The 72,089-nt window shown below is 32.4% G+C and overlaps 6 protein-coding genes and 1 non-coding gene across 7 annotated transcripts; 3 read left to right on the top strand and 4 right to left on the bottom strand.

Annotated features, from left to right (window-relative positions):
* Positions 1-15,629: 15,629 nt before the first annotated feature.
* On the top strand, positions 15,630-18,501 carry LOC132753870 (uncharacterized). The gene is made up of 5 exons (XM_060744411.1): positions 15,630-15,734; positions 16,297-16,473; positions 16,691-16,783; positions 17,819-17,904; positions 18,373-18,501. The coding sequence occupies exons 1-5, from the start codon at positions 15,695-15,697 to the stop codon at positions 18,499-18,501; spliced, it is 525 nt and encodes a 174-aa protein (XP_060600394.1). The 5' UTR covers positions 15,630-15,694.
* Positions 18,502-18,907: 406 nt separating this feature from the next.
* LOC132753876 (uncharacterized) lies at positions 18,908-20,857 on the top strand. The gene is made up of 2 exons (XM_060744417.1): positions 18,908-19,116; positions 19,818-20,857. The coding sequence occupies exons 1-2, from the start codon at positions 19,038-19,040 to the stop codon at positions 20,339-20,341; spliced, it is 603 nt and encodes a 200-aa protein (XP_060600400.1). The 5' UTR covers positions 18,908-19,037; the 3' UTR covers positions 20,342-20,857.
* Positions 20,858-27,204: 6,347 nt separating this feature from the next.
* Positions 27,205-28,192, bottom strand: LOC132753875 (heavy metal-binding protein HIP-like). The gene has a single exon (XM_060744416.1). It carries the CDS (start codon positions 28,039-28,041, stop codon positions 27,208-27,210), a length of 834 nt encoding a protein of 277 aa, XP_060600399.1. The 5' UTR covers positions 28,042-28,192; the 3' UTR covers positions 27,205-27,207.
* A 192-nt stretch (positions 28,193-28,384) lies between these two features.
* On the top strand, positions 28,385-29,949 carry LOC132753874 (heavy metal-binding protein HIP-like). Its single transcript, XM_060744415.1, has one exon. The coding sequence runs from the start codon at positions 28,683-28,685 to the stop codon at positions 29,547-29,549; it is 867 nt and encodes a 288-aa protein (XP_060600398.1). The 5' UTR covers positions 28,385-28,682; the 3' UTR covers positions 29,550-29,949.
* Positions 29,950-31,251: 1,302 nt separating this feature from the next.
* Positions 31,252-32,347, bottom strand: LOC132753873 (uncharacterized). Its single transcript, XM_060744414.1, has one exon. The coding sequence runs from the start codon at positions 32,254-32,256 to the stop codon at positions 31,414-31,416; it is 843 nt and encodes a 280-aa protein (XP_060600397.1). The 5' UTR covers positions 32,257-32,347; the 3' UTR covers positions 31,252-31,413.
* Positions 32,348-39,809: 7,462 nt separating this feature from the next.
* Positions 39,810-59,564, bottom strand: LOC132753871 (protocadherin beta-13-like). Its single transcript, XM_060744413.1, has 6 exons — positions 59,408-59,564; positions 56,292-59,226; positions 48,113-48,289; positions 42,173-42,588; positions 41,594-41,667; positions 39,810-40,880 (listed from the first exon to the last, which is right to left on the bottom strand). The coding sequence occupies exons 2-4, from the start codon at positions 58,986-58,988 to the stop codon at positions 42,580-42,582; spliced, it is 2,883 nt and encodes a 960-aa protein (XP_060600396.1). The 5' UTR covers positions 58,989-59,226; positions 59,408-59,564; the 3' UTR covers positions 39,810-40,880; positions 41,594-41,667; positions 42,173-42,579.
* An 8,697-nt stretch (positions 59,565-68,261) lies between these two features.
* Positions 68,262-68,354, bottom strand: Trnak-uuu (transfer RNA lysine (anticodon UUU)). Its single transcript has 2 exons — positions 68,318-68,354; positions 68,262-68,297 (listed from the first exon to the last, which is right to left on the bottom strand). It is a non-coding gene; the product is annotated as a tRNA-Lys (tRNA).
* Positions 68,355-72,089: the final 3,735 nt, after the last annotated feature.

The raw sequence follows: 72,089 nt of genomic DNA, 5'->3' as shown, positions 1-72,089 counted from the left end.
ACAACTACAAGTCCTTTTAGATTGAATGGTATCGATCAAATTGCCATTTTTTATTATAGTATTCTAAAATTAAATGAATGATGCATACAGAAAATCTTGTTTAAAAATCCATTTTATCATGTCATAACTAAAGAATAATTATTATTAATTAATTTCAAAAATAGTCTTTTTCTTATATTTTCTTTATCAGAACTAAATTCGTAGAAATTATTCCTTATGTGTATTTGTATTTCGAAATTGAAACAGAAAAAATATACTGTGGCTCATTTTCACTTGTCAAGATTGTTTGTTTTGAATATTTGGAAACAAATAAATTTTGTTTCGATTGAAGTTGGTATACTTTTATCTAAATGTGTCGTGGGTGCTAATATCTATCCCCTTAATAACGCTTCATAGCTCCATTGAATTTTATACATAATATTTGTTTTTTTAGATCCTTACAATCATAGATGTATGCCTCTGAAAATGATAACCTCATATCGAATCTGTGTTTCTTTAGTTTATTATGCCATCTTAACGAGTTTATTTACTTCGTATTCATTTATCTTTTACAACAAACTTTAGACCTATATGAACACATCAATTCTTAATTAAATATTAGAGGCTTTGAAAACCATATTAAAACATTGTGCATTTCCTGAAATGAATTACTTTTTCAACAAAAGTCATAATATTGTTCATACGGACTTCTTTGAAATCTTAACTTTTTGTAGTTTCTTTAAATTGCTTGATCAACAACGAAAATATATTTACTATTTACTGGGTGTTTATTTGTTATCAAGAACATTGACTTGATCTATATGACCAATGTATTAAGAGCTTTTTCAAAACAGATTAAAACAACGTGCACTTTCTTAATGAAATATTTGTCAACAGAAACGTTCAAAAAGTATTAATTTAAAATAACATATTAAATCTCTGGAGAGACATTGGCTTATTTAAGCATCCATTTCAACCAAATATTGTACCAAAGTATGTTTTTATGGTACGTCGTCATGTCAAGAGACAAATACTTTATATCCCAGACACATATATCTGTATGTTAGAGCATCACTTTGCAACGGCAATTAGTTTCCCATCATTATTATGAATACATAAATATAGGATTAAAAGTTTCTAAAAATGAATGTTATAATTGCATCAGTTAGTAATGTATGTTTAATCATTCATATATTCGTATAACAGATCATTCGTAGGAAATAAAAAAGTAATCTACCAATAGCCTTATAAGGAATATCCATTACTTTAATTGCAGTACAGTTGTGTCCAAACCATAGTCGCTTTTTTATAATAGTGTCAGTAAGTGTCATTTTATTCAACGTTTTTAACAAAGCTCGTTTGCTTAACAAAAAAAGGACTGACAATAAACCATTCTGCGATATAGCACTATTTGGCTTAAAACGGAACATTGTTACGCTTTATAAAGCTGATGTACTTATAAATAAGCCATATCAACATTTATTCGCCCGATATCAACATTTATCAGACCAATATCAACATTCATCAGCTACATTTACCAGCCCAATATCAACATTCTAGCATAATATCAACATTTACCAGCCCAAACGTTTGGTTTAGTTCCTTAAGTTTCTTATAACATCTCATAATAAATGATGAAAATAAGACTTAAAGCATTGACACATGTGAAATTAAAAGCTTAAAAACTAATCAAATTGATGCAGTATCTCTTTTTTTTTTAAATGTTTAAAATAATATGAGCAAAAGAACTTTTCTTAAATGACAAGTACGTCCTTCCGGTGGTCAAATTAATCTAAAGCAATGTATAACAGGAGATAGAAATTATTCACGAATAACATAAAAAATATTGTTTTATAAGGATAATAAAAAAGATTTAAATACCTTTCAGAAGTAAAATTCCATATTATCAATATTGAAATCTCACCCTATACTTGTATACCACTTGCCGTCTGCTTTGTGGCGTGGCGTCTGCTATAAGTTACTGCCGCAGAAGTGAAATTGATTTAATAACCAATTAACACTCGCCTTGGTAATCATGGCAAGAAGAATGTTCTGTAAAAATTCTTAACATACATTTGCCGTACATCAGGTGGCACAAATAACATCAACCAATGGTGTTTATAATAATGATACACACCATTTATACATTGTAACCTGCACAAATTTGACCCTTTTGCACAACGCATTCAGACACATTATTTTGTCATTAAAACATACCCGAATGTCAGCTTCAATGAAATTCTTGTTATCACTAGTCACACACTTACAAGAATTATTTTAGCTTTTGAAATAAACATTTTGTGAAAGAACAAACTATTTGGCTAAAACATAATGATCTTGTCCTATACGTACAGACGTCATCATTTACATCAACATTGGCTTTAACCACCAGTTATTTATGGGTTTACAAGCATTGCTTTAAACAAATTTCAATTTTATAATCTGAGGTGAGAGACAAATGACAAATGACCATGAGATGAGATCATTTGCCACGGAGAAATGTGGCTTCACGACCCCTGCATTACTTATATGATGCTCTCCTTATACAGCTATGCGAGTGGACTTCTTTTTACTTTTAAATACACGTATTTAAAGTTTCAATATGCAACCTTTTTGTCAACAAAGAAATGAAGAAAATATATTTCTAAGAATTAACATTCACTAAGAATAATATTTTGAATAACCATTCATAAGCAATAGACGACATCGAGAATACCTGTCATCAGTAGACAAAATAATCATATAAATTCATTATATTATATACCCATACTATTTTAAAAGAAACATTTTAACTTGAAAAATGAAGAAATCTGTAAGACATTGTAATTAGCAAGTGAAAGCAACATGATCCTCTATAAATATATTCTTGAAGTTTAAATTGTTATACCGTCATATAGTATAATTATACAATACGAATGTTACACTGGAATGTTAAGTGACTTTTAAGATATATTGATATTCGCATGATTTTTTAAATCCAGAAAAATCTTCTTTTTTTTCAACAGACAAAAGGAAACTTTTTAGGCTGTTGCTATGTACTAAATATGCAAGATTGTGTTTCAATTGAACAAATCAAGTTTTATAGTCAGATAAATTAATCATTGATATACTATTGTTTCAAATGTCGATATCATTTTGTGATGAAAAAAGGAAAGTAACTTTATTCCAATGGAGATGTTTAGTATAGATAATCAAATTACAATTGATTTATGACATGACATCAAACGTTCCAATATGTAGGTCATGGTTGGGTCCGGATAAAAGTGTATATATCGGACAATTTAAAATATTATAATTATATGAAATTAATTATCATTTTAGACAAATAAACCGCGAAGTCTGAACATTCTATGACACGTAATGTGTCCAAGGCAAGCGCTCTGTGTCTTATATTACCGTAAAGAATGGCATTCAAAGTATTGCACTGGCTAATCCACAGGAAAATCAGACCCAATAGGTTGGAAAATTGTGATTTTTATAAAACTTATCATATTTTATCTGAAAAATATCTTCTTAGACTGGTCAATTTCCGGGATCCCTATATTTTTTAATACGATCCCGGCTTTTCTGGCTGAATTGATTGACAACTTGTGTTTACTTTTTCGTACTGCATATTACCACTATTGATGCCCAATATACAGCGACTTCCATTGCCATTACATGTACTTTCAGTATTAAATAAGGTTTTATGTGTGTGACATTCTGAGGTCAATTAATTAACGCTTAATTTTGTCTGTGAAAAAAATACGTTATTTTTAAAGATTTTTTATAACTACATTTGTACTACAAATCAAACTTATTTAGAAATCTCTACAAAAACATTCAAATAATGATGATGATGATAATAATGATAATAATACACCGAGAGTAGGTGGTCAATTCCCGGGATTAATATAATTATGTTTAATATGATCCCGGATCCCGGCTTTTCTATAGGCGATCCCGGGATTCCCTCCCCACCTAATTAATGGTGTAATTGAAACAAAGGGACACAACTGATGGCAACAGCTAATTAAAGTCCGGCATATTCCGCGAAAACTACGAACGTGCGCCCCCTGGTATCAAAATGTGATGTGCAAATTTGCAATTCACATTTTGCTTACTTTCAACTTGCTTAGTGGCTGATTGCATCTTTCATTTTGTGTGGTCACATCGTATGTTTTGTTCTAGGAGCACTATAACTGTGCAATGGATACAGTCCCGGCATGTTGAAATATTTCATTACGCTACATTGCACTGTCATTCAGCCATATAGACATCAGGGACTAAACACCAAACAAGTTGTAACTTCCAGCAAGCATGGTATCATTGTCAACAAGCGTGATGAAAGTGCAAGCATGCATAGTGACTGTACCAATAAGCACAATAGCAGTGTCAATGAGTAAATTGTAACAGTAAGCAGGCAGTGTGTAATTGTCAACAAGCGTGATGAAAGTGCAAGCATGCATAGTGACTGTACCAATAAGCACAATAGCAGTGTCAATGAGTAAATTGTAACAGTAAGCAGGCAGTGTGTAATTGTCAACAAGCTTGATGAAAGTGCAAGCATGCATAGTGACTGTACCAATAAGCACAATAGCAGTGTCAATGAGTAAATTGTAACAGTAAGCAGGCAGTGTGTAATTGTCAACAAGCGTGATGAAAGTGCAAGCATGCATAGTGACTGTACCAATAAGCACAATAGCAGTGTCAATGAGTAAATTGTAACAGTAAGCAGGCAGTGTGTAATTGTCAACAAGCGTGATGAAAGTGCAAGCATGCATAGTGACTGTACTAATAAGCACAATAGCAGTGTCAATGAGTAAATTGTAACAGTAAGCAGGCAGTGTGTAATTGTCAACAAGCGTGATGAAAGTGCAAGCAGGCATTGTGTAATTTTTACTTCAATATCATTCCATATGATTACCAGTGAATGTCACGTAATGTGTTGTTTGTATTTCTAAAAATAGAACAGAACGATCAATCACAATAACGCACGCGAAAAGCATGTTTGTTTTGAATGATTTAAAACAAACCATTTTAGATAACGTTTTGTTTTAACATGGGAATCTTATCTGTATGCCTAACTATCCTATTAAATATTTAAGGATGTAATAACTTAAAGTAATATAGAGCGCAGGGACAGTTAACATAACAAAATGTAATAATGTAAATAAGTAAGTAAAGATACTTTTTTTAACAATTTAAGAATTTAAGGTAAAAAAATGTATTGCCCAAACAAAACGCACATCAAAAAGTGAAATCAGACAATTATATCTTTTACGCAATGTTTTAGGACTAAAAAGGTCGAATCACCTAAATGCAATACAATAGCAATTCAAAATAAATAAAACATTTTTATACAAAGATTTATTAATGCCAATAGTATCGTTGAATTGCTTAAAACAGTATCAACATTTGTTTATTTCATGTCCATGTTGGTTTATACAGAATATAATTTAGTTCTATTGTGTAAGAAGTTATACAGACTTTCGAACCCGTTCCTGGAAATAACCAGTACCGAGCAATGAGTGTCAAGATTCTTGATCAAGGTAACACGACTTGCTCCTGACCGGGTTTGAGCGATCATTAGATTATAAGTCCGACACGTAGACAACTTAACCATGCTAAGTTGCATGACGGACAGTTTATCATTCATTGATTTTTTTCTTTAGAAATAAAGAATGTGTAAAGACACTGGATTCCCATGAAATAGATTCCAATAAAGAATATAATTCTAGCAGAACACTTTTCTTTTATGTTGAAATATAGCCTTTGAAATACTATGCCTCAATTTTCAAAGAATAGCTCATATCATTCTGGATACAGAATGTAATGGAAGATTAACGTGTAAATAATTTAAATCTGTAATTGATCTAAAATATTATTTTTCATACGTCGATCATCATTTCATTGTAATTTATCGATTTTGTCATTTTTCAATCATTCACGCTCAAGCAATAAGCCTTGCATCTAACTGAAGCGAAATATTATTTAATTTGTTAACATCTCTAACTAATAGATATTTGCATTAACACCACTGACACATACTTAAAGTTTCATAAATAATATATAAATACCACGGTAATTTAAAATTATGATATTTAACAAATAATGGAATATTGTTGCTTTGTCCTTTTGAGATGTATTTTTTACAAGTCAATTATCAAAACAGATATTACTTTGTTTATCTAAAATTATATTATTTTATTAACTAACTTTTCAATATAAGGCACGTTTCCACTTCAAATGTAAGGCTAATATGAAGTTCAACACGACATTATGAACATAAAACAAGGCCATCATGCATAAAGTACGGCCTATATGTGAGAACTCGGCTATTATAAATTTTGAGAATTTTGATTTTTTTTATTGAAAAAAGTCGCCATTTTGAATCGCTGCAATGTAGGTTTCCGAAACATTTTTAAAACATAAATCTCATTTGCATTACCTCACAACAACGGAATTTCACATTAGTTATTTTTTGTTCACTAACCTATTAACTTTTTTTAGTTTATGTGTAATTAATTAATTAATAAAATTGTCAATAATTAAGTGATTTCATAATGCCCTTTGTTATTTGGCTTTAGACTGTCATATTAGCCTTCGACCTTTGGCCTCAGGCTAATATGACAGTCCTCACACCAAAAACAAGGCAATTTTGAAAACACTTAATTATTAACATTATAATATCATCCGGAATAACTTTGTAATGAATCATGTACATACTATATATACATGTATATACATCTTGTATCGACCTCCGTCAGATTTCAATTCTCTGAGTTTTCGACAATATTCGACAAAACTTCATTTCAATCAATTGTTCTTTCATATGCATGTTGCATTCTACCTCATGTCTCTCCTTTCTAATGTTTTTTTTTAAATTTTGTCATGGCATTTATCTCAAAGAGTTAAAATAGGTTAACACAAAAGCTTCATTAAGGCAGACATTTCCCTTGTCATATTTGGACAAAAAAGTAATAACAACAAAAACAAACAACGGGGGTCGAATACAATGCAATAACGATTAGCAATGATTTGTTTAAAATAAATGTTAACTTATTTTTAAAATTCTTTTGTTGTATTTAATGCCAATACAACTGTTTCATTTTTGAAACAATATCCTTGCGATAATTTTTTTTTGTTTTTTGTTTGTTTTATTATTTAAAGGTTTAAAGAGATTAAATTGCCAATGCTGCCTGTTTTGTGAAGAAATCGTTGCTGTTGAAATGACAATTCAACTTGCAAGAGTACATAACATTTAAACCGCTCAATACTAATATATCAAGCATCTTTTCAAAGTCCAACGGCACGCCGGTGCATTTCTATTCTTTTTAGACATGCTTTTATGAATAAATTATTCACGGAGAATATTTTTCTTTTGTCAAAATCGTTTGTGCTTCCAATATGAACATATCAATTATCGATCTGCTCTCGTTGACCTAGCTTACAAATTCCGCAAAGACATTGCAGTAAAGTTAATGGTGTTGTTATGAACAATAAATAAATAAATAAATAAATAAATAAATAAATAAATAAATAAATAAATAAATAAATAAATAAATAAATAAATAAATAATAAACATATTATTTAAGTTCCACTTATGTTCGTTAAATAGTCCTTTTAAAGGTCAAAGACAACGTCGGAATATTTCTTGTCAAATCTGATTTGGTGACGTAAATATTTACGGAGAACATTTCCTTTGGTCCAAACTTCGTTCATGCCACCAACACAATTATTGATCTGTGTTCATTGACCTAAGCTATAGTGTCAAAAATTAGTCTTGGTGACTTATGAAACAATATTTAGACTAGAACTTATTGATTTATCCACAAAGAGTGCAATAAAAAACATAAATATACACAAATTACTTGTATTTTCTATCTATATATAACATGTATGGTCACAAGTCAAGTCTAAATGAAAACTTAAAATTGAGATGATTTTGACACAAAGTTAAAGATCGTTATCTCAAATAATCATGTAAAATGACTCCACCCATGGGTTTTCTACGGTTCTAAACCATTCATTTGCTTTCTTTTGCTTTATGGAAAGATAAACATGCATGTTTGCGATCGAATAAATTCAATCTGCAGTAAATGCTCTGTATGTATCAATTAAGCTCCAGATCAAATGCCTTTCTTCATTATCTGTCTTCATTCAAATGAATGTTCTGATGTTTAATTCATTCACATTATATGTATAACCCTTTCTAATTTCATTTGTCTTCCTTTGTTCAATGAAGCTTATACAGATTTCCATAAAAAAGAGCTAAAATATTGACAAAATTATCTATTAAGAGTTACTTATTACATTTTATCTATCAATACAAATATTACCTATAATAGAACATTTTGAAACTGTTTGTTTTTGTTTTGCTGTCATTGTTGTTGTTTACATCGGAAACTTAATTGAATGAATTTTATACGATTTAGACTCGTCGTCATATAAAATGAAAACAAACGAAGAAAGATCAATACATATATGGTGGTGACGAAGAACAACAATAGATTGCAAAAACAGCCTGCTATAGTGCTACTTACACGCAATATCTTATATGTGATTACGAATATCACGCAGATTCATTAAAAATGGGGTTTAATAAGATTGAAAATATTCTGTGATTCCTGCCAACGTAGCTTTTCATAATGATAAAAAAAACATTTGTGGAAAATAAGACAATTAATTGTCAGGTTTTTTTTTACATTAAAAACAAGGACAATACGACACTAATATGAGAGTTCCTGGCAATCAAGAAATCAATATCAACAGAGAGTCCCATGCTGTTTAATGTATTTTCAAACGTATTTTACTCATATAAAAGTTGTATATTTTTCTATAGCTCATACAGCGGTCATCTATCATTTTAATACCCCGGTCGCTGTTAGATCATGCTGGTTCTACATTGACGCCAGTAATAGTAGTTGTTATTGTCAATACATTGCTTCTAATATATATCATATAATTCTTATCAATAAGATATGTTTTAGTAAATGTCTGCCAGAATATAGCTACATATTGTACTCACTTCTTCCTGTGTTACATGCGAAATTAAATGAAAAATTTAGACAGGCACAATTAGCTGAACAATAAACTAAAGTAAGACTTGAAAAATAATAACATCAATGAATGGCAATACATCTTATTTATTCTAGAGCCATTCTTTATATGCCAGTTTGTCCACATAATGGGGAAAACAACCGATTCAATAATATAATGTAAACTAATTGTCAAATAACACCAGACTGTTGACTGACTGATCGTAAAATGTTTAACAGTTATTCTATTTGCCCTTTTCATATCAATATATGACCAAAGGTTTAATGTGTGAGTGCATAAGAAACTGATGTTGATACTTAATTATTTCAAATCAATTACGTCGTTTTGAAAACAGGTTATTTTTATCTTATATCAATTGGTATTACTTTTGAGTCCAATCCCTGAACTTGGTGATAGTTGGTTTAAGAACTTTCTGTCTCACGATCATTTCACGATCACTTTTCCTAACATGACAACTATAGAAGATATACAATTTTGCATTACTACATGTTATAAAGTATTATTTTTATTAAAAAAAATAAACAAAAAAAATGTAAGAAATTTTACAAATTCAGTAGGTAAGAGAAGTTTTGCAAATATATACAATCTTACCAGTGTCAGAATTGCTCCTCAAACTTAATCTATTTTTCCTGCAACCCATCACATTATCTTTTTGTATTTTTTGATCGCAGATCAGGAAATATTGTGCTGACATTCAACCTCAGGTACATTTTTTTTATAGAAGATGTCAATACATTACTATTGGTCAGTGTGGTGGCATATATTCAAGCACCACATTTAGTATTGTTTCCGGTGCCAGTAATCCAGAATCGTTGTATTTTTTTTCTTTTTTTTATCCCCCGCCGACAGTCAGCGAGGGATAAAGAAATGGTTTCCGTCCGTCCGTCCGTCCATCCATCCATCCGTCCTTCCGTACGACATTTTTGCCCTGAGCATATCTCAAAAGGTATTTGAGGTATCAACTTGAAACTTCATAAGTGGATATATCATATTGAGGAAAAGTGCAGTGCACAAGAATGATAACTCTACTCTGTATAATTTTTCAGTTATTGCCCTTAAAATTTGTTATTTTTCAAACTTAATTATTTTCAGAGCATAACTCAAAAAGCCTTTGAGATATCAACGTGAAACTTCATGACTGGATAGATCTCACTCAGGAGGTGTGCAGTGCATAAGAATGATAACTCTACCATTCATAATTTTTGAGATGTTGCCCTTTGTTATTTTTTTCATATATAATTTTTCACCTGAGTGGAGAATAACTCAAAAAGTATATAACTTTTGAGTCATTGCCCTTTGTTATTTTTATACTTTTTGTCCGGAGCTTATCTCAAAAAGTGTTAGAGATATCAACTTGCAACTTCAGGTGGATAGTCCCATTGAGGAGGAGTGCAGCACACAAGAATGATAACCTACACTGCATTATTTTTCAGTGATTGCCCTTTGTTTTTTTCCATATTTAATATTTGTTCAGAGCATAACTCAAAAAGCCTTTGAGATATCAACATGAAACTTCATGGTTGGATAGATCTCACTCAGGAGGTGTGCAGTGCACAAGAATGATAACTCTACTATTCATAATTTTTCAGTTATTGCCCTTTGTTATTTTTCATACTTAATTTTTCACCTGAGTGGAGCATAACTCAAAAAGTCTTTGAGATGTCAACATGAAACTTCACAGGTAAATAGATCTAATTGAGGAGGAATGCTGTGTGCAAGAATAATAACTCTACCCTTTATTACTTTTGAGTTATTGCCCTTTGTTATTTTTCATACTTAATTTTTCACCTGAGTGGAGCATAACACAAAAAGTCTTTATGATGTCAACATGAAACTTCACAGGTGGATAGATCTAATTGAGGAGGAATGCTGTGTGCAAGAATGATAACTCTATCCTTTATAACTTTTGAGTTATTGCCCTTTGTTATTTTTCATACTTTTTGTCCGGAGCTTATCTCAAAAAGTGTTTGAGGTATCAACTTGAAACTTCATAGGTGGATAGATCTCATTGAGGACGTGTGCAGCACGCACACAATAATGATAACCTACCCTGCATTATTTTGCAGTTATTTCCTTTGTTATTTTCAGCCATCAGTATTCACATTGGTTTCAAATCTTTAATCACTTCAGCCATCATTTTTCGTTACCGAAAGACCTCTTTAAATTGAATTATTCTGCTCTACTACATATACATTCTCCCTATCAACAAACCCATTCGGCGGGGGATGGCCATGTTAACATGGCTCTTGTTAAATATGTAGTCAAGTCACATAGCGGCTTGGGTTATATATGCAAACAACCGGTTATATAGGGTCATAAAACCCTGACATTTTTATAACTAATAATATAAACGTGCTTTTTGAAACATGTACGAAGTGTAGTCCAAAAGTTCCTGGACCAACAGACACTTGGGGTCGGACCCGTCTCCGTCAAATATCAATAAAAAAAACATTTTAACACAGATGGGGCATCCATCTTTATGGTGAAACTTGTTTTTAAACCATTTCCAGACAAGTAAAATGTAAGACTTATACTATAATTTTATAAAATTCTTTTTGAATACATGTATTTGAAACAGGAAAACCCTCTTGACCCACGGACCAAGCCGCATAAACACAATCCCTATGGTATGCATGTAGCCTTAGGTGATAAAATAGTGTAAAATACAGAATCCCTAAAGAAACGCAACAACGGCAAAATTAAAAAAAATGCATCCTTGATTAAACCTCTTTAGGGACGGTAGTTAATATGGTAAGATTTGAATTTTGAAACTTCTGCAGATAATTATGCCCATACAGCTGTGATCATAATGATATGCTTTCAATGTGATACGTTCCTGTCATTCCATGAAAAGCTGCATATGGCCCAAATAAAAAGATAAACCCATATTATAGCCTCACGTAGTTGCGAACGCTCGAAAATTGATACATGTATAATATTGATTGGCAATCTTTGTTGAAGAACGAATGTGACTGTTACATGCTTAGTATTTGTTTTGACTGCAATTTGATCAGACTTAAGAATTCCACGTGCCTGTACTTCCTACTATTGCTTTGTTTCTTTCTTTTCTTCTTCATTTTGCTTTTCAGTTTCACTTAGCATAAGTAGTTTTATTTGTTGTTTCTTTCATCATTTATTTCAAGAATCTTTTTTTCTGGACATGTTTTTTTTTAAAGAAATAGTTCTAGTTATAACATAAATTCTTTTCATGCATCGGAATGCCAACATAACTATTACCAGAACACTGTTCTTTGTAAAGATTGGTACACTTTTCTTCAGGTTGAGATCGGGTGATAGATATGTTCATTTACTGGCGTACAGTTTATTCTTCTGCAATAACGTTTTGCAAAGCTTGATCAAATATTATTATAGGTGTTACTGAATCTACCATTTCTTGGATTTCTTTGTTACATGTACTTTGTTCGTGTGTCCCTCTTTCAGGTTCCAACTTTCAGGTTCCAATTTTAAGGTTCCAACTTCTCATATTTTATATACGGCTGTGTGTGCAAGCACTATCAACCTTTTCTTACAAATTTCTTCTTGTTACCATTTGAGTTCTCAGGTATAAATATACTGTATTGCTTCTGCAACAGTTACACAGCCGTCCGGTTAGCTCAATAGGTGGAGCGTTGGACTGTGAAACGGGCGACCCGGATTCGATTCTACGGTCATTCGCACTGCACCTCTGCTGTGGCAAGTGCAGAAGTTTCAGTTCCTTGCGAAAGTGAAGGCAACTAGAACTGGTAAACTGCTTGACAGCCTGCCAAGGAACGATGCGGTGGTTGAACTGGTGAATTCAGTGTGGCTTACTGCCGTGATCCGGAATGAAAACTACCACCACCACCACAACTACCTGCAACAGTTACATGAATCTGGGGTATAAAACTACATTGACAAAAGCCACTAAATGGTGCTCATGCTCTGAGGATTTTAGGGATTAGCTTCCAACAAATACCCACTTTTATAACTTGCTATTTGCAATATTTCAAATCAACAAGTAATTATTTTACAATCGCTTGAAGAATTTTACCAACATCATCATCATCATCAACAGCCGAACCATCAACATTTATCAGCCGTGGGATTTTATTCCGATATTCAGTTGATTAGAGGTGTGTCAAAGACAACAATTTCATCGGTTGCCTCACGATTTCATGAGGTAATTAAAACCAATTGAAACGTTAATAATTTTATTTGGGTATCCGACGATGGGCCAACATTGTCTTTGTAATTTCGTTATGCTTGTAAAAATCCTCATTTTCAACTGTGATATTTCAGCAACCTGCCAAAGGTATTGGCTAGTAGCAACATTTCTCAAATAATGCGCATTATCTTTGCATTTGAACGCAATCATACATTTGTCAAGTTGTATTTTGCAAGCTGATTATAGTTGTTTTTGATTTCTGAAAATGTCCTATAGATAACGTTTCCTGTTTAAAAAAAACAACATATTGTACAGAGCCCAAAGTCAAAAAGGCGTAGTTGAAATGCGTTTTTTTGGGACAAGGGAGACAAGTTTGTTCAAAATATACTTCAAAAATATACAAAATTATCTTCCTTTATGTCGGAACAGTGAGAAACTTATGGTTGATCACGTTGTTAATATTTATATTTTCAATTATTTTGATGCTTTTCGTACTGCTAGTAGAAACAGACAATTACTTGGACAACACTGCTCTTAAGGATTCTTGTTAGTCAGTAATATAATTGGCCGACACCTTTTAAAACAGACAGCCGGAATATATGCTATACTTATTCAATCCAACAATTATATGTAAATAAAAGCCTCCGGCCTTTTATTATTATAGCTTAAAACGCCTTCTTATTATTTGCATTGATAAAAAAGTTGTTTGTGGACATTAATGAAAATAACAGCTTTTTTTCTTTATAAAGAATGTGAACTTATAATGCCATTTTACGTCTTTGATAAGACTCAAAGACTTAAAGATCAATATGTTCAGGAATGAATATTTTGCCCAAAGGCTAATTTAACTTTAATATTTATTTTGTTTTATAAGAAATGCACATGCCACTATAATAAACTGCTCACTCACTCACTCACTCACTCACTCACTCACTCACTCACTCACTCACTCATCACTCACTTACTAACAAAAATACATCAGTGTGAAACTGTATGATATAAATAGGTGTCAGCAAAGCAAGTGAATTAGAATCATACTGGCTGGTGAGAAAATTATATATCGAAAATATAAAGGATGTTATTCTCTAGGAATTCACGCTTCTTATCAATCAATTTAATTCTCAATTGATGTTTACAAATATAAAAACAAACATCTGCAAGAATATCAATTTTGGCGCGAAATGTTCACACACTTTGATAAGAACGCGTAATATTTTTTTAGCAGCACCGCTTCAATCGCAACATTTGTATTACACCTGGCCAGTTCGTTGAAATAACCACTATTTTATAGGTGTGAGATACGACAAAAGTTGTCTTGAAGATCGGCAAGGCATTCACGGAACACATCCGGTGGGAGGTGGGAGCTGCGAAGTATTATAGAACGAGACACTTACCCAGCTATGTAAATAAGGCCAAGCACATGTTTAAAAAGTGTTTTACATAGCACATGATAAATGTTTAAAGATAAACTACTTGCTGATTTTGTTTTTCATTTGGCATTAATTTTGTAGATTCTACTTCAAAATGTTAATTTAATTTCACAAAGCTTATTGCATAATGACACCTGTGTATCCTTAAGTGTTAATTTCTAACAACCACTACAAAGTATCAAATTGACCACCATATTTGAAAAAAAAAAAATGGAATTACAAACTGCAGCATATGTTATATTTTTATGTTCTTTATTAATAATATCCATCGTTTTACAAAATCTAAAAACATTCACGCATAGATATTAATATATATAATTATTTTAACTCCATTTTAAAACACGACTGACATGGTCATGTAACATTGAATTATTTACATTTCGTCTTAATATATTTCAAACAAATATATAAACCGCCACTTTGTGACTTTTTTGTACAATTGCTACAACATAATAAGAAGTGCTAATATTTTTAGGTATTGTATACTGTATTCGGTAAGTACCATTTAATGTTATCAATAATCCAAGTATTTTACGTATTTACTCGTTTCAATAAATAAAACGTTACGTAGTTTAATGATGTTGTCATACTACAAAGCTTCTCTTGTACCATGCATTTCAAAATTTTACTTAAAAAATTGTTTGTTTTTTTCGTATCTTTGATTATTCGATGTGCACTATTCTCTAGTACTCTTCTTTTTTGTTGATGTTTCGAACTTTGAATAAAAATGAAAACAAACAAACAAACAAACAAACAAAAAACAAACAAACAAACAAAAAACGAACAAAACAAAAAAACTTAATCGAGCATGTGGCACCTTTTTGCCCCCGTATTTTCCACCGACAAAATTGAATCGCATTTCCTGAGCAGGCGCGTGTCACGTGTCTATTCCTGTCAATCGGATAAGAGGAGACACCTTGGTCACTCCTTTCGGATATTGTCCAATCGTATTTTGAAGGAGGTCTCAATGAAAATGCTTGCCACTAGGGATATAAAGCAGTTGGTGTTGACGTTCTTTAATTTTATTTTTTTCCTTTTTTCACTGCACAGCAAAACAAAAGCTTACTTAAATATTATTTCAGGTAGAATATCGAGGAAATGTCTAAACAAAGTGACACTGAAGCAGACAGCACGAAGGGTATGTGTTTATGATATGTTTCAGTAAGACCTGGCATGTGCTACCTTTGTCACATTTAAATTAATACATAGCAAATTTATGTTAACTTGCCAGTTTTCGAGAACAAAATTGCGAAAACACGGTGACAACGCGATATTACGAAGTTTATAACGCGACAGTACCATGTTGAAACGGGGCAGTATGATGTTTAATGTGTTTCTATGGAACGCCGTGATTCTCTTATCAATGCTTGCTTGATCACATAAGTCAGTCACGGCGTTCCTTACAATAGTGTGCTAAGATCACGTCTACTGCATTGTAACATCAAATGATTTCTTATCAAATATATTCAAAGGGAATTTACAGAATTAACAGAATTCCGTATTTATACGAGTGTGTAACAGTGTTACGTTATCTCTGATGTGTTTACTAGTATATAAATGTATCTCTGGTGCACTGTTTTACTAAATATGTTACAACTTCACTCAAATTTAACCAGTCATTTTATTAAAATAATAATGAACAGCTTTTAGTAAAAGTTTTCAGTCAAGGATTTCTTTTATTACTCATTTATATAATATAGAATCCCTGCGTGAAGAATCTATTATTGACGTAGAAGAAAACGTGACGTCAGATGATCAGAGAGACGATACTGACAACGAGGACATCAACAAATCTGGCTGGTCTTTTATACGGTATTTCATCATTGTCAGCTCGTTCGTCCTTCTGGCAACAGGCGGCATCACCTTGTATTTAACAGGTAAGTGATAAATGACATTACGTTGTCTATTTAGGTAGTCCTCGTGGGTGCCGCGGTTCCAATCTTTTTTGCCCGGCAAATTGTAATGAGATGAAAAGAATTACTTCTGTTAATCAATTTTACTATAACCTATTACTTTTACCTATTTGAAACATTTCTGTGTGAATCTTATCACCATCGTTCATTTCTAAACAAAATTATTCACACAATATTCCAGTGTTCATGACACGAGAACAGCTATTGCCTTCCTTAGAGGAGAATTCCACTTTTCCAGAACAAGAAAATGTACCCAGCCAAGCTTCTGTCAAAGGTAAAAAACTTAGATATATCAGAATATTTCAAATATGCTTTAATATAAAATGTTTGAGCTCTTTCAATTCTTTAAACTTTTTAATGAAAGGTCTTTTTGTGTTGTATTATATGGCAACGAGTGTGAGATTACATGATGACGCTCATTGTTTTACCACATGACTTTAATCATTGTTTTACCACATGACTAAACGCATTGTTTTATCACATGACTAAAAAGATTGTTTTATAACATGACTAAACACATTGTTTTAACACATGACTAAATACATTGTTTTATCACATGACTAAACGCATTTGTTTATCGCATGACTAAATGCATTGTTTTATAACATGACTTAGTGCATTGGTTCATCACATGACTAAATGCATTGTTCTATCACATGACTAAACGCAATGTTTTATCACATTACTAAACGCACTGTTTTATTAGTTGACTAAGTGCATTGTTGTATCACATGACTAAATACATTGTTTTATCACATGACTAAACGCATTGTTTTATCACATGACTAAGTGCATTGGTTCATCACATGATTAAATGTATTGTTTTATCACTTGACTAAACGCAATATTTTATCACATTACTTAACGCACTGTTTTATCACATTACTAATCGCACTGTTTATGACATGACTAAACGCATTTGGTTTATCACCTGACTAAATGCATTGTTTTATCACATGACTAAACGCATTGTTTTATAATATGACTAAATACATTGTTTCATCACACAACTAAGCACATTGTTTTATAATATGACTAAGTGCATTGTTTTATAAAATGACTAGGCGCATTGGTTTGTCACATAACCAAGTTCATTGTTTTATTACATGACTAAACGCATTAGTTTTATCACATGACTAAACACATTGGTTTTATCACATGACTAAGCATATTGTTTTATCACATGAGTAAACACATTGAAAGTATTGAAAATGAACTTGTTTTGACATTTTACGCACAAAATTAAATGTGTGTAGTTTCAAAATAGTTATACTACTTCATGTATATATTTATTTTCTTTCATTCTTAGAGACTGATTGCCCTGCCAACTGGACATATTATAACCGGAAGTGCTACATGTACAGTTCCACGCCAGTGCATAGTTCAGACGCAGAGGTACGTTTACCACGAGTATAAAGCCAGGCAAATTTTGTACGTAAAGCGCGGCCTTTATAAGCTCTATACTGTTTGGTAGTTTTTTTTTTATTTCTATATTGAAATAAACATTGAATGGAATGTTCCAGATTCAAAACAGGAAAAATCAATACCACACATTCAACAGGTTTAGGGTTAATAGAAGCCATGTCATGTGATATATTTATAATATATGTTATACGTTGCGGCTCGGATCACGATACCCGGTCTGATCTTGGCTTTCCGTTGCCAGATGAAGTTTCCGACACAGGTTTTAACACCAGTCCGATATGTAAGGATTTGCATATCTTGTCTTTGTCAAAGCAAAGGGCTTCTACCCACGTGACATTGATCTCGTATCCCTGGTAACGCGGTTCTTGAGTAAGAAAAAGGGAGACGACTCATAATTATGTGTTATCTTTATTTTAATTTATTTTTCTTTATTTACAGGAATATTGCGCGAGTATAGAAGCAGTGCCCCTTGTTAATGATACCAAGGAGGCGAAAAAGGTTCAAGAATTCATGAATACTCAAATAAACAGATATATAGGTAGGTTATTAAATGTTTTAAGGAAGTGAAAATGAATGACCCTTTTTGTATTTTTGTTGGTTTTTTTTAAATAAAAACTTGTCTAAATGAAAAACAATAATTCGTAGTTTAGAATAAAATAACTTATGAAAATGAATTACAATAATTGGTAGTTAAGAATAGATAGCTTGTCGGAATGGAAAACAATTGTTGGTACTTTGGAATAAAAAACTTTGGTAGTTTAAAATACAGACATTGTGGAAATGAATTACTTAATGTTAACTTTTCTGCGATACGGGTCGTGCTTTCGAATCTACTAAGGGTGGTCCAAGCTATAATCTTTCACAATAATTGACCTTGAATTAATGTTGTTTAAGCCTATTCATTCGCTGAATAATGGAAAAAAAGAAAGTATTTTTAGTGAATATGGAATATATGAGAGAAATTGTGAACATTTTCAACAGCGAAAAGTTGAGCAAAAGTTTTTCATGTACCACCAAATGCAAGATAGAATTATTTTAAAAGTCTGAAATTTATAATTTGGTAGATTTTACTTTTGACAGGATGTTGTATTGCTGAACATAAAATGCTTGCTCACGACTTGGGCTTTATTAAGGACGCTTTAGAGGATGGGCAAAATGAGCATACTGACCAAACGCCACATTGTAAGTTCTACAATATTTAACTTTTTTTTTCTGATGTATTTTTATATTCTTAAATTCATACAAGCTTCTAAACATCTGATCCTCTTTTAAGATATCATTTGAGCCGTGCCATGACAAAACCAACATAATGGGTTTGCGACCAGCATGGATCCAGACCAGCCTGTGCATCCGCACAGTCTGATCAGGATCCATGCTGTTCGCTATCAGGTTCTCTACATGTAATAGAGTTGGTAAGCGAACAGCATGGATCCTGATCAGACTGCGCGGATGCGCAGGCTGGTCTGGATCCATGCTGGTCGCAAACCCATTATGTTGGTTTTGTCGTGACGCGGCTCATTTTATTTCATTCCGCCTATTGTTTTCTCATTTAGGACACACGAATTCAAATTCTTTGTGGCCATACGCCGCTTTTCCTGGAAGGTACGAATTTGTCACATTGAAGTTACAATGGTAACTGCCGCATGAACACAATTGCAGATGTTTCTAAGTTCAATACTTTACCATACTTTTTTTATTTTAAGCCAGTACTAAGGACGTAGACGGTAACTTGCATCTTTCATTTCTGTCCATGAATAGGCTCAATCAAACCGAACCTTCATTATTTTCAAATTTGCCGTTTTGGACTGTCTTTAGGGATTCTGATTTGCTGTTTCACGATGGTATGATGATTCAAACTAATTAACAACTTTGTTTTAATGTAGCCTTGACTACTGTAAACAGTCTTGCAGACGACAAGTCCAGTACAGATGGTGTTACACAGCTAGCGTTAAAATCCGGTAGGGGGTTCTTCATTAATCCAGAGATAGAAGAACATGAAATGCATTCGCTGCCACACACAACTAAAAATACTGACACAAAGATGGCGTCGATCAGTAACTCTTTGCCTACTCCGACTTCCGGTTACGGATTTTGGTTAGGCGCCGGACACCAGCATGGCACTGTAACGGAAGCCGTAGACGAAAATTCCACCCCTACTTACCATCAACCAACAGTTCATAGCAATACAGAATTAGAAGATGGTAGACTAGAGCCAGACAGCGACAAAACACAGACAACCAAATCACCAGTTAATCAAGGCGCGAGTGCAGCAATGAAGGGAGTGAAGAATGGGGCTTTAAATTTATATTGTAGGCGTCTCGGGTACTTTTCTCAAGAATGGCAATATGATGATTGTAACAGAAGTTTAATACAAATATGTGAGAGAAATCCTTTACCGGAAATTTGATTGAACGCCGACATTATGCCCATCGTAGAGTAAAATTAATAGTGAGTGCACATGTGAAAGTAAAAAAAAAAACTTTATTTTTTTGCCATACTTTTGTATTCTATTTGGCGGATTAATCAATAACCTACATGACTCGCGAAATATTACATTAATATCCAGTAACGTTCGATTTATAAAAAAGTGGGACAGTCTTTTTTTACATTTTAGGCAATTTTGATTTTTTTATTACCATTATTTATAAACCATTATTTTATCAAATTTTTTTATCAATGACTATTATAATGATAGCCAATCATTTGAATTTAATAACTTATTAAGCTAATCTTGATAACGGAAAAAAAGAGAATAATGTCAGCAGTACTGTATATAACATTACCAATATTACTTTGCTTATCCACTTCTTTTGTTCTTGTTTTGCCGTAACAATAATAGATTGTTTCATCAGATCAAATAAAGATAAAAGAATACATACGTTTGCATTGTTCTATTAAATGACAGGATTACAACAACAACAAACCCCCCATCCCCCCCCCAAAAAAAAAACAACAACAAAAAACAAGAAAAGCAACAACAATAAAAATGTCTTGGTACATGTATATGTTGTCACTTATACATTGTTGGGTTATGCGTTTCGAAATTTCAACACTTTTATTAAAATAATGTCAATGAATACCCGAGTTCTGAAATGTCTTTGTAACTTTGAATCCTGTATCTGCCCGGCATGGAATTTTATTGTCATACTAAAGGTATCTTCCTGACTATTTATATATCATTTTTCTCTCTTTGACAATAACCTGACACTCATTCGTCAATATTTACTTTAACATTATTAAATTCAAAAACGTGTCAATATTTATCAGAATAGTATTATATTATGCGAATTTGTGGTAGAACATTTCTTTGACCAATATAACATTATAATACAATTAGATATTTACCTGACCGGCATGGCATTCTGTCACTGTGAGACATTCATCAACGTCAGCAATGTCGGTACAATTGTAACACTGCAAGGCGTCTAAAGTAAATGTTTTATAAAGAAGTACAATGAATAAAATATTTTAGATTGTTTTATCATATGCTACTGTGTTATCGTCATAGTAAAGTTCAGCTTCATTTCTATTATTACCTAGCGTTCTGCTTAAAGTTAAAAAAAACTGTAAAAAGTGACGCTAGATAAAAAGTAGTCCAGCAAACAGGTTCTCATTTTACCACGTAATCTGAGCAATATACGGTTCTTTGTTTTGGGACCGAAAGTGATACAACCATGTATTTAATGCTTACCAGATGTCTTTGGAAAGGAATGCAGCAGGCATATCAAAAACCTAAAATATACAATTTGTAATGTAATTTCGGTCATTTTACATTCTGTTGAAGGAAAAGTACGTACAAATATATTTGTGTAATGACAAGCGAATTATTTTTCTTTATAGCGTATTAAATAAGTAGCAGCTAAAGGTGACTTTAATTGCAGACCCATGCACTCAGTAAAGCGTTAACTTGAACAGAATTAAATATTATGTCAGATACATATTGCGATCATTGTACACATCACGAGGAAAACAAGGAGTTGCTGCCAAAATAAAAGATCATAAATTTCGGACGAGCTTGACTGACTGATAAGGTTTTGAAATTCGGACTGGTACCTGACATACAGCATAGACGACATGTAAGAGTATTATTTCCATTTCTTTGTCTTTCAATTGGGCTTTGCTCTGCAGATATTGTACTTTATAAGTTATTTTCAACCTTAATAAAAACACTTATATAGATAGCGTTTTCTTTTAAAAAAACTTTTGTTGCCAAATTGTCAGTGCGTTTTTGTCATATTTACCATTGTAGAAAGCTATGTTTAAAATATTTTATGTCCATTTTAACGAGTGATTTGCTATTTTCACTTTCGTAAATTCATAAAACAGCTATAAAAACACAAAAACCTAGAACAACAATAACAAAAAACAACTACAAACAACAAAAAATGAAAATACTACCTAACGTAATCGCAATCATTCTGTTGTTAATTGCGCTCTTGTCCCGTCTACTGGCACGAAACTTGTTTTCAATTATTAGATAACCATAAGAACATGTACGTACCAAATATGACGCTATTTGAATGACAGAGTCCAATATTTTGATAAATTAACAACATTTGAACAAGAGATTGCCCTCAAAGTACTAAAGTGTCTTATGACCCTACTATTTTAAGACATACTGCATGCTTAGTGTTCAACCCTTTTACAGTTAGACACTACACTTTCCTCTTTTGATTACTTCTGACCGACCAAGGGAGACTCTATGATGGACATTTCTTAAAGCCCTAATGAAATTAAACATCAACTAAAAAATAAAGGCTGTATGAGCAAAAATGTTTATATTTATTTTTTTAACCAGTGACCTTGACCCTAGAGAACGCTTACTCCACAAAAAATTAGAGAACCATCAAAGGTATCCACCTACTAAATATGAAAGATATCATTAAAGAAATTAAGCAATTATGAGAAATTTAAGATAAATCCAACTTGCCGAAATAGGTTAACCAGACAAGGCCCTATTTTCAAAGTGAAAAAAGGGAAATAACTGGGAAATATGGATGACACAGTTATATAACTTGGCAATATCATGTACTTTGTATTGATAAGTAAGTGTGGAAATTATAAAGCCATTAGTTCAGATAGAACTTAAGATATTTCCAACTTGCCGTTTTAGGTTAACCATTATTCATTTTCTAAGTGCTGAAAAGGGCAATAACTTGGTAAAAATGAAAGCCAGAGTTATGTTACTTGCCCAGATCATGTACTTTGTATTGATAAGTTAGTGTGTAAACTAAGAAGCCATTGGTACAGGTAGACTTTAAGAAAAATCCAACTTGCCGTTCTAGGTTTACCTCGTACGGACAGACGAACGGACGGACAGACAGACGGACGGACGGACGGTTCAATTACTATATGTCCGGGGGCATAAAAATGCTACACAGATTGAACACACAACAAAAACGGTTTGCAATAGTTGTAAGAGAATGGCATTGTTTAAAAATAAAATTAAAAATAAATCAATGAAACGGGATAAAATCTTCTACATTGTTCAAGCGAAACCCCTTTACAAAATGCGCTGAGAGGGATTTTTAATTAACACCATTTTAACAATTGGATAATTACATTTATATCGATTTACAAGTAGATCGTAATAACATTTACGAAATAAACCGACTACAGGGTCAAATGCAAGAGTACCAGGTCAATGTTTGTTGGACAATAATTAGATTGTTTTGCTTTCATTGCTGTTGTTCATAGAAAACTAAATGAAGTTACGTGGTTTTCAAAAGCGTCACATACACTGCAAATGATAAATAAATGGTGGTAATAGATTGTTTGTTTGATTGGGTTTTACGTCACACCGACACAGTATTGGTCATATGGTGACATCCAAGCTTTACCGGTGGAGGAAGACCTCAGGTACCCTTCCGTGAATTATTTCACGCACGAACGGGCACCTGTGAAGAACCACTGACGTTCCGTAAGCTAGCTGGATAGCTTCCTCACATAAAAGAATCAAAAGTCCCTGTCAGGATTCGAACCCACAGCGTTGAGGGGCAAGTAGTTTGAAGTCAACGACATTAACCACTCGGCCACGGACGCCCCGGTCACAATAGATTGCTATAACAGCATTTTATAATGCTATTTTCGAGGACAACACACACATTACGAACAACACGCAGAAAACATTAAAAAAGGGGATTAATGATATTAAAACTATTTCTGTGATTACTGGCAACGTAGATTTTCATATAATGTTTAAAAAGGCATTGATGGAAAATAAGATAATCAATCGTCATTTTTTGCATTTAAAACAAGGACAATAAGGCACTAATTTGAGAGTCCCTGGCAATCAAGAAATCAATATCAACAGAGAGTCCCATGCTGTTTAATGTATTTCCAAATGTATTTTTATTAATATAAAAGTATTTTATTTTTCTATAGCTCATACATAACGTGGTCATCTATCATTTTAATGTCCTAGTCACTGTTAAATCATGCTGATTCTACATTGACGCCAGTAATTGATGTTGTTATTGTCAATACATTGCTTCTAATATATACCAAAAATTTGTTATCAATAAAGTTGGTTAACGCCAGACCAAAGATTTGAAAGCAAATGTCTACGTTTGCAGAAAATAGCTACAAATTACTATAATATTACAGCTACTTTTCAATAGGCTGGTTAAACAACGTTTAAGCACTTGATCTTTCAAAATTACTCATTTATAGTTTAACATGAGTAAAAGCAAGGTAACCAACATTTCAGGTAGAATAAACAATGAACTAAATTCAGACTTGCAGTACAAGAAAAATGTGAGAACAATAAATCATTACATTACGTAATGAATAGCTATGAAATTACGGTAATTTCAGAGAAATACGATACACATATATATTCGTTATAAGGAAAAACAACCGATTCAATAATGACGTTGAATAAAACTTGTTTCTAATGGATATAACAAATAACACTAAAATATATCGATTGATTAACTTTAATGAAATATATGGTTCGTTTTTAAATAACTGTACAAAAATGGCAAAAAGTAATCATAGTTTCCCTGCATGCCTTTTCATATTAGTTAAGGACCGAAAGTTGTGTAAGTATTGAACTGAAAATGAAATTGAAACTTGCTAAATTATTTCAAACATATTAATAACTCTTTTGAGAACAAGGTTTTTGAATATCATTTTTTTCGACTCATGAAACAAAGCAATACACATTAATAGTGTGTTTCAACACTACTCTGCTCTGGTCAAAATGACTTTTCCATAATGACACTTCTATAGTTTGTTCGATTCATAAAAGATCACCAAATGTTTGAAAGTATTATTACTACCAACGAACAAAACAAGAAAGTAAAAAGGTAGCCGATTTATTTTCTGGATGTAACTATTTTTAGATAGATCTAAGGTGATTTCGATTGAAATAAACTTTACTGTGATGTTGAGAAAGGAAGACATACACAAGTGAAGTTCTTCTTCATTAAGCATCTTTTAATAGCCGTGTTTTTTTCGAGACTACCCCAAATTTGTTTAATTTAATGTATTGCTGACTGTGAAGTAAAATTCTCCTCGATAATTGCCTACATTTATGTATTCTGTACAATTTATTAATCTTGTAAAATATACAGTTTTGGACATAATTATAACACAACAAAATAAAAAAGCATGTTGCAACAGCACTGAGGAACAAAACAAATTAAAAAAATGTTCACAGATAGTTGGATACGGATATCAACGAGGAAAACTAAGCAAGGGGTATTCATAAACATTTAATATAATACATATAATAGGATGCGAAATTGATGCTTTGAGAATTGGATATGATACATCAAAGTAAAATAGCCAGAAATATACAATATGAACGACTCATATGGGAGAGATTTCCAATTACAGAAGCAATTTAAATATATTTATACTTGCCGTTTCACCTCTTTCAATGGTGCTTTCAATTCGATTTGTTTTGACTATCAAATTAAAGGATTTCTTAATTAATTTTACCACTACGTGATTGCCCAGAAAATGCATGATAATCATTGCGGTCACGTAATTATTTTTGTTGGTCTTCTCCAACTTTATGTCTGTTGTCTATAGTGACATGTGTTTGTACCAAATTCTCGAATATTAATCAATAGTACCGTTCCCTGTTGCAAATCTTGAAAACCTTGTTGTTTTTTGGGGGTGTTTTTTTTTTTGGGGGGGGGGAGGGGGTTGGTGTCATGTCGTATTTTCGCTCCGTGGGGCGCCAGACGAAAACACAAAAACACGACAAAGTGAACACTTTATCGCTTCATGATAATGTTGTAAATTTCGTCTTTTCTTCTGGCGCCTCGCAAAGCGAAAGAAGAAAACACAAAGATACGGCAGATTGGCGATTTTAACGTATTATCGTGTTTTTGCTTTGTGTCCCGCTGAGCATATATACGACAAAGTGTTGACTTTTCACATATGCTGACATCAAAATTGAATCTTTGACCCAAGCTTCAAATGAATACCGATTGCCGGTACTAGGGGACGTGAGGGATGTTGATATTTTCCATTATCCCTCAAGATCAGACTCAATCAAACCGAGTCTGCAATTTTCATGTAATTTCTTTTAATAATGCTTCCGTTTTTATAGATATTTCTACACAAAAAGTACTTTAAGTTACTACAAACTATTTCAAAACGGTAAAGGTATTGATATTATTTTTGAATTTCATACTGACGAAATGTGACCGACATTGAACTTGATCCAATAAGGCCTTAACAGATCATGCAAATTCAAGGCATTTATGTCTCATGTCCTATGTAAATCATTTCTGCCTTCCATGGTTTATCAATAACGTTTTACCAGCGGCTTCCAATTCCTGAAGAATGGGTTTATTAAAGAGCCATTATATAAAATGAAGTTATCATTGCAGACAAAAATTAGGTATAACAAATACACATCATTACATCAGAAGAAATAATAAGATAATTATGAGCTGGCTTTCAATAAACAAGACTTAAATTTGTCATTGCAAGCCAGTGAATTGCTAAAATAATTACTTTACCTATGGCATTTCACATCGGTTCTTGGATTTAAGACAAAATAAATATAAACAACTCTTTTAAGCAGAATTTAATCACATAACCATTTGATGAATATATTATAAATCAGTCTGTAAAAGTATAAACATATAATGTTACATATATCATCTTGGTTATTTGTAAAATGTAAGACAAAATATCAAATGAACATAATACATGCATCAATTAGACAATCATTTGTAAAATATCTAAATTAATTTTACAGACCTATTAACACACATGTAAATAAAATCATTTACTTTCAAGAAGTCACATTCAGTACAATAGTACACCAGAAAACGTGCAAAGTCTAAAAGTATTACTCGATGCAGTCTCGGCGTCTGGTATTTCGTATGTTTCCACTAGCACCGATTGACCGTGTCCAACATGCACAATGGCGGTATTGCCACCCATTGATTGTGAATGACGACTCTCAGCATTCGTGTGAACATTTGCGACGGCATCGACTTGATTTACACCATTTATAACCAGTCGAACAAATGTCAATTTTCTAGTGTCAATCGCATATGTGAATAAGTAAACACCGGACAAAGGTGCAGTGAAGGCCCCCGTATATTTATTATACCCTTGTCCATCATTTAGCAGCACTTGATCAAATTTAATTGGTTGTCCAACAATTGTATGAGAATTCGTTTGGGTCAGGTAAGCTGAAAAAGCAATATTTCCAACTGCCCGTTTTACTCTTCGTCCAGGGGCAATCAATTTACCAACGTCCATATCTTCGGCTTCATCAATTTTACTACTATTATGTTTGTTTTCATTTGAGCTGTTTAAAAACGTTTCAATTATTTTATCGTTTGCTGGTTCCATATTGGTTATAACACTTTTCAGATCGGCTATAGTTTTGTCTTGTTCTGCTATCTTTATTTCCATTTGCTTAAGTTTATTTTCAAGGTGTTCAATTTTCTTTTCTACGTGTCCGTTACTTATTTCTCCCTTAACATTTAATTTTTCCTGAAGAAAATTTTCAACAATAGTCCTTACTTTTTCATTTAGTTCCGAATCATAATTTGTTTCATGAATTACTGATGATGACACGATGCAACTCGTTAACAATGCAACATAAAATGATAACATTATTCGAATCATTGTTAAATCCGTAGCTTTAAGTAGCTGTATTCTCTAAGGTCAAAATATTTATTAGTAGTGGTCAACTGTAATTTCTTTTTATACTGCATACGTAGATACACTTAACTTTTAATAATACTTCATGAATCTTATTTAATACACTATATAGAACAACGTTGAGTTTCAAACTCGTGGATGTAAACTGTTGTGACCTTATTATCAGCATTATTGATAGATGAACTAGGACATATTTTGGTAACTAGACGAGAACTTTATACGTTGTCACATGACAAAATTAGCTACCGAAGTTTGCGTGTTTATTTATCCCAGGTTAAAATAGGACAGTTTTATAACAGTTTATTTTAATAAAATGGCTTTATTTTAGTTTGTACATTTAAACTTTTTGTCAGTTCAAAACACACTTTAAGGAATGGCTAATCTTTAAATATATACGTAAATGTGTACCAACGTGTGTTCCAATTTAAATGTACCTTGTGTTATGATTTTATCACAAGTACAATATCACATGTCTTAACTGTGATGTTATAAATACACACATGTACCTATTTAGACACATTAAAGACTGAAGTTGTGTACCTATCGTACATCTATTGACGGTACTTGTTTTATCATTTTAATTTCTCATATTAATAATTAAAAGAATGTTAGTCAAAAGCCTCGCTGTGCTTTGTGTAATAACAATGTCTCTTGGTGCCTCCGTTAAATCAGACATAAGTGAGATTGAAGCATTGATAACAAAGAAGGTAACCGACATTCTCAAAGAAGAAAGGAGTAAGGAAAGTGAAAGAACTGAGACAATATTGAAGGAAATTAAGGCGCTAAAAGAACTAAATACTCGGATGGAGGAAAGGATTGAATTTCTAGAGCAGGAAAATGCCGACATGGATCTGATTATCTGCTTTTTGAATAACCAAACGAATGGTTTACTTGAGAAATTAACTGACGACAATAAAGCTCGTAACGATTCTCTAATTAATCCTATTGAATTTCTATACCAGAAATGCAAGGACATCAAGAATGAAGATTTTGTGAACTACCACAATACAATGAGGAGAAAAAGACAAATTGTACCGACTCAAGCAGCTACAATACCAAATATAGCGTTTTCAGCCTATCTTTCGAGCACAAATTCGCATATGTCTCCAGGACAAGCTATCAAGTACGACAGAGTTCATCTGAATGACGGTGCCGGCTACAATTCATACACTGGCGCATTTACTGCACCTATATCCGGAACTTACCTATTCATGTTTCAATTCGACTCTCGTGTTCATACGTTTGTCCGTCTGAACGTTGATGGTAGGAATGTCGTGGATGCCGTCACAAACCCTCATGTTAATACACAGGATAGAGAGAACATGAGTGGTAATTCTGCGATAATACATGTTGGAGTTGGCCAATCAGTCCTTGTCGAAGTTTATGACGTCAGTGGGGAGGTGGCGTCTAGTGATAAATACCGTCTTAGTACATTCTGTGGGACGTTGTTATACCCTGAAATTCATCACTAGAAAAAACTTTACAATTTGCAAAAAAATATTGAATTTTTAAGGTTTTAAAAAATAATGTACTTTTGTTGTTGTTTTTATTTCTTTCAATAAAAGTGTTTATTTGATGAACTACATATCAGAGTATTATTACTTACTTCTGATTTATTGTCTGTTTGATATCATTTCTGTAGTTATAATGGCAATACGCTTGTTTCTCTCAGTAATAGATATTTTAATGTCTTCACAATAAAATTTCATACGGATACTTTTTTTCACTGGAATTATTTACTTATTGTACATCATTTGAATAAACTATTTTAATTGTATGCTTTAACGTTCAGTTGTTGTGTGATATTTTCAAATTTACAAATCTTAAACACTAAAGGCAATATCAAACATGTTCTTGGACTTTTGATGAATCAACTTAGAGGGTATTTCACCCTCAAAGTTGATTCATCAAAAGTCCAAAAATGGAGAGCTCCATAACGGAGCCTTCAGGGTTAAAAATGTAACCACTTAATAAGATATGGCTGTGTCTTGTTGCTTCTTCATTGTGAATCATTCTTGTATTTAAGCATGTTAGTGATATTCAGGCAAAATAATGACAAAACTATCAAAATGATCTTATGTACTCAAATCACGCTAAAATGACATTTCTTAAAGTTCCACCATGAATTTCTGTTTAAATTCTACATATTTTGGGTTTGAAGCATAAATATATATATTTTATTGAACAAAATTTAGACGCCAATAAAATCACCGAATAGTTTTAAAACAAGTCATGTCACTTGAATAAACCCTTGAAGTTACAATAAAAGATATTGTGGATATTGTAGGATTGAAACAAGTCTAAGTCATTCATTTGACATGTTCTTTAACGTTTCCAGAGTTCACCGTGACAACTTTTGTGAAATCCTAGTGCTCTAACCTGACCCACGCGGGTCAAGTTAGGAAACCACCATTTTATTTTTTATACAGAGAAAAGTTTTGTTCTTTTGACTGTCTAATGTATTCACTTTGGGGGCAATAATAGAATAATGAATGAAAAATCCAAAACTAAGAGATGAAAAGTTTGCCTGTGTCTCCCTTTAAAGACTGAATACCGCTTGATCCGGGGCTCAGGGCGTCAAAGAGAGATGTTGCACTTAATCCTGGGAATCGCCCCTTTTATTATTTTTATTTAAAAATATATGTTAATGTATTTATCTGCCTAGAACATTTATTAAAGGGAGATCACTTATATAACATTTTCACGTCAGATAGTCTTCCCTTGAATCCTTTGAAATTTTGAAATGTTTACTCATATATACATGTCAGTCTAAACGCTGACTTATGACAGTTCTCTAACTTATGATTATATCATCCTATATTTATTAGGAAATGTTACGTATCAAATGCAATCAAAATTCATTTGTATGCTATTGACTGTAGGCCCTCTTGAAGGTAAATTACCATTTTTAATACTGGTCAGAATGATTTTAAACATGGATTGTAAAATAATTATTATACATTCGGAATGACTTCCATACAAAAGGTCTTGCGGAGACATATGTATATAATTATAAAATTACAATCATGGTTTATCTAATAAGACAAAAGGAGCAACTTCATATCAATGTTAACTCGTTAAACATACAATGTCTTCGCATTATTTTTAAATGTGCGTTAAATGCCAAAACAAAACAAGTATAACAAGTTTATTGATTTATATTATCTTGTTTAATCATCTTTAATGTAAGGAATCCATTAAAATACAAATGATATTCATACTATTTGATCTGTCAATCGATTGTAAAAAGGCTAACTTTCAAAATAGTATTTTCTATTGTTTTATCTCCGCCTCAAAATGAACATGATAAACTTTTCTACCCCCAAGAAGTCAAAGTTAGTAGAGGAGTACGCCAGAAAACGTACAGAGCCTGAACGTATCACTAGATGAGACCTGACCGTCTGCAGTTTCATATGTTTCCACCAATACCGCATCACCTTGGGCCACACGCACGATGGCGGTATTTCCGCCCATCGAATGCGAGAGACGTTTGTCAGCAACGTTTGTGTGAGGGTTTGCAATAACATCGACTTGGTTCACGCCATTAACAACAAGTTTAACAAATGTCGTCTTTCCGGAGTCGATTGAGAACGTGAATAAATAAACACCGGCAACAGGCGCGGTGAACGAGCCCGTATAATTGTTATAGCCTTGTCCATCATTGATAAGCACGTGGTCAAATTTTATTGGTTGTCCAATAACTGTATGAGAATTCGTATGGGTCAAGTAAGCTGAAAAAGCAATATTTGTTGTTGCCCTCTTCGCTCTTCTTTCCGGTGCAATAAGTTGACTAACGTCTACGTCTCGTGTGTCTTCTTCTTCGACAACAATGTTACTGCTATTACGTTTGCTTCCATTTGAGTCTTTTATTATGATATCTTTGTCCTTTTCTTGCTCCATCTTTTTTATCACATTCTTCAGACTGGCGATAGTTTTTTCTTGCTCCGCGAGCTTAGATTCCATTTCTTTGAATTTATTTTCAAGATATTCAACTTTCATGTCCACATTTCTGCCACTTTTTTCTCCTCCATTTGTTATTTGCTTTTCTTGAAGAATATTTTCAATTATATTCCTCACTTTTTCATTAAGTTCATTATCGGTTGTCTCGTGAATTCTCGATGACCTCACGATGCAAATTGTCACAAATGTAACGTATACTGTGAAAGTTAGTCGCATCATTCTTGTATTCGTATAACTTTATGTTTGAGAAGCTGATTTCTCTAACCCTCACAACCCTTGGTTGTATCTCCTTTTATATGACACAGGCTTGCATGTACTAAATCGCCCATGGGTCAATACTCATGAACAATATATTGTAAGTGTGATATCACTGAATTGGGTTGATAAGAAGTCAAGAATATTTCTGTGCCCAATCGACAGGGGAACTTTGTATGCAATTGGTTTACAAAGATAACTTCTTATGTAAGCTTTTGGTTATGTACACTAGTCGAAAATAAGGACAGTTTGCTACAGTTATCGCCTCTGTTTACGTGTCAATATTAAATTAATGCAAATTATTTATTCTTCAATAAAATAGTACTTGGTGTGCTCGTGCTGTCGTTTGTTCCAGTTTTGCTGCATATATTAGCTTAACTTAAATACAACATGACACGTTTGCATTTTGAGAAAGTATATATTGAGAGCAAAGTTGACACTTTACTTTTTATGCAATAATGAACAGTTTCATTTTCATTGAATTACTGTGATTGTATTTTGTTAACGATGACTGAATTTGTGCCGACATTGTTTTTATCTAGCAGATGCTAGAGGAGGTAGTCGCAGAACTTGTTAAAACAATTTGTTAACGAGGTGTACTTAAACGAACCTCGTTTGGCGAATAACTCGAAGAAAGCTACAAGATTATATTATTACTAAAGTCTTATATATTATTATATTCTATATATCATTCTAACACTATCGGAAATTTTCCTATATAGACAAAGAAGGTCGGAAGCATGCATTATTCTACAACAATGCACTCGCCGTTCTTGGGGGCGTCCGTGGCCGAGTGGTTAAGGTCGTTGACTTCAAACCACTTGCCCCTCACCGCTGTGGGTTCGAATCCCGACAGGGACTTTGGATTCTTTCATGTGAGGAAGCTATCCAGCTAGCTTACGGAACGTCGGTGGTTCTACTCAGGTGCCCGTTCGTGCCTGAAATAATGCACGGAAGGGCACCTGAGGTCTTCCTCCACCAGGAAAGCTGGAACGTCGCGATATGACCTATAATGTGTCGATGTGACGTAAAACCCAAAACAAACAAACAAACAAAACTCGCCGTTCTTATTATCTCCCTGTATATTTTCACATTGAGGCCGCCATTTTGTTTAAAAATCTGATAAATAAAAACAATTTTTGTCGAATTTTGTTGTGAAAACTACCTAGAATGATAGAAAATGGTCTAACTAAGAAAATGAAATCGAACACCAATATCTTTAATTTTAGTCGTTAACGCTGTACAGACGTTTAAAGTGTTGTTTACGTGACGTCACAATGTTGCGCCAAACAGCACGTGCAAAACAATCAAATCAAGTACGTTATTTTAATATCGCAGACGAGTTAGGTTTAACATTTATTTCACTTTTAATAATTTGTATTTCGCTTGAAAACTTATGGAGTGAAATAATATGAGCAAACAAAGTTTTATCAACGTTTTCAAAATTCGTTATTCTCAAAATGTTTCTACACACAGTAGATTTAACGACAGTTTTTTTCAATCCACTGGAACAGCCTTTAAAGAACGTTTCTATTGGAAACTCTTAGGCGAAAACAGATTTATCCACCAAACATAAAGTCCAACTTTATAATAATAATTATACTTTTTCTTGACGTGTTAGAATGGAAATAGATATAATTCCTTTGTGCATTATTATACAATTATTGACTAGTGAGCCATTGAATATGATGTGATATTCACCGGCAGATGACATATTGACCGAGGCGATAGCCGAGGTCAATATGACTTTCTGCCGGTGAATATCACATCATACAAATTTTGCCTCGTTGAAGCGCGGGAAAAAAGACGCACGTGTTAGGCGTGCAACGACTTCGCAAATGCTGCGCATACAAAAGTAATTCAAGTTTATACTCATCATTGCGGTGTAGCCTTTAAGTAAAATGGTAATGTATTGATATTTTAATCGAGAAATATGCCATAAAGAACAAAAAGCAACAATTATTTTTTAAGTAACACGCGTATTTAACAGTCTACGGTGTATGATCATTGAATATGAGTCTCAATCTATTTTTTGACTGGGAAAATCCAATTCAGCCAGTGAATATGATACTACACCCAGTAAATATGATTTTATAAAAAGTTCTGTTGACTACTGTTTGGACCAATGAGATTGCAGCTATATTTAGATCATATAATAATGTATAATAATGCACGTTTTTCGTTCAAATGCGTTGTAATTAATCACTCAGGCCTATCGGCCTTCGTGATTATATTACTACGCATTTGAACTCAAACCGTGCATTACCTACCGGCTCCTTTGTTAAAAGCGGTCTAGTAAATCACTTACCGACCGGTTAACAGGTCTGCAAATAGATACCGACCGGTTATTGTTCTATTGTTCTCTATACAATAGAAAATATGTGAAGTCGAGAAACTCGTGCATTACAGTACACAATATTCATCGTGAAAGAACGCTGAATTATGGGGGAGGGGGGGATAATGACCACTTTGAATAGGAAAAAGGGTCGATATATATTTTAAAGATAAATCGAAATAAATTAGCGCATACGGCTGTAAGGACCCTCATAACTTATATTCCAGATTATTTGTGAGAAAAACGAACTGGCTACTGTTCTGGCGTTGAAGTTTTGTGTTTCGCCGATATTAATGAGTATAAAAACGCACATTAAGCCTTTCTTTAAAGTTTGCTTTTCGGTATACCTAACACATTTGCCGAACTATATAGCTTCATAAGATACTAATTTTCGGTATTTATTTCCACAGCTATGTCTGAATTTACACAATCCTGCATTATTTTAACAATTCTGCATTATGGGATACATACGACGATTATATTATTGGTGCATATCGAATCAAAGTCAATTTCTGCATCTTTCCCAAAATATTACTTTCAGTGAGAGTATAGTTCATCTTAAGTATAAGACCGTTTTTCTCATTTTTTCCCAGTTATTTTTACATTACAATTTGGATTTTGTATACCAGTACCAAGATTACGACTTGCGCTTCCATTCTAGACCGCGTGGTTACATGCGGTCTTATAACGGATGATGCTAATTAAGAATACGCGGAAAGAAAATTCTTCCAAACATGGGTGAAATTCTAAGAACCTTTAAAATCAGCCATCATAAAAAACAACAACGAAACCCAACGTAAATAACGGTGTAACTACATGTATTACTAATATTTATTCATAGAACCCCGTCTTTTACTTTCCTTTGAAAAAATCGTATATTTTAATTATATAAGAAATAGCCTGAACATTTATTTAGTATGAAATTTATTATATATAAAGATAAAGTGTTCCGTTTTTATGATTAGAAAACATTTTTATCTTCCTCAGTATTTGTTTATATCATTAATATGTTATGTATTCATATATCAAAAAAAATGATCTTACCTTTCCCTACTCGACAAGTTCTGTTTTCATTTTCTCACAACTCAATGCAACAAGTACATTACCTGACCTAATTACATAATGAAACCCCACGAAAATCACGAGAATATTCAAATAACACCTGATTTGTGAACGAATGAATTACAAGAGCGTAGCGGATAGTATCTTTGCTTGGCTTTGGAATGCTTTTTTAAACATGATAAAGTACATAAATAATAATTATGTTTCTTGTGAGTAATGTTAATAAATAATAAGCTAAAAACTGATGTATGGATAGAAAAACAAAAGAGCATGTAGGTAAGATAGTTACTGCACTCGGAATAGGTCTGCATAGTATTTACAGACCCGGTGGCCTTTAAAAAACCTCGATCGCTACGCTCTCTCGGTCTTCAAATCGCCACCCGGGTCTGTAAATACTATGCAGACCTATTCCTCGTACGGTAACTATTACTTATTCTACAACAATGCACTCAGAATTGATATCTATTTCCTAACTATATTATGATGTATTATCAGGGACAAAATATTAAGTCCCAGATATTATATATCACTTGAATATACGCTTATAATACATATCATGGTATGACCCATCGAAATGATTGGGACTTAATTTTGTTTTTATATTAATTCACATATGGTATGCTTGCCTCTTATCGAATAAAAACATTAAAAAACATATAGAAGGGAGGTAATAAGTATAACAGTTCTATAGACATTTCTCATTTCCTTTCATTGGCCTTGCAAAATATGACAATAAAATGACGCGACCTTTATACCAATGAAATGGGCGGGGCTTCTTGTTGTTCTTTTTTTTTAAATTCACCTATAGTTTGAAAAGCAAAATTATTAAAGGGAGGTAACTAGTATAACAGTTCTATAGACATGTCTCTTATTTCCTCCCCCTGGCCTTGCAAAATGTGATAATAAAACAACGCGATATTTATATTTTGCATATTGTTTTACTGTATGTAAGCAGACTTTTTATTTACTTCAAATCAGTTATTAAGATGACAGTGCTGTATTTAGCGTTTAACTGTGCAAGTAAGCCAGGTGTGCTATGTAAAACCTTGGAATCAAGGAGACCATTTTTTTTTTCAAATCTTGCATTATACATGTTCTTAATAAAAAATGGCTTGCTATCTGTAGGTAATCTGTATCGAGGGAAAATTTTATCCGGATACAGATTTCCAAATTCTTGTTACTTGATTTCTTGTCACTCGACTTCATAACTGCTTCCTAACAACATAGCGATGCTTAAAGTTTAATGTTTCCGCAGTCACTTTCTAGCCACCCAGAATACTTAGAATGTATCTAAAGTCTGTATGTGATTTCCCGAACACATTTTGTAAAATCTGATAGCACAAAAGTCTTCACTGTCTATCCATCTGGAAGGACCTAACTTTCTATACAACTGGTAGCACGTCACTTTCTATCTTAGTATGCCGTTCCATAGTTTATTTGCAATTAACCTTGGAATTTTCTATCTATAATCTTGAACTTTTCAATCAGCATTGCTCGGTAAGAAATTTCTAAAAAGAAACACGGTGGACACATTTTGGTTTATACAGAATTTGTTTTAGTTTGATTGTGTCTAGACACACTTTCGAATCCGTTCCTGGACATAACCAGTACTGAGTTTCTTGCTGAACGAAACAACGACTAGCGATCATTAGATTACTAGTCCGACGCCATGCCGCAACTTCACACTTTAACTACACGAGTTCTCACGATTGCAAAACGCCAGCCTTGGAAGTTACATCAGGGAAGTAACTCTTAACCGAGAAATCGTTAGTTGTTTTATTGTGTAGCTTCCCTTTACCGACAAAACTCTTTAATTTATAAAAACACTGTGTAGCAATTGTCAATATTTTCAAATACCAAATTTGAGCCAAAGATGTGAATTGCATATTTAGATGACTTTTGCGTATACTTTATACATATTCGTTGACCTTTGTTAAGAAAAAATGCGTCATTGGGCTTAAAAATTTGTATAATTATCCTTTTTCCTTATAAGTTTTGAATTTAAAACCTGTATTGACTATTTTATGAACTTACCATAAAAAGGGTAACAACTATACCAGGGGTTTATAGCCTTGCCAGGCTGTATAATGTCTACAGATGTGATAATATGGGCGAAGTGATGCCTTCAAAAGTTTCTTGTTGTTTTTGTTGTCCTTGGTCTTGTTGTTGTTGTTGTTGTTGTTGTTATCTTTCTTTTTATAACAAATAGCTTAAAGAGTAAATGTCTACAATGGGCACATTTTCCATTAGTATTTCAAATACTGATAAAAAATAATAATAGAAAATTATCATTTAGATTTTCTTAAAAATGTTGATAAATGACTAAATGATTTAGAATGACCATTTATATGATGAATAATAATACTTTAACTCTAGGACACATTAATGAGCCGTGTCATGACAAAACCAACATAATGGGTTTGCGACCAGCATGGATCCAGACCAGCCTGCGCATCCGCGCAGTCTGATCAGGATCCATGCTGTTCGCTTTCAGTTTCTCTACTTGTAATAGGGTTTGTAAGCGAACAGCATGGATCCTGACCAGACTGCGCGGATGCGCAGGCTGGTCTGGATCCCTGCTGGTCGCAAACCCATTATGTTGGTTTTGTCATGACACGGCTCAAATTTTTTATTCTCTCCTATATAAATATATGTAATATCGGATCATATATCTTAAAATTGCCAAAAACGTCCATGAATTTTGTTTTCGTGGATTGTTTTTATGTCTAATACTTAATACTATCAATGTGATTATTCATTGTATTTTAGTCCTTCTTTTATAGACCAATTCACTTTAAATGGTATAATCTTGGGTTTTTAAAGGTAGAATATCAAATATTAGTATCTTCATACTCATAATAAATATCTAAATTGAAAGTATAATGTTGATAGATTTCCGATAAACTTGGTGGTGCACGAACGAAATCATCGTGCTATCAGATCTCTAACAGTCGGGGGACGTTTTATTCTGTTTCAAAGGCCATGCCTCAGATATGCTTTTTTATTTCTCAAAAGCTTTTTTAAAATTTTGGTCTACTCCCAAAGTATCCAAAAAGTTAATCATTGGCCAATTACCGGAACCATCTTGTTCATCTGTTGTTTTTTGTTATAGTGAATTAGTATTTTGTATGGAAGTCAAAATACTAATTTGTTTACTTTTATGACACATTATCTCACATTCATCGCTACTTTTGCAGGTAACAAGCATCTAACATTTCTCCAAACATGTTTACCCTATATAAAGAAGTAAAAGTTTATTTGCTTCTGAGGGGTAATGTGCCTTTATATAACATACAAGTCTTTTGTTTAAAACACAAGAATACGAAAAACCACGCGCAATATTTAAAACTTTTATCTAAGTGTATAAACTAATCCACTTCCGGTTATTGGAAGAGAAAGTTAATATATCTAGGCTCACAAGAAAAGTACAGTGACCGGAAATAGCAGGTGCTCGTAAAGGGCTTGTAAGACATGTTGAAGTTCACTTCACTCATTGATTTTTTGGAGCTTTTCGCCGGTTAAACTTTGTTGTTGTTTTTTAATCTTAAAAACGAATTGAGCTTGTTCATAGTTTCATAGATTTTTCTTTCTATTGGTTAAACAAACTGCCAATGTAGTGGTTCTCTAGTTTATATGTTTGTCAAAGGACAAACGGGCCATTTAACTACTGATTAAGGTCACTGGTTGAGTTCGAATCCCATAAGGAACATAGACGTTTTTATTGTCTGAAATATTGCATATAAACGCATTTGAAATGTTCAGCCACCAGTTAAGCAATGATATTGCACTTTGATATTTGACAGTGTCAGGAAATCTTATTACGTATTTCAAACTATTTCTGATTCTTCGGGATCGTTGATTCCAGCATTTTCAAGTGTTCAAAACTGACTACCGCTCATGCCGGTGCTGGGGGTGTGTGTGATGAATGTTGTACTTTTAATAATACAATATGCACAGACTCAATCAAACTGAGTCTGCAATTTTCATGTAATTTTGTTGTGATTTATTGCTTCCGAGGGATCACTTTTTCTCCAAATTGTTTTATAATAGAATATGATATTCATATCTTGTTGACTATTCGGTGTCCAATATCAAACCAAAAAATATTAAATACACTTACAACAACAACATATTTTGTTTCATTTCATTGTTTTATATTTTATAATAAAATAGCACCTTAATGCTGTATTTATATTTCATACATATATATAAATCAATTATTTCAAATATCACATTTTATACATGGTTAAATACAGTCCGTCTGCGAATGCATGGGAATAATATCTGACAACTGGTATACGAAAATATAAAGACAGTTTAAGTCAATTACACAATCATGTACAATTGCACCAGTTAAAACATTTTCTATTTATACCTTTTAACATGACAAATTATTAAGAGATTTGATTATATACCGCACTTGTTCAAAATATAAAGTTTCAGTGAAATAAAAATATCATTAATTTCATAGACGTACAGTTAGCATTCTGTTCTAGCTCTAATTGGTGACATGTTCACGTACACTAAACTTGGTGTCAATTTTTTAATATACGGCGATATTTTTTATGTCAAGTGCATCTTATAATTGTCGTCTGTAATTTAACTGTGCACATTTACATTGTCGTTTGCCGGCCAGCATAAATTCATTTGCTAATTTTGCAATTTTATTGCATCACCTGCATCATTCATATTCAACACTTAATTGTGTCGTCTGCTGCATATATGAATTTTATCGTCTGCAAATTTATTTCATCAGTAGCACAAATTATTTAACATCTACAGCTTAATTTTTAAAAAAATCTGCAGCAACCGTATATATATAATCGTCTGCAACTCAATTTTATCGTCTGCACAACGATAAAATTAGGATAAAATTTTCAAGTATCCAAATTTGATCAACATAGTTATATATCTATAGCAAGTTTTAAACAATACTTTCATTACGTCACAATACTAATTTGTCACTCAACATTCATATTACATGTACATTGTACATACTTTTAGCAAAACATTTTAGTAGTGAGATCATATAATGTATTACATATAATTCGATCTTATAGATCATTATGGAACAATGGATTTCACAAAGAAGGAATAAACAACAATAACAACAATCAAAATGGAAGACACGACATGTAGCTAAAGTACCAACACTGGAATTAATCCACGACCATTTTGTCACAGGAAGTATCTGAAAATAGAAAATAAATGAAAATATAATTTAAAGAATAATAGTAAAAGTAATATTTATATTCAGTTTTGATGTAAGGCTTACTATTTTACCATTTTTTGCCTATCTTACAGTTGTTAATTTATTAACTTTTATACAAGTATCTGGAATGAATTACGTAATATTATCATATATATCCCGTCATTTATTTTCCTTGTAATACTTTTATTCATTATATGGGTAGTCCTGAGAAAGCGGAGTGTATAAAACGCCATATAACACTTTTATTTTCCTTAACTTCTCAATGCATTTAGTCATGTGGAATCTCATATAATTGTCACACAAGATAACTTTTATTGAATTTGTCCAGAGGCTCGTTTTATGGTTTTAATAATTTCTTAAACTTTTAATTTAATATTTATATGATATAGCAACTCGTGTTAGATCTACATGTAATAAATATATTATAATTACAAAGTTTCATGCACATTCAATTTGCAACATTTCTTCATTACCCTTACGAAAACAATTAATAATATAATATAGGTTCCAAAATAATTAAAATACACAGAAATTAAAATAAAACTAAAGCCAAAAAAATATTATTTTAGGAACTATATATACATAAATATTTGAGTCATCCTTAGTCCTAATAACTGATTGTACAGCACTATTTCATCTAGACTACATTTATTTTAAAACAAAATTGAAATAAAAGTTTAAAAAATACTCACAATTATTTTAGACTGGCCTATCTGTTCGTCACATATCAGTTCATATTGCACATGGTTTGGATACAAAATAAATCCTGCAAGCAGAGAGAAAAAAAACACTGTTAATTCGTTGCATGCATATATAACTTGTACCTTTTTCCTAGAAGAATAATACGCTTTCTAATAAGCTCTCAACTCGTCGAGTTTGCTTATTCTAAAGAATAGTATTTAGAAATCTAAATTCTTATTCATAATATTCAAGAATGCCTTTTCACGAAACTGACCACTTTTTTACCCCTTTTCATATTAATGTAGATCTAGTAGATCTATTTTAAAAATAACTGATCTAATCTTGACCAGATAAAAAAGTTGGTCATTAACGCTTTGTGTGACAGTGGTAAGATGCAAGCCTCTACACCACTGACCGTACAATATACAGTTTGCTACTTTATATAGATTCTATTACAAATTCTAGCTTTTTGTTATTGAAATTTCTAAAACTAACAATGTTTCGAATTCAAAACATGGACAAGTCTATTTTACAAAGGTTAATTATGTTCATATTCTGTAATATTCTGGAAGATCTAATAAAATACTTACTATTTATCACAGTTAGCAGTAAGCCTCGTTGTGGGACAGGAAGTATGACCTTGGAGGCTGTGAATCATTCATCCAATCATGATCATTATCGATTGTATAGCTTCCTGACGTAGTCGTTTCGTCATCTTCATCATAAGACGTCATATGACTTGATGCGTCGTTGATTGGTGAAAGTTTGTTCCCATACTTGGGCACACTTTGTTGAGAATGACTAGATGACGTTGAGGGTGACCTCACATAGTCCCTCATTGGTAACACGGGTTTATTGTGCGGAGGTTTTGGAGGAGGATGCGCATACTTTAAATGATGAGAAGAATTACTGTTATATGGAAAGTTAGTGGCATCCCGCCATTGATTGTCTTTAGCAAAATGATGCAGCATAGGTTTATTGGCAAATGTAACTGTCTTTATATGATCTGAAAAAAATAAGAAAGAAAAACATATATTTATTATAATATGGCCTTTTTATGAATATTTTGTGCAAAACATTGGCAAGTAAAACTCGATTATTTAACAATGTCTTAATAATGGATGATAAAAAAATTCTCACATCTTAAGTAGCCAATTTTTGATATGAGAAAAAAAATAAAAAAATAAGTGAGCAGTCATTTAAACAGAATCTGATGTATACTCTATCTACGGAGAGAGAGAGAGAGAAAAAATAGTTTTCAATTTTTTTCCCAAAAAAATTTAACATAAAATACGTTAAAATTGTTTTCCCGACACTAAACCCAAAAAACGGAAACAGTAATGAAGTAAAAAAATGTGTCAATTTTGGAATTTTTTCTAAAAAATTCAGGTGCCAAAATTTTTAACGCCACTTTTAAAGAGAAAGAAAAAAAAAACGCTTTTACTTCCCCCCCAAAATTTCCCCCATAAAAAGTTCTTTGTTTATCTTTTTATCCGCCTAACAACTTGTACTCTTTTTTTTATTTTCAAAACAAACAAAACAACTACCCCTGGTTAAAAACTTTAATGGGGGCTTTTTAAAAACCCTAGGGGTTTTTCACGCGAGAAAAGAACCGCCAAGATTTTTTTTTCCAAATAAGTATATTAACCAAAATTTGTTTAAAATTTTTAAATTTTTTTAAATTCAAAATTTTACTGAAAAAAAATCTGGCGTTTAATCAAATTCAAATGCAAAAAAAAATTTAAAATTAAAATTTCTTCTAAAATGAGGGGGGGCCTTTTTAATGACTCTTTACTTCCCTTTGGCATGTACTTACATAGACTTTTGAATATGGGACTCGTACCCCTCCCCCCCTTTTCTTGTGGCCTTTTCCCCCGGGGCTAAACCCCGTTATCTTTCGTTGGGTGTTTTAAAAGGGTTTTTGGGTTAAGGGGCTTAAGACAAAAATAATCAAAACGGAAAAAAAGAAAGGGCAGATTACATCAAGAAAATTTGACCGCAAAAATTTTTTTTTTTGTTTATTTTAATTTAAAAAGGAAAAGTGAAAGCCCCTGGAAAATTTGGTTACGTTTGGATTTCAAAATGGTCTTTTTTTTTCCAAAAAACCTTTTTTTTTTAAAAAAACCCCGTCAACTTTTTAAAAATTTCAAAGAAAAAAAATTTTGACAAACTAAAAAAAAGACCAACTAAAATTTGAGGGAATAAAAAGGGAACACTTATTGGGTTTAATTTTAAAAAATAAGAAAATGTTAAAGCTATGAAACAAAATAAAAACTGTTTTAAAAAAAGCACTAACTTTTTTGAAAAACATTTTTTTGCAGTTTAAGAACAAAAATTCTTTCCCAAAATTTTAAATTTTACTAACAAATAAACTGTTTTTAAAACAATTATATGAAAAAAATTTTTTTGCTCTTTTTTTAAAAAGGATAGGCAACTTTAAAGGGCCCTTGAAAAGGGTTTTAAGTGAAAAAGGGCCCCTTTAAATAAAATTTAAATTTATTTTCATTCTTGAGTTTTTAATTTAAAATGTTTCAAAGAGGTACTCGGAAATGAGAAGCAAAACTTTAATTTACAAAACCAACTACCAGAATTTGAAAATAAAAATTCGAACTCGATTCACAAAATTTTAAATTGAAGTTTGTTTTTTGTAATGAAATTTATAAAAAGGGAAAACAAAATTCTGTCTTCTGGCCGCTTTTTGGTTTTACTTTTGGTAAACATCGTGTCCCTGACTCATTTAGGTTGACTTGAATTTCTGTATTTGCGTAATTATGATATCTCTTATTCCGAGCGTCTGCAGAACCTAGATGCGGTAAAATGCCACTAAATGTCCGTTAATGGTAGCTTTACTGAATAGTCCGGTATGTCACGCGATTTTCAAATCTATGTTGTGTAATAAATAAGACAAAATATCATCTCGTAAAATGTAGGATGTCCGCAAAAATGAATTAATGAGAGAGAAGAGCGTCGGGAATAAAGTCACATCTTCGATAATGATAAAAGCAGGCAGACGAGAGTAAATTATGTAAGGTCAAGGTACACAGATTTTTTTATCAGACTCCCCTGGAATGCATTCATGATTAAATCAAGACCGAAAGGTGTGGACATGTTTAAAAATATTTCACTGACCTTAAAAATCTCTACCGTTTAGTACCTAATTTAACCGAAACCACTAATTTGCTGGCCATGCAGCTGGTCATTAAATGCAAGCGTCTACGGGAGCTGTCCATCAAGCGTCCAGTAAGGCAGAAAGTACTGACTAGTGTTAGCGGGTATAATGAAAGACAAGGCCAAGATATGGCCGACTTTGAACCTTACAAATACTATAATTAAGAAAGCTTGAATTATTTCAAAACATCCTTTTTCAAGGACAACCTAGTTGTGCTAATTTGTTACTCCCTAAAATACAAATTCAGTTTTATTTGTTGAAAAAAAGTCCAAGTCCACAAGATTTATTACAAAAGTAACACCTGATAAGGCTTGAAGAAGTGTCTATCAAAACAGAATCTTTACAATAAATTCCTTTCCTTTCAAGCAGGCAAAAACTTTTATGATTTCAAAATATAGAAAAAAATCCTAATAACTTCTTTAATTTTGTTAGTTTGATCAAATATTTATTCATTAGAAGTAGGAAAAAACATCAAGTTAGATGAAACTGATACAGCATTTTAAATAAAAGAAACATTCAAACTTGAATGATACAAATGTGCAAATATTTGCATTCTGGGCTTTACAAACGCAGTCTTATCAAAGCATAGAAAGAAAGATCGTATTTATCTGTCTAAGAGATTGTTAAATAGGTATTGATTGTACAACATGGCAATTTGAATAATAGGACGATCGCACGAGATACAAACACGGATAAGCCGTCTCTTGAACCTTGACACTTAATTCTAAATAATATCGTTTTACAACGATAATGATGTGTAATTTTAAATGTTTTTTTTCCGTTTTAAGTCTTTATATTTAACAAATTGCCCGCTAAAACGATTTGCATCTACATAACGCCCTGTATAGGCCTACACTATCAATGCAATAACAACCATGAAAACAGGAAAGAAAAAAATAAAATGCATTAAAAAGTTTGTCTTTTGCTTTTTTAAAGTGCAGTGAATCGTTCTTTGATTAAATAACGATTACATTCAAACTGAAACATATCAATTCGGATGTCTAAGTAACTTTTTGCTTTTCGCTGAATAAAAAATCTTTTTAAATATTTGCTCAAGTATCGCATATAATACCCCGCCAAATATATGTTTGAAATTGTTAAATATATACAATTATATTTTTCATTAAATTATATGAAAATGTCTTCACCAAAGAATATTTTCAATAATATATCTATTGCACTTAATTTTTCAAAGTTGGAAAGAAAATATATTTTTGTATATGAACAGTAATAGCAATTTAGGAAAAAGATGTTGATAAAAACAATCAATAAACTTTGATTTCAGAAGACTGGCATTTAATGCCCACCACTTAGAAAGATTAAATGTCAATAAACAAAATCAATGCCACCTAATTACTGTAAAGAGGAATATCCTACTAAATGTCACAAGTCCCTTTGTTCTAATTATTCAAATTGCCTTATCTGGGTGCAGGCTGAAAATTAAAGATTGCACGATTATCTCTGTCAATAATTGACATATCGATACCACGGTTGATAAATCGTCGATATTACGCGTCCATGTATGCAATGTGGGTTACTGCGCGACGCACGAGCGACAACGCTCGTTTCCGTACCCAGCCGTACCGCATCCGTTAGATCAACTATCCATCGACACGCAATGGAGTTCCAAATTTTTTATTATCGCAAACTGCTCATTTCTAGCCTTTATCAGTGTTCTCTTTTTTCTTGAGCACTACAAAATTAACCATATATTAAATGCAGCGTTGCTTTTTTTATTTCAGTCTGTTTGAATGAATTATTAATGAATACCCGACTTTCTCAGTCAACATATAAAGCATATTCAGGTTAACGTGTCGACCTTACATTGTCTCAAACATAATCAATTAACTTGTATTATTATAACGTCATCATTTGTAAGTCCGGCTTCATATTTCCTAGAGGCTCGTATAGAGATAGCATAATTGCAATGATATTTACATTAGATTATCTAGTCTTGCATACACAGAAACTCATGTTCAAATCAATATTTTATCAATTATAAGATCGGCGATGACATAATTATTGATGGTTTTACGGCCCGCACGAATGTTACTGACTGAATATACTGTCTACTACACGAAACTGTTTGTCAATTTTATTATCTAATTCATCATCGCCTCGAATAAAACAGTATGCCCACGATATGGATCGACCAAAGGCTTGATTAATTTGAAATGATTAAAATAAAAAGAAACGGTGTATCACTGAGCAATTTCGTTTTGTTAGGTATTTGTGACCAACTATTTAATGCATTCTTTATTTTTATGTTTGTTTGTTGTAACAGATGATACAGATCAGTAAATTAGTATTTCTATTTTTACGACAAAACCTTAAACATTTTCTGATATTTTAAGAATATGACATTATATAACAAAAATGACTTAAATAGAATATTCAGTATTTAATTGTCACGCAAAAGGACCGTCATTATTTTAAAATCGACGTTAAAGTTTGAAAGCATATTATAATTAATATTATTTTGAACACTTTTCATAATCTTAATTAAAATAATATTGTCGAATGACAAATATCACTGTGTATTTATATTCGTATTATTTATACGGTTTATTTTGTTTTCTGATATGATGGTCCTTTGTTATATGTGACGTCATAAAGAAAAGTGATGATGAAATGTCTGATGTAATAGAAGTATAAAATATGTAAGCAAGAGCAAGCAACACATAGAAGCCAAGTCCGTTTTCCGTTATTAACGTATATCTTAAACCCTGGAACCAGTCAATCACACTCAAAGGGGCCTTATAGGTATTTAGAATTTATTAATATTTCATTGTTTCTATGTCTACTTTACTTTAAAATTCATCCAATTTCACATGAAGTTCTGTTATGATGTAAGCGTCCAAAAAGAATAGTAAAGAAATGTCTTTAACAAACAAATATTTCGTAAAAAATAGCATTTCTATTTTACTCTAAAACAGTGAGAAAGGTACGGTATATGAGTGGGAAAGATTCACACATGTGTGATAAGAATGACAACAACGGGAAAAGATGTGCCACCCTTAACCAGAAACTACTTCAAACAACAACAGGGGAGACAACTTTAAAATAACATTTAAGTATATTGAGCCTGAACCCGATTTCGCAATGAGTCAGTGAAAGAAACAATAGCACGAGTCATTAAATATTTATAATTACTTTTTCAACAAATCTTTTTTATGTTGCATTTGGTGTATTGAAAGTAAGTGTTCTTACATTTTTTTATTCCGTGTGCACATTGATATATTGGGCTTCTTACGTCAGACTCATCACATCCGGGTATTTAAAATAGGCTATCAGGGTTCTACAGAAGATTGACAAGAAGGGAAGCAGAAAGGATGGTCATTAGTCGAAAACAAATACTCACTGTGTGTCCGTCTCTGTGATTGGTCCATAACTGATCATGTGACTGTAAAAGTGACCTATGAATTTGTAGAACTGTGGCTGGATCAAGCCTCTGCATATCAGGATCTGGGTGACTAGAAGAATAACTACGAGGACTTGATGCTGAACTAGGAACACGCCCATTCTCAACCATTGTATTCTAGAAACGGAAAAATAGCGAATATATATAAATATAAATATATAAAGTATCTAAAAGGAATTTTCACTCTTTTATGATTCCTTCATCCTAAAAACAGTTAAGGTATTTAAGTAAACAAACTTTACTCGTGTAAGAAATTAAGTACTTTTTTCTATGATATCAACCTGAACTTGATGGTCGCAGAGACTAGAGGCTTGACTTTAAGTGACAAAATAAAAGCTTATTTCTTATTATCAAAACACGAAATGTCTCCGATATTTTGAAATAATAAAAAAATCATCTTAAAGCAATTAAAACGCAGGAAGTGGCATTTCAAAATATTTTAAGTAGTTCTTTTACGAAAGAAAAAAAGTGTTAACAAAACTTCAATACATGCGAGCGAGACATAAAAACGCGCTGTGAGTGAAATTATCAACCCATTAGGCATTGGGGTTAAATGTATGAAACTGACGAAAATGACTAAGATAGAAACATTAGACATCTTCAAAAATTAATTTTCTATTTAAACGCTCGACTAATAGTATCTGTCAAACGGTAGATGTCTTGATTTATCAAATAAACAGCCATTAGATAACTTAATTACACGTCCTTATCGTTAGAAATTTAACCCATTATATCAAATAACCCAACTATTTGCTTAACCCATTATAATGCGTGACACTAAACGCACCTCGGTTTTTATATATATTCAATTTTAAAATAAATAATCAAAACTCAGTCCGTGTCTAAAGATTTTGTAGTTATTCAGGGCCACTTTACCCGCTATTGACGATGGTAATTGGAAAATATTTGTGTGTTGTGACAAATGACATCCTTCAGCCGATATTTTTTAATGTAGGTGTTCTATTCTAAGTCATTTTTATATCTATTCTACTTTTTTTCTATACCTTTTTAGGCGAAAATGTTTGTGAAAGACATTCAATGCGCATGCGCACTGCTAAAAGAAGTCCATTAAGAATTTGTTATAAAATCATGCAATTTCCTATCACAAATTAACTTATTTATAAAACAGCTCTTCACTAATTTACAAAATTAACTTTATTATTTGCTCATGCTACTTGTTTGTTTTTGTTAATTTGCAGAGATTCTCGGGTTCACGGAACTTTTCTGAGATAATGTAAACATTATTTCTGTTTATTCTATTTGCACAGCACTTGTTACGGTGACAAATTAAAATGTTTTTGTCTCATATCTGAATACGTATAGCATTTAAAACTACATTAGATGACACTTTCAAGCACAAAACAGATTTTCTTTAACAGGAGAATCTTGTTCAGTTGTTCCTTTTCTAAATCCCGTAGATTTTAACGCAATAAAACTTTCGTCTTATCTCATCGCAACAAGGACGTTATTTGACGTATACTAATACCAACCCATGATAATTTTCGAAAATTTTCGATTTCACTCCTTATACAAAGTGGTAGGGATTACTGCTAGTGATATAGGGGGGCTTTAAGGACGTAAAATTTCCAATTAATTTCTTTCATTAAGGAGTGGGGTTTCCGAGATACACTCGAGTCTTGTTATGGGATTTTTAGGAAAGATTTACATGTCAAGAGAAACGCTGATCCACTGTCATAACGTGGCTTCAAACTCATTATAATGAATACTGCTAAGTCCCATTAACGTATTAATATGGCTTTCCGCTCATTTTGCTCATAATGGGAATCATAGAGTCTCGTTGGGTTCTTTTATCCGTTAATCATTGCCAATGCCTATAAAAGTTGGTCATTTTTGCTCATCGGCTGCGCCCAAATTAACGCCCATTGTCATGCTAATGTATAATTCGTAGGAGATATTGGAATATTTTCTATAATTGGTGACGTTTTCATTTAAAGTATGAGCCAATACATTTCTCAACTTAACATTAATTACTATAACTTTCGTCGGTAATGGATCTAAAATAGCATATCAAACGAAATCTTCAAAGGGGAATAACCTACATATGAATAAACTTATATAAAATTGTATAATATAATAAAATACGACATATGGCTACATATAAATCATGTATATTGAAAAGGCTCATTCACCGAATAAAACTTTCGCTGAAAACTTCAAAGATATGACATTTCATGTTCACTGAAATATATACTTTACTACTTTGGATGCTTAAATCGCGAAGTTACAAGAAATAATGTATATGTGATTTGATTAGTTTTCGTTAGTGTGACGCGATTCTGAGGAAAATGTTGTTAACTGTGAAGCACTTTGCTGCTTTGATTGGTTTCCAATCCTAAGAGGTACTAGTCACAGTGCCAAAGTGTAGGGCACGTAAATCTCGTGCCATTTGATTATCCCTTCGTATAATTCATTCTTCAAAGTCGCGCTCGTGCTCACGTCGCTTCTATTGAACATAAAACGAATCAAACATAATTTGGCGGAAAACAAGACGATGTACTTGAGTGAAAGTAGTTTTTGTGATGGCGTCGGAAACTAAAACCATGTGTTCATCAAATAACTTACAGGAATAAACAACAGTTTCAATCAGGCTCAACAAAAGCTTGGAACGGAATAAAATATATATTAACATTGTTTGACGCTTGAGTCTTTTCTGTAACCATTTAGCATTCGTCGTGTTCGCATAACGCAATAATCTGTATGTACGGTACAATAAAGAAACTTGTTGTTTTATTTTAGATAGAAAATGTATTAACGAATAAATGTGTGAAAAAAATTCTATAGAAACTAACCCTCAGCGATTGACTTCTTTTGTCGTAAAATTGTCGTCTGCTACAGAAACTAACAGCTTTATATACATGTACATGTATAAGTAAGTCTCGTATTAAACACTGTCCTTGGATAAATTGTATATTTTCCAATGCCAACAATTACCATAATTTATTGATGTTGTTTTCCCTTTTTTTGTAAAAAAAAAACAAACGAATTACTAATCAACCCATCCCATCTAATTCGAGAATAATCAAGAATAATTTATTATTAAAACAAATGCTATACAAATGAAATAAGAAATAACGCGTTTCCAAAGCTGACGATTTTTCAAAACGCCTCATATGGCAGTTTCTTTTGTCCAAGGTGTTTTCAGAGGATTGAAATATTTATGAGCTAAGCTTTGCTCCACATTATAATTTACTGGTCCATTAAGTGAATTGATTTGAATTAAACAGTCTTAATATCAAACTAATTTAGAGTGATTGTTTAGTGTAAATTCAACAAAGCCATAATAAAACAAAGCTGAGAGAGGAAAAATCGATGGTTAAAATCAATACCACCTGATTACTATACAGTAGCAGATTTCTGCATTTACCTACTGCGTATACATACATGTCAGTTTATTATTTTGCCACAAATAAGCACGTGGTAAGTTTTTAATTCAAACCTAAAATTTGTTAAGTTTCGACTTAAATAAATTTTGAAATAGAACCAAAAATGCTGAAAAATGGCGTTTTGTACATTTTTTTTTATAAACCAGCAGAAAATTATTGTATGTTTTCTAAATTTAGACACATTTCTATGCTGAAACCGAGAAGGCGGTATAAGAAATTCCTTGCCAAGAATAAAAGTACGTGAGAAATATTTTAAGTACTAGAAGAGGAAACTTGAAATACACAGAAGACCCTTGTTACCGTCTTTTTTTCCCCTATGACTATTAAATTGTTGCCAGACGTTTCGATTCCAACAAGTGTTTCAGCTGAAAGACCCCTAGCGTTTTGTATCACGATATAAAATTAAGAGTGGCAAAAACCTCCCCTTACACACTGTGGTACACTGTGGTATAAACAGACTTAATTGTAATAAATACACCATGTCATTCCGGGTTTTTCACAGTTTTCTCGTTATTTATGAACATTTCAAGATTGACAAGTTGTTTACACCAAGTTGAAAGTTGACTATGAGAAAAAACCATAGCGTTGAATGTATTATTCATTTAATATAAATATAAATCATAAAAATATTAAGATATTAACGAAATCCAGGTTACATTGACTTGTATGTTATTCTTTGAGATTACGTAGAAGGTATATGAACAATGGAGGCTAAAGAGTCTCCTTGACCATGGAATAATTCTAACTTATATGAGTCAAACGAGAGAAATTGCCACACTTTGCACTTTAAAAAAGGTCTTAAAGAATTACAGGCCATTGTTGCAACAAATCTTGTTAAAAATAAACATCTCTCTTTATTGTCTATTTTGCACCGGTTTTATTATTTGTACGTGAAAGAGCCACCGAGTCACACTTTTAATGGATTTATTTTTATTTTCTAAAATCTGGCACTGATACCGTAATAAGACCTTAATTCAAAAATAACATATACAGTCCGATGACCCTCTTTTCATCGTTTTGTCATTATTGATACTAACAGGTCAAGCTAAAATGGAAATATATTTAATTCAATTTCACTGTTTAGATAACCGTTAAGACTTACAATTCGTAAGAATTGAAAACGAACTACTTATTATAGCGATTTTATTGCCGGAAGGGGTTAAAAGGAAACACGTAGATGGCTGTATTGTTCCGCGGAGATGAAGAAACTGATGCGAAAAATGAAAGCATCTCTTCATATTTTGAAAGGTGTAAATGGAATCTTTTATATTTGTTCAAATTAAGCAATATTTTCATTACAGAGAATAGCGCATGACGCTGATTTCACCCGAGGCGGTCAAAAATTGTACACTTGGATGGTGGCTGTTTTACACTTGACAAGATAAATTCTTAAAAAAGAATAAAGCCCAAAGGCCGTGCTAATAAAAGTAAAACATGTTACAAAATGTATATTCCTGACAGGAAACAAGTAGATATTTTAAAAGATTAAAGAATAGAAGTATTGTGATAACATCTCCAATGATTATGCAAAAAAAGAGTTTTATTGTATCTCTCCGCGTGCCCATTACAATAAGGATTATGTAGACAACATGATGACACCTTTATAACATTTTATCTGTTTTCATACGGAAAACGTGTAAGAAAGGACATCGTGAACCATAAAACCATCATCTTTGTTGAAACCTTTTAAAATGTTTTCTTCGGTAAAAAATTTTGTATTAAAATTTGTCCCACGTGTTTTTGGAACGCAGTCAATTTATAAGAAAAAGTAAATGGTTTTTAACATTTGTTGCATTGTTTCGTGTTCATTAATTCGTCAGTGTGGAATTAAGCCGGGTTATACTCGCCACCATTTGCTGTGATAGTTTTTATCAAGTTCTACAAAAATTCGCTCAAGATTTTAAATCTCAACAAAGTATTATTGTTTTAATATTAAAACCAATTCGTCGCTATATTTATTGCATTTATCTTGATTCTAATAGAAAACACGCATTATCACAGTTAAGGGAACGGAGCATTAAGTCAAAGATAAAAGCCTGTTTTAAGTTAATGCCAAAGCCGGACAGTTAAAACATTATTTATATTTGTTTGTCAGGACCTTTCAAAACTTTCACTAAAATGTACTAATATATTTAAAACTTAGGCACAGCTATGTGGGTAGGGTACTTTAATGATATCCAACTGTATAAAATAAACATGTATGCATTACAGATCTCTTCATTGTGACTAAAGTTGACTAAAAATTACTCATTACAATCTATTATACTTTGTAACAATAGAGTAACTTAAAGTTATTTTGTCCACAATTTGATTTATCCGTACTGCCATCCCTGCCATTTATCATGACCGCATGATTAACTCGTGCCTTTCAATTTGCTCGAGCCGTGGTTGCGTTAGGTCTAGCGTTATTTAGTTGAACGCGAGGTTAGAAAAGAAATGTCGCGACTTTCTGGTCATTTTCAATTACTAAAAAATAAACAAATCAAAGATCGATTTACGATGTTTTATTTAGGAAATAAAATATTTGTCATAATCGGACTTTCGGCTTCACTTCGGTCTAAGTTAAACCTCGGTGGCTCGCGACAGTATTTCTTATTGCTGCGAATGACTGATCCATTTGAATTGAATATATCTATTCTATACAATTGTTATGTTTAAATATTTTCATTGCTAAATAAATTTCTGTTGAAAAAATCATACACTAAACTGCGTCCGAGTTATATTAATCTGTTAAAACTAGTCAAACATGAAGTAGCCAAAAGTCAAATAAGCTTTAGAAACAGTGATTGTTAAAAATGAACGGTGTGCACGTGAAGTACCGAGCTTAAGGAACAAGAGTCCTTCAAAAACTTCCTTTAAGGTATCATTAAACATTTGAATTTCTACTTTAAAACGAACTTAAATACGGTGACAATGTGTGATGTCTGTTCAACAAGTGTAAATTAAAAATTCATGAATGCTACGGATAAACGTCGACCAAATTTGCCCTCCTTAGATTATGTATGCAGCCGATGTTACAACTTTTAAAATAATATTATATATTCATTAACGCATATGTGCACCGACATGTTGAAAGAAACAATTATATTTTATTACCAATGACAACATGATTAATGCTAAAATATACAATGAATTTTCAATGTATATGAGTTATAACTTAATATTGAACCATATTTAAATATGATTTAATAATAATAATAATAATAATAATGATGATGATGATAATGATAAAATGATAAAACCTTAGGTACAAAATGCTTTAAGTGGTAATCTTAAAGAAATATTTAAGCTAACATTAGAGATCTTTGATAACAGATATACATGTCTCATAGATATGTATTGCTGTTCAGTGTTTCTACAATATTTTGTGTCAGCATCAGAACGACTTTTTTCACCCCACCCCACGCCGACCAACCCTCATCATAAAACAAACATATACATGAACTAGCCTAGATAAATTATATACATATATATTCGGGCATGCATTCACAAAGATATTATTGTCGTGGCTTTTTTTAAATATCATGAAATATGATAACACTGTATCAGATACGATGCATACTTCACACAATCTTAACCGGCGATCGAATTTCCTTAAATGTTCGCTCCCCTTATGACAAATACATATTTTGACATCCATTCCATTTTTTGTATAAAAATGTGACCACTCAATGGAAGACGTATGACCCTACTTATACTTCTACCCTTACTAAACTCAAGGTTCGAATATTTTTAACTCAAGTACATTCAGCGCGAAATACAAATACTACGTTATGATAGAATAGGTATGGTCACGCTAAATTTTAATTTCATTTCACTAAAAATTAGTGTCACCAGCGTCGCTGTGAAATGTTCCATGGCATGTAAATGTGGTTTTAATAGAAATAAATGCCGTGACTATGGCCTATTTTTTCTTCTTTCTTTTTAAATAAACTTTTTTTTCAACATGTGAACACAACTGTGCAATAATTAAGTAATTGTATGACATGCTGTTAAAACTAATTCGCGAACTGAACGTATGCAAGTTTTTAAATTATACGGAAAACCCACATAAACCTGTTAAATAACTCAAATTTTCTTAAAATTGATACACATTAGAACACGTAGTAAAATTTCATTAATTATTCAAGTAGGGACATTAAACGCAGGAAAACGGTATTAAAACTGAATATTCTACGACAATAAAATAAAATAAAATATACATGTACAATTATTCATATTTAAATATTAACTATTTATACATTAAGTATAAAACTTTATGTTCCTGGATTAATAAATATTTCAATAATATTCCTTACTCAAATTTAAGTTCTTCTGTTAAATATATATACCAATATGACTTATATGAGAATATATCTTTATGGGAGCATATCAAAAACAGTATCGATACGAAACTTTCCTATAACATGATATGTGATCCTAAAAGTACTTGAACCCTTAACCTGCTAGACTTATGCAAATATGAACTTTCTATCTCCGCATTCCCAAATCATACAAAGCTTTACACGTAAGTAACAGTTGCTGTGAATAGTAAATGCATTACACTAGTTTTCGTCAATTAATAAGTAAAAGAGTTTTCTAACAATTCTTAAATTTTCAGCAAAAAGCATAATCACACTGGTCACTGTGTGTTTGGTCTTTCAAACAAAAGATCAACATAAATGTAAGGCAAAGGGAAGGAAAAAAAGAGGTCTGTAATGTAACGATATCCTTACCTTCATGTTATCGAGGTTCACCAATGGAGACTGGGACACGTCCCGGTTGGGCTCGGACTCAAGACTCGAGTTATGGTCCGTTGAAAAGCTAACTTTCTTTAAACTTTCTTTGCTTCCAGAGGAAGTACTGCCAAGTTCTTCCCTGTGCTTCATATCACCAGGGACGATTTCCATGTCTGCCCTGTCGTCATATTGAGCAGCACTTGACTTTAACTGGAGTCTATCATGACGACGGATGAGGTATATAGTTAAGACTATTGCAATTGATAAAACTACTGTAACACAGCCCAATGATATAGCAATTAGAAAATTTTGTCTATTCACTGGCGCTTCAGCGTCTTTTGTAAACGATACAGACAAAAGTTGCAAAGAATATTGGCTTGGCCTACCGTTGTCTACTGCTTTAATTATAAACGCATACTCTAGCGGTTCTGATGAACTGGGTAAGCGGCGTAGTTTTACATTTCCTACGCCGTTTGCACTTTCAATATAAAACAAACTTGTCACATTATTATCTAGTATTGAATAAGACACTTCTCCGTTACTATCGGCATCGATATCAGTTGCTTCGACAACAATTGAGACCGATTCAGGTGTACTTGAAAGCGGAATCGTAACTGTGTTGTTATCTTTATCAGGGAAGATAAACACTGGTGCATTATCATTGACATCGAGAACAATCACTGTTACAGTAACCGAGCTGCTCAGAGGTTTAGCGCTCTGATCCGAGGCGACGACCGTGAACTTATATGTCCCTTGCTTCTCTCTGTCTAAAGTCCGTATCATCTTAATTGTCCCGTCCGAATACAGGATGAATGGGAAGCTAGATGGAGGCGGTGTGTTAAAAGAGAAAGAAACCGTGCCGTTCTCCCTGTAATCTTTATCCGTGGCTGTTAACTGATCTACGGTGGTATTGTGCGGAACACCTTCTAAAACAAAGAACTCGTAATTAGGTTGCGAAAAGATTGGATAATTATCGTTTTGATCAGTGACTGAAAGAATAACGGTCGATGTAGCTGACATCTTCGGGTCCCCATGATCTTCTGCCTCGACAACGATTTCTAGTTGTGACACATTTTCTCTGTCTAGTCTAAAATTGGCTCGAATTTCGCCAAGGTCAGGGTCGATCCAGAAGCTATATCCACTCGTGCTTACGAGCTTATATTCAATTTTAGAATTGTTCCCTGAATCAATATCCGTGGCTGATACTTTAGCTACTACGTCACCAACGAGGTTATTTTCTTCAGCTTTTGCAAAGTAAGTCCCTTGTGAAAATCTCGGAGCATTGTCATTCTGGTCAACTACAACTACAATAAAACTGGTTGTCGTATTTAACGGCGGCGATCCACTGTCTCTACAGATTATAGTGACCTCATGTGTCTCCACAAGTTCCCTATTCAAAGGTTTTGTAACAACTGCTTTATATTCATTTGTTTCATATCTTTCTAATCCGAAATTATCACTTATCCCAATACATTCAACTTTGCCGTTACGTCCTGTGTCACTGTCAATGACGGCAATATGAGCAACGGGTGCACCAACGTTGGCATATTCCGAGATTCGTGCATTGATGTCTCCTTGGAGAATGTTTACATTAATTTCTGGCGGATTATTACTAAGGTCTATTATATTAACGTAAACTCGAATTTGCTGGGGCCTTGGTTGAGGACCTTTGTCAGTGGCCTCTACAAATATTAACGTCTGCTCATTTGCTACGTAAACTAACTGACTGATGACGCTAAGCTCACCTGTAGTAGGATTAATAGCGTACGTATTAAGAATTGATTCATCTTGATTAGCACTTAGGCTGTACTCAACTCGACCGTTTTCACCAGCATCTGCGTCCGTGGCTGATATTGTCTCAAACACCGTGTTAATAGCCGTGTCTTCATTCAACGTAACGTTGTAGAATGGACGGTCAAACTTTGGCGAATTATCGTTCATGTCTTGTACAGTGATATCTACAACTATTGCCCCTGTTTTCTTTGGCGTACCCCCATCTTCTGCCACAATTCTTATTTGATAGAACTCTTTTTCTTCGCGGTCTAATTTTCCATTTACGATTATTTTTACAGTTGAACTACCGTCCTCCATTTTTTCTAACATGACGTCAAATGGAACGTCTGGGGTGTCTACGTAATATCTAACTACCGTGTTATTCCCGGCGTCATTATCTTCAGCCCCATCAATAGAAGCTATAGCACCCTCTGAATTTTCTAGAAATGAAGCGCTATCAATTCCTTTAAGAAAGACCGGGCTATTGTCGTTTATATCTATAACTTCAATTTTTACGTTAATTTTACGGAAGAACGCACCTATCGTCGCTTTGACGGCAATATCTAGAGATATCACACACGTCAGTTCCCTTGAGCAATGTGTAAGCTGTTCTCGATCTATAGGCTCTTTCGTAAAAAGCTGTCCGGATGAGTCAATTTGAAAGAAATGAGCTAAACTGTTACCACTAGACAGAATCTTGTAGGCTAGGTTCGAATACTCCTCTTGTGTCATGGTAGATCGCAGGTCATAATCCTCACCAACATTGCCAATTAACTTTGACCCCTGTTCCTCCTCCACTGAATATGTCACCTCGGCACTAACTCTAAGATCCATAATTAACACCAGAATCATTAGCAATAAACCTCTTCCCACGGTGGTCGTAAACTCCATGTTCGAGCGCTCACGCCCTCCCCATGCCATTTTATAGAGTGCGAATACGTTTCTAATATATATCCATGAAGAAATAAAACCCCTTGTTGTTTATCACTGTGCCTTACTGCAAGTGTTGACACCTGTTGATCGCGAAATTACATGATGTATCGATACACACAGCACATCCAAAAATTCTCCGTGCACAATGACAATATTGACTATTTCAATTTGTACTAAATAAACTTTTTTCTTAAAATCTGCATTCCTTTTTTTCACTGTATAAGTCCTGCAATATACAAATAAAAGATGTAAAATATTTTCGTAAAGGGTTAATCTGTGTAAGTAACGCAAGTCGTATGAAAAATATTAATGATGCTCAAAAAACAACATTGCGCAAAGTAAACATAACATTAACACCAATATTTTACAAAGTATAAGATCAAATCCAAATAGTATTTCAAGCACACCTTTTTCTATTTTTCTTTTACGTTTTCACACTTCCAGTCCATTCGAAATAATGAAAATGTCAAGATCTAAATGTTTAATCCAAATGTAAACATGCGCTCACTTTAAAACCAGTAGTTGTAAAAATGTGAGAATTTTGCTTTGCCGATAATAATATTTCGTTGAGCGGAGATCCGTATCGCGTACTAAGCTCCGCCCACCGTCTTCGTCAGCCAGTAAGATATCGGGAGTTTTCTCTACTGTTGACATAAGAATCGATACGCTACATTTGACGAAAATTATAAACCGATATTTCGCCTGTCAAAGGCTGTCATCGTTATCATGTATATTTATTTACTTTTTAATAATTTAGATTTTTTTATATTCACTGATTTTCCATTTTGATCAAAAACCACTGATCAATATCAAATAGTAAAGAATTGAAGATAGTGAAATTTCATCAAAGGGTAAATTGACAGCCGTATGGCAGGCGTGTTTGTTTTCAATTACAAATTTTTCTTCTGCGATGAAAAAATGTTTGTTTAACAAGTAAAGAAATGATGTATGATACTGAGACCTTGTGTCGATAAAAGTAAGAAAGATGTTATGATTTTTGTTAGATAAAATTCTGTTAAGTATTGACTATCAATCAATTCGTCTTTATCATAATACTGTATTATAATATTATTAATAAGTTTATTACATGACTTTCTTCATAGAAATAAACGAGTGTAGTATTATAAAATATAATAAAACTGTTATCAAAAATAACCAAATTTTTTTTTTAAATATAATAAAATAAAGACAATGCAAAAAAGCTATAATCGCTACGTTGAAAATTATAACCCAATTGTATAATTAAAATACAATCAAATCGCAAAAATGTTACATCTATAGCTTTCAACTTTTCTGAAGTTTCTCTTCGATTGTGTTTTTGTTACATTTGTGAAATTTAGGCTAATTTTTTGTTGTTGTTGTTTTTTGTTTTTTACCTAAAACATTATTTTTACAACCGAAAATATATGACCAGCCCCCTCCACTCCATATTGATTAACCGTGTCATTAGAATTGATATTAAATCATTTCCCATAGATCAATCATAATCAGGGGATATATATATATAATATATTTCATTAAGATTCCTCTCAGATACATTTAAATTAAATAAATCAAATGAACCTGAATTCAAAATGAAGTATTTCATCTTGGTTTTAATGATGTGAGATGAAATTGCAATTTTATAATGTCGCCATGCAGAAAGTGAGAAACTTAATTTATTAATAAATGAGCTCTCAAAAAACGTATTTTAAATGAAGCTAACTGACAATAAATATACAAATAATCAAATATCAGAAAATAAGTTACTATACATCTCAGGCGAATATGGCATTTTCCCCATTTTTGTCATTTGACCAATATCACTTTCTCTATGGCAGAGCAAGGTGAAAAGTTACAGAACACGCTGTCCGAGCCATATGTCCATTCTGTTAACCAGTTCAAGGGGAAGTAATTCACATCGACAGCACAATGCTTGTGTTGAACGGGGCCAATCAAAAAGGGATTAATTTTCGTGATGAGATAATTAGCTCCGAGGAGTCTTCCTAAATTAGCAGAAAATCCAATGAGCGGAACAGTTCTCAGATGTTTTCGTTTTAAAAGGGAAAGACCCTAATAAATTGACTTTTCGATCAAGAGGTCAAATGCTAACATTTTTGGAACTTAGTTACTTCACTATAGTTTAAGTTTGTCGAGTGTATACATGTTGTTACTTAAGAAGAATATTAACAGAGAAAATAAACAGAAAGCAGACATTTAGTGTGCAGTAAGAAAAATAGAAATAAAGAAAAAATTCACACAATCATTTGAGAAACGCACGTCTTTATATAAATTATTGATTTTTTTCGAAAGATAAAGATTATCGAACTTTTCTGTCTTACATAAAACAATGTAAACATTGTCGCAACTTAAATCATAATCTGGATGATTTATGTTCGTTTTTTTCACATTAATATTCAAATCAAATATTTGTACATGCTGATAACTGTAATTATGATGTATATTTCACTTTTGTTTACACCTGTCATTACGTGCTAGAGATTAGAACGAGATCACGTGAGATCGGTGTCGCTAGCGTTCCTCATTATGCTTCATCATCCGTCAAAATAAACAACGTTAATGGCCCTGATTACGTAACACGGTACGTTGACATATTTACAGAAGGCAAAGACAATAAAAAAGTCTTAGTTTTATTATGAAACTGATATCTTAATCATGATTAGGGCATTGTAAAAAAGTCTTAATTGAATAAGACCTAGTTTAATAGATATGTAAACGTATATACATCTCTGTTGAAATTTAAGTGTCAGTTTTGACGTTATCACGTTTTCGCGTCATTACAATCAAATATTGATATATAATATAGCTACATGCAGAATCAATTCATGTATAAAGAAATAAACTTTTCATATTCATATTTTCAAAAAAAAATGAAATTCATACATTGAACAACTTTGGCACTAAAAACAGAAAAAAAACGCAAAGGATTATTGAGAAATATAATAAAAAATATATTGAAAATCGTATTTTGTGCTATTCTTAGCCAGTGTGAGTGAGAAGCGTTGCAACGCTTTTTAATTTTGTTAACGTTTTTCACAATTAAGAATGATCCGAACTTTTGCATACAGTTATTGGTCTAGACCTACATGAAATGAATTTTAGAAACTTATTTTAGACTATTCCTGACACTGCATGCGAATTAAACTTATACTAATACTAATACTTATAAGATTCTTTCTTAAATTAAATGCAATTATACGTTTACCAGTGCTAATTAATATCAACATGCTTAAAGTCTATCAACTAACCAATGTTATCCATTCTTTAATATATACAATACATCCTGAGAGCTGCAAAAATAAATATACACAATGTAAAAATTCAATTTTTTTTCTATAGAAAAACGGACGGGTTTTAGATAGGGATTAACTTACAACGTATTTTAGACAAAACGGTCATGGTCATTTTTCACGGATACACAGAGTATCACGGTATATTAAAAGATAGGTTTCAACCTCCAGTTGACATAACAGAGACTCACTTTACTAGATTTTCTTGTTAGAACAAACGAGGCCTGTCAACACTTGTACCTAGTCGCATGTTTTTGACAGTTATGGTTTGACGGTATACACGGACTTCTTTCAATGGTTACACGCGAGACAAACTAATAATTATTAACCGAGTAACGTAACATTAGTATTGTCACAAAATGTCAAATGTCGTAAAATTTCCACTTGTTGTGAAAAATGGTATTTTATAGAAATAGACGTTTTCATTTATTTTTCAGCGTGACAACTAATTGAAATTTACGTGTATGCTTCAAGTTACAACATATCCTCAACTTTTTCCCACAGCTCGAAAATTTGGATATAAAAAAGAATTTTTTTACGTTTTCTAGGGTTGAGATAAGAATTAAAATCTAACCGCAAAACAGTATTTTTTTGGAAGTTTTCAGAGAAAATTCATGGCTTTTTGATAAGATGAGATATCGTAAACATGGCACCTTTCAGTTTTCGCAGAAACTTAGATATTTAATATTGTATCACATTCCCGTTCAACAAGGAAGACATATCACTTTCTTGACAAAAATAATTGGAGTCAATGTTAAATACGGAAGCACTAATCTTGCCACCAGCAGCGACCACACACCCACAGAATACAGAATTTAGAAATTCTAAATTTTAACAACCGCTTTTACTTGAAATCGATTTAATAGAATTATGGAACAAGATTTTAAGATAAATTTTATGTTATTGTAGAACTAAAATCTAATTTTGAACAACAACAACAAAACAAAAAACCCACTTTATTTCCCTTTTCCCTTTTGAAAAATGCTCATAAGGAACAAATGTGTTGAAGATGACTGAATTTTACCAAAGTATTGCAGAAAGATGGCTGAATTTTATGTAAGTACAGGAAAGTTGCTTAGTTACTAGTATAATTATGTAAGTATTGAAGTAAAGAGATGGCTGCAAGATATTGGAGTATAACAAAAAAAATTTAAATGTTAAGTAAGTATTACAAAAAATACAGGCAGCTAAATGATAGAGAAAACAACTGCAATAAGAGAGATGGCCAAAAGATATGGAAGTTTTTCACGAAGATTGATAAGCAAAAATAAAAACGGTTCAACAGTTATAAAAGTACTATAGAAAGATGGCTAAATGGTACAGAAACATTGCCCGAAGATGGCTAAAAGGTATCAAGGGGTTGTAAGAAAACGGTTCAACAGTTATAAAAGTATTATAGAAAGATGGCTAAATGGTATGGAAGCAGTGTACGAAGTTGGCTAGAAGGTATAAAAGAATATCATTGCAAGAAAACGGTTCAACACAAATCTGATAAAAATATTATAGAAAGATGGCTAAATGGTATGGAAGCAGTGTAAACTTTATATTAATCGTAAAAATATTCTCGGATAACATGTTTATGCTCATACATGTAAGTGAGAGTAGTAATATTAAAACACAATACATTTTTAAGATTGATAACATAAAATATGATATACATTTATTTAATAAAAAACTAATGTATGAAGAGAGTATAATATTACTATATCTGGTTATAAAATGACACAACATTTTAAATTGTTACTATTAATCAAATTTTGGAGTAATAAAATTCCATTTATATGTATCCATTCCATGCATAAAACTTAATGCACTGGCAAATGAGGTTACGTTTAATTGAACGATTGCAGACACATGTCAAAAGGTATGGCCTCGTTTAAAGGAACCGTACCTGAAAAGTAGCGGATATAATTGAATATTATCAGAATTTATTACCCGAAACGCAATTGCTCACTTCGGTTATAATCGGCTATTTCCGCTTGTATGGAGTCAGGCTCCATTTTTGGTAATCTGAGTAGATTTATACTTTAATATTCAAAAAAATATCGTATATAACGAAGACCGGGCTCAAAATGGGGTCATCACTCTAATTATTTTTGGTGGACAATAAGAGCCTTATAGACTTTTCTCCCTAAATAACTACAACAGTTTACATGACATGAATATGCCCCCATACATTCCATACAAATGGAGATGAAACAGTTTAACAACTTAAGCATACTGCACTGATAAAGACAGAAATTACAATGAAAATAAGTATCCAATAATGGGAAAATACTTCAATATTTTCAAAGCATCACGAACGGTTTACTACCATTCGTTTAATTACTTAGATATTTCAAATACTCAAGAACTTTACTGGTCAAGTTTAAAGTACCAATACGTTTCAATTTCCAACAGTATAACAACGTGTGAAACAGGATTCTTTGAATTAACTAATTATAAATTATAACAACTCTCTTGATATAGTATAAACTTATCATACATCTATCTGCTATTGAAAAAAAAGTATATATAATTTTGAAGTTTAATTCGGGAACACATAAATGTCTTAAGCAGCCTCTTATCTTAATCCAGAATCTAATTCCCTCAAATACATAGTGTTTGCTCACAATCTTTTAAAACAACTAAAATATCTAAAAGATATGATAGCATCTTGTTTGTTATTCTCCCATAAAAGATTCACATCCCTCAATTACTAATATAAATCGAGGGTCAGCTTTGTCTTAAGGAATTCAATATAGTTTTTTGTTGTTTTTTTTTTAATTGATTGTGATTTATATTCTTTGTCTATTTCTTTTATTACCCATGTTCAACATTTAATTACAAGTATAATGATGTTAATAAAACATAAGAATTGACCGCAATGAAATAAATCATGTTTATAGTCAGTATACAAGCATTCGTGCAGGTTCGGCAAATTTCGCAACATTCCGTACATTATAGTTATTTTTCGAGCGTCGAATTGACCCGGAGCTGCGACCGATCTTGTGAATGCAATGCTTTCCACTTTTGTATCAGATACGACAACTGCCGATGTTACCCGATTTCAATAAATATCACTTTCATATCGACAGCTTTGACATTTCTATTTGGTTCCTTAGCCTCATGGTTTTATCCTAAAAAAACTGTATGTTATTCTATTCGGAGTGGAAGAAAATCAATTTAGCGACTGATGGCTTTGTAGGCTCTGTTTCGCAAAGCAGTAAAGTTGTTATCATTTGGAGTACACATTTGAAAAAAACAACACTTTTTTATCAAACATACCGCAATAATATACATGTTTATTTATAGCTTTATACTATTGTGTTGAATGAAGAAGTCATATCGGTACACTTTTTACTTTTTACTAAGACTCTTTGACATTTATACTGTCTAAGAAGGAAGAATTTTGCAAATAGAATACAGATAATTCGACTGCAAATTCGACTTCTCACAAGAAAGTATAGACTGGAATGAATCTACTTTGCAACTTTCCTCAATCAAGGTTTCAATCATTTCACTCTAATAATGCTGGTGACCACTGTATTTACCCATGAGACCAGTGCAGACCAAGATTTGCCGGCACATCCAAGTCGCCTGATTATGGTCTGCAGAGCTCGCTATTGAATTAGAGCTAATTTTGGAATTTTCGCTAAAAATGACGAAAATGTCCAGATCGAAAAATGAAGATGTTCATTTAACGCATATACTCGTATATATAACGGGTAAAGGTTGTATATATTACAAAACTAACATGCATTGTATCCAAATAAAAACATAACGTACATGTACCCGTGATTTATTGATATTAACGTTTTTCTGGTTAAACGAATATGTTATGTAACGTAAATTTAGAATATATACATTTATGAAATGTGGTCTCTACAAACTATAAATTTTATTAAAGTTAAAAGTTCACATCGTAAATAATAGGCAATGGATAAATCATGAACCTTGTCATATGCTGAGATATTGACAAAGTAGCTTCTACACCGTGATTTATTACCTGATATGATTTTGATATTAATAAAATAAAACGATAGGCATCTTGTTTAGTGTTCGGTAGCATCTCTTTTTTTTCTTAAACGTTTTTATATAGCGTTAATAATTGCGTCATTTAACACGTAGAATAATGTTTTTACGATCTTGACTGGGGAGAAAATTGAATAAAATAGTATATAATAAATGTCGCCTGCCCAACATGTGGTCATAAATATTGCACTAAAACACAATTATGGTGAGAATGGCTAATAAACGTTGTATTACAAACACTTTTTTCTCCCTTCACAGTATTGTAATAGATGTTTTTTATGATTTTCAATTATCGTATAATATCTGAAACCCTTAGTGTAGAAAGATGTATGTGTCATAACTAACCTTGTTTCATGTATATACATTCTTTTGCTACGAAAATTAACTGCAAGTATGACGACAGAAACACTTATGACAACAGCAGCAACAGCAACAGCAGCAGCAGCAACAGCAACAACAACAACATCAATTGCAGTAGAATATGTACATATATAAATCTCACTATTGAAAACAAGGCAATTATTGGCCTTTTGAAATCATAAAACGTTTGATTTTTTAACCTATGAAACATTTTTAAATGACCCGAAATGAAAGACAACGTCTTTGCAGAATCGTTATTTTATTTCAGTCTCCGAGATATACGGAAGTTTTAAATTTAAAGTACTTGCTCTTGAATGTTATGTATGACTGGTATAATAAGGAAAAAAAGATTTTAATTTTTGATAAAATCCAAAAACTTATAAGACAATTACAACAAACATCAGCAACAAAATTACTGAACATTTTACAAATCTCAAAGAATTTTTGAAACTATGAAGAAACATAAAAAAGGAAATATTCCAAAATTCAGGATTTAAGAAAAATACCAGCATATTTCAACGATAGATGTCAAAGGATAAGTCCAGAAAAGCTGTTAATAGTTTACTTTGGCCAGAGGTCAGTTTGTTGTTTGACCTTTTCCCACCCTGTCCCTTTCAAAAGGTGACAAAATTACGTTACAGAAGTATTAGCCTTAATCTAAACAAACTTTACCAGTGAAATTTGATTAAAACTCGCGCGTAATATAAATCAAACCGATTTTCGTCAATTTTAAGCTAAAGATATGATACGGCAATCTTTTAACAACGGAACACGTATTGAAATGCTCGCCGCAACGGTAGTGAAAGTCGGCACGAGTAATCCTCATATCGCTGTTGCTATATTTAAATTACTAATAATACTATGCTGCTAAACGATAACAGCGAGTTTATGATAGAATTAAATCCGAAACGCAATCATAAAGCTACTATTATACGGGAAAAGATCAAACGCGCTGGTATCGGGTAATTTTGAAGTAGTAATCGGACGGGTATTGAATTCGGACGAGATGAATCGTACAGAACAATAGGGGCGATGATACTGCCCGGAAATCCTGATCTATTAAAATAATAACCAAGGAGATAGTTGACCACGTTCAGTGAGTATTTACGGAAAAGTAGGCTCAGTATTAATAGGCAAAGTTTAAATGGTTTAAAAGCAAGTTCAAGATGTTTATAATTAAATACATATTCGATATTTTACTAAAGTCTAAAAGGATCTGAGTCAGCTATAAGAAAATCATTATTTGATGTGAATTTGAACGTTTCTAAAGTGCAAGGGTGAGTCCTGACCTTTGACATGCAAACTGAGAAGATTGGTTCTAATTTCTAATTGTTTAAAACTTCGCTGCAACCCTTCTCGGCTGATTTATTACAGGCACAAATACCCTATCATGTTTTTGAATATGTGTTTTTTTTTACCGTGTTTAATTATTTTTTACTATTTTGTATGACTTATGACTTTTTAGTTTGATAATATTTAATTGTACACTTTGTACATGATCAATTTATACAATCTAACATCATTAAGTGAAGCATAGATATAATATACATGCAAAAGTTATACCAACATTATCTAGGGTCCTCCCCTTAAAAATATACGCCCAACGGGGGACTCGAACCCACGACCCTCAGATATCTGAAGTTCTATCAGCCGTAAAAGTCTGATGCTCTACCGACTGAGCTAGCCGGGCGCTTATGACTTATTCGTGTTATCCATCATATTTTTATTGCTGTGATAAAAACGACATTTAAACTAAATATCGGAAAGAAAAGACAAGTACTCACTTATTTTATATTTTTACAACTCCTACATGTTGAAACACTGTTTTCCCACTATAAAGATTTCAATCTTGGCACATACATATAGTTTAATTTCAATTTTCACCCGAAATCAATGTTAACGATCAAAATAAAAAAACTAAATAGCTTCTCATATAATATCTATAGTTCTTCTCACCTAGTGTCACCATATGAGTCCCCTTTACACTTTTCCCCCCATGAAACTCTGTTATAATTATTTCTTATATTCCGTTAACGAGGTAGAAATAATAATTCACTGCCTTTTTACAATTTCCGCTTGAAACTTCATAGGGACATTTATGTGTGATATTTATAACGTCAGTGAAGTTAATATCAAAGGAAATCAAAATCAATATGTTCCCATAAAAAGCATTGGCGACTGGCTATGAAAAAAGGAAGACGTAAAATAAGCATAAATATGAAATTAAAATTGTTTATTTACGCATTTGTTATGGTTAAAGTTTTTTGTAAAGGCCATAGAAAAGTGCAGAGTAATGGATACGATCTGAATGATTAAAGGTGTCATCCGTGTGCAAAATATGATTAACTTCTTCCTAAAGAAGCAGGCGAATCCTGTTCCATGAGGCGACCATCTTGTTTTATGAGTTACCCTAATTTTGATCTGCAATTGGTCTTAGAAAAGAAGTATTAGGAGTCATAATTGTAAGACCTTGAGGTTAATTTTAAGTATTTATATTGTACAAGAGTATGTAAAGATGCATAAAACATTCCAACACTAGCACCACTGATTCATCACGCCTTTAAATGCACAGTATGCCTAATAATTGAATAATTTATTCACTCTGCAGAAATGCTAAACATGTGTTTTTTAATGTTGTGATAATGGATTTAGAAAAATTAATGTGAAATGAAGTCAATAACGTTGAATAGGATCAACCTTAAGTGGTATTTTAATTATTCTATACAAAATACTTAATATACAAATTGACAAAATGCAAAAAATGAAAATATGACTCCGGTATGGCCAATGAAAAACGTTTTGGAAACTGAAACAGGAAACTAAACAGCAAAAGCGTTCGAACAAAATGTAAATCGAAGTATCCAAAATTACATGTCCACTGATATGTTGACATTGCATTTTTTGTATGTATTACATACAAGACCACCGTCGCAGTGCAAATTTCAGTTTTTGTTTACATGAACAAAATTCAGACAACTGACCCAAATAAGCAGGTCATCGGGACATTTTCTTGACAGACCATCTACCATAATGTGCTAAAATGAAATATTATTTATACATTACCGTTTATCACTTTTGTACAACTACTTAAGACATAAAAATATGCATATATATTATAAAGATTCAGTTTTGAAACAGTTCTTTGAAGTTATCGCTTACATTTTTGGTGACTGAAATTTTCAACGCAATAATTCAGATTTTAAATTAATTATATAAAGAATATTTTGCCCTTAAATGGTTTACTCCGTAAAACAATATTATTTTCGTCAATTAAATAATCGTAGAGTTAGATAAACATTTTAGGATAATTTTGTTTCTATCTTGAAGAGTATATTTTTATTGAAGAGTATTTTTTAATAGTTCTTCTTTAAAGTTTTAAAGACGCTGTAAAAGCAAACTAATGGCCATACAGGATGATTTTATACCCACTTTTAAAAACCTCTAACAGAAGCCGAAAAGAATAGGGAATAAAACTGTCCACTTTTACTTTTTAGAATCTATCTATATGAAGAAATTATGCTAATGAAGCATTTAGAAGCGTCGTTTCGCGGATATAGAGGGGGGTCATTAACTCTGAAAAGGAGGGTGGTTAACAAAATGTTAACCCACAAATTATGATGATATGAAATGTTGGAGGAGATTTATGGCCTGTAAATGAGGTAGCAAATAGACGGGTTGTACTCTAGTAACTGCCCAGTTTATGCTGATAATTACTATACAACAAGTAACAAGTAAAAAGGTCAAACTAGGTGGTTTTGGTAGTAAATATGCCTGGCTTATCTTAACTATGTCCATAAAGCCACGGCTACTGTTTCTATTGAGATACGAGAAATATTCCGCCTATCATTTTCTATGAAAACTGATATCTATTTTAATAATTGTATGTTGAGCATTCAAGATACATGTTTATCATTCTGTTTTAACAATTTCAGCTTTTTCTTCTTAAACAATCGATGGTGTTGGTGTTATGATGCTGTTGTTGTTGTTGTTCTTGTTGATGATGATGATGGTTGTTGTGGTAGTGATGATGATGATGATAATAATAATAATGATAATGCTGATGATGATAACGACGACGATGGTGGTGATAGTTGTGGTGGTGGTGGTGGTGGTGATGGTGGTGAGGATGATGATGACGATGATGATAATGATGATGATGATGATGATGAGAAAGTGTGATAATTATATTGTTCATGATATTATTAATATTTAAACCCCTACTGAATTATAAATGTACATAGTACGAAATCAACGAATTGTATGTACATTTTTGATATATCACTTTTTTCTGTAAATCATTATAGTATTAGTATATACATTGTATGTAATGAACTACAAAACGCCCCGAGCTATATAGGCCTAACCATAATGGTTTTAATAAAGATCCATCCAGTTCAGAAATTCGTTCATTTAGTTTTGAAATTTGTAAAATGTGACTGACGCCGGAAACCTTTAAAGAAAAAAGCTCTATTCATAATAAAACACATGCGTGGAATTCTGGGAATGTCTTTCCTCGAAGCAAATGAAATAAAGCAAGTGATACTAGATTCATTCTTAGAATTGTTAGAGCAAACGGCGTTCTTTGTGCGGTGCTTTAGTCTTTGATTAAAACCGACAAACGCGGTATATGAGTGTAATGGTATGAAAAAGAAGAATGTTATGTCACTTTCGATTTGCAGAAAGCATTAGTATAAGTTTCTCATGTAGATTTGGCCTCAGGACGCATACCCGCGCAAATCATTATTATATTGTTTTCTCATGGTAAATATTGGCCTGAAGACGAACGCCGACCTTTCTGAACAAATACCTGATAAGCCAGATTATCCCCACCCTCCTCTGGTGGTGAGAAAGTTCCAAAGAAAATCTATTCTGCGCCGGTGAACGAAATATTTGAAAGCTAACGTAAATTGTTTGGTGCGTAAAGGCATTTCATGTCAAGGTCATATCTGGTTCACTGTGTCTATATAAATAAATTAAAAATAACGTTTACTTTATAAGTATATAATATTCTATTTCACAAAATTATTTGCTTGAATCATCGATTTCGATTCAACCTAAATTGTTGCTATGCTGTTGTTTTTTTTCCCTAGCTCATTCTGTTGTTAACAAAGTTGTTTTTGTTTTTTTTGGCCACTTACTAAATTTATATATGTATAATTATGCGTTGAATAGTAGTGTGACATCTATACAAATGTTATTGGTAGTTAATAAAAGCATTCTTACATTAGGTAATTGACAAGGAATATAAGTGCTAAATCTTAATTTAATACCTTAAAACGTTTGACCTTAGCAAGAATAAAAAGCCCTATAAAATAAAATGAATCATTTAATTTTTATTTCCTATCTTATGTTGTATTCATATTTTGTGAAAACAAATACATCTGTTAGGACATCAAATACCATTAATTCGCTTGTTATATAAATT

This window comes from Ruditapes philippinarum, unplaced genomic scaffold (genome assembly GCF_026571515.1).
Source record: "Ruditapes philippinarum isolate M1 unplaced genomic scaffold, ASM2657151v2 ctg590_1_1_1_1, whole genome shotgun sequence".
In the NCBI taxonomy this organism is placed as follows: domain Eukaryota; kingdom Metazoa; phylum Mollusca; class Bivalvia; order Venerida; family Veneridae; genus Ruditapes; species Ruditapes philippinarum.
This window is presented reverse-complemented; position numbering and strand designations above follow the sequence as displayed.

Bases quoted from the DNA above. Each gene is read 5' to 3' on its own strand.
- LOC132753875 (XM_060744416.1), bottom strand. From the start codon at position 28,041: ATGATTCGAATAATGTTATCATTTTATGTTGCATTGTTAACGAGTTGC.
- LOC132753876 (XM_060744417.1), top strand. From the start codon at position 19,038: ATGCTTGCTCACGACTTGGGCTTTATTAAGGACGCTTTAGAGGATGGG. The intron at 19,117-19,817 runs GTAAGTTCTACA...GTTTTAATGTAG, and splicing joins TACTGACCAAACGCCACATT to CCTTGACTACTGTAAACAGT.
- LOC132753874 (XM_060744415.1), top strand. From the start codon at position 28,683: ATGTTAGTCAAAAGCCTCGCTGTGCTTTGTGTAATAACAATGTCTCTT.
- LOC132753871 (XM_060744413.1), bottom strand. From the start codon at position 58,988: ATGGCATGGGGAGGGCGTGAGCGCTCGAACATGGAGTTTACGACCACC. The intron at 48,290-56,291 runs GTAAGGATATCG...TTCCGTTTCTAG, and splicing joins TGAACCTCGATAACATGAAG to AATACAATGGTTGAGAATGG.
- LOC132753873 (XM_060744414.1), bottom strand. From the start codon at position 32,256: ATGATGCGACTAACTTTCACAGTATACGTTACATTTGTGACAATTTGC.
- LOC132753870 (XM_060744411.1), top strand. From the start codon at position 15,695: ATGTCTAAACAAAGTGACACTGAAGCAGACAGCACGAAGG. The intron at 16,474-16,690 runs GTAAGTGATAAA...ACAATATTCCAG, and splicing joins CATCACCTTGTATTTAACAG to TGTTCATGACACGAGAACAG. The intron at 17,905-18,372 runs GTACGTTTACCA...CTTTATTTACAG, and splicing joins TGCATAGTTCAGACGCAGAG to GAATATTGCGCGAGTATAGA.